The 61351-nt window shown below is 35.5% G+C and overlaps 1 protein-coding gene across 3 annotated transcripts; it reads left to right on the top strand.

The window, feature by feature from the left end:
* The first annotated feature begins 2169 nt into the window (after nt 1-2169).
* GFPT1 (glutamine--fructose-6-phosphate transaminase 1) lies at nt 2170-59552 on the top strand. Of its 3 annotated transcripts, XM_079110831.1 has the most exons (20): nt 2170-2374; nt 14551-14658; nt 16630-16737; nt 20544-20669; nt 23755-23813; nt 24919-25053; nt 26385-26446; nt 27439-27518; nt 27723-27776; nt 31170-31275; nt 32987-33150; nt 34148-34243; nt 38191-38288; nt 44786-44906; nt 45254-45411; nt 54486-54600; nt 55550-55677; nt 56340-56507; nt 58085-58246; nt 59008-59552. In XM_079110831.1, exons 1-20 carry the CDS (start codon nt 2368-2370, stop codon nt 59050-59052), a joined length of 2100 nt encoding a protein of 699 aa, XP_078966957.1. In that variant the 5' UTR covers nt 2170-2367; the 3' UTR covers nt 59053-59552. The 3 variants fall into 3 exon arrangements, with proteins under 3 accessions (XP_078966957.1, XP_078966958.1, XP_078966959.1); XM_079110832.1 differs by lacking the exon at nt 27723-27776; XM_079110833.1 differs by lacking the exons at nt 2170-2374; nt 14551-14658 and having other exon boundaries at nt 16630-16742.
* Nucleotides 59553-61351: the final 1799 nt, after the last annotated feature.

The raw sequence follows: 61351 nt of genomic DNA, 5'->3' as shown, positions 1-61351 counted from the left end.
CAGAAGCTCAGGAGGATGAGGCAGGAGGATCACAAGTTCCGAAACAGCCTCAGAAACTTATCGAGGCCTTAAGCAACTTAGTAAGACCCTGTCTCAACATGAAAAAATAAAAAATAAAAAGCTGGGGATATAGTTCAGAAGTAGAGCACCCCTGAGTTCAATCCCCAATACAGGAAGGGGAGGTCTTCAGTTCAAAAACAAAATTAAACAGTGATCTTATCTTTTCCATTCTTTCCTCAGTACTGGGGATTGAATCCAGAGGTGCTCTGATTCTGAACTACATATCCAGTACTTTATTTTGTATTTTTTAATTTTGAAACAGAGTCTCACTAAGTTGCCCAGGTTGGTGTGGAATTTGTGATCCTCCTGTGCATGTGCCACTTTGCATGACTCATTTAGGGACAGTTTTAAGGGCTTGAAATAACAAAGGGGTTTTAGGTGAGAAACACTTTGTTAGTTAAATGTGACATTTTCTAACCTCTCTCCTTTTTATAATTTTTATTGGTGCATTATAATTAGATGTAATAGTGGGATTTATTGTGACATATTTGCACATGTACACAATATAACAATATAATTTGGTCAATTTTGTTCTTCTAGACTCTTTGAGGCAAGTGATGAAAAGGCATTTTTCTCCAAGAAAAACTGAAATTCCTTTGCTCCCTTGATTCAATAACCAGCTGTCAAAGGTCAATTCTGCTGAGATGACATGGATTTTTAAATTCTTTTCCCACTCATTCAAAAATATTTCCCAACTATTACTTTTTGGTAGACTCTGTACTAGTTGTTGGCTATACACTCATTATAACTTCAAGACACTTATGTAGCCTAGGGGGAGAATATGAAAAGAATCATAAAATATTGAAAAAAATGATACTTTTTTTTTTTTTTTTTTTCCTTTTGCGGTGCTAGGGATTGAACCTGAGGCCTTGTGCTTGACAGGCAAGCACTGAACACACCAAGCTACATCCCCAGCCCAAAAAGTGTTGCTTTAAAGGGGAGAGTTCAAAGAATGAGAGTTTAAGTCATGTCTCTATGTCTGGGGAGACAAAAAAAAAAAAAAAAGAAAGTTTTCTCGAAGCAGCGTTTAAACTGTTATGGGGTGGGGACTACAGTAGAGTAACCAAAATGTGCAAAAGAATTGAGAATTGTCGGTCCAGTTGGGGAACCTGTTCAGCCTTGTTGGAGTGTATAGGGCTGGGAAATGCCTCAACTGCGGCCAGAACACCAGAATTTCTGTGTACCATGTGAGTTTATTTGATTCTAGTCTACAGCTATTAATAGCGGCCTAATAACCATCTACATTTGACTAAAGAGAACATTTAAATGTTCCTGAAACAAATGCGCAGGTATAATTTTTCAGAAACATCATTCCTCGCTAATCAAGTCTCTCTTGGCAGGAATGATGGGTGTATGAATTCATACGATTGGAAGTTCATGAGTCCAAGGGGCTGACAGCGTTTCCAGTCCTCTCAGGTGGGTCAGCAGAGGAGGGCCAGCTCTTTCTTCAGTCCAGGCGCACAGTGTTGGATAGTTGAGCAAGCCATTCCTCCTCTCCCTTTCCGAAATAAACCGAGGATTAGGGAGGCGATGGATGGGGTGCGGAGGGCTTTTAGAGGTCAAACACATTACACAGAGCTTAAGTTGGGAACTGAATGGCCTGTCACCAGAAAGATTGCCCCAACCTGAATGACGATTTGCAGTCAAGAATTCTGGTACTTCTCCCCCATCACCTCACCTCACCCAATTATTTGCAGTTTTTCCTCAGCTACATGTCCTTTTCCCACCCTGACTTGTTTGTCCCTCGGGATCTCCTTTTCAAGCCTCTGGCTTTCTTTCTCTTCTTTCCTGCTTCGTGGGGTGCCGGTACTCGGAGCTTGGGCAGTTATTTGCTTTGCTAGCATTTCCATCCTCCCCCTTCTGTCATTCTTTGCCGGCGCCCAGTCCTTCCCCACCGCCCGGTTGCTCGGGTTGCTCGCCCGAAGGCGGGCGGCTCCAGGAACCTGAGGCGGATGCAGCCACGAGTCTGCCACGTCTCAGCAGCCAGCTGTCCAGCGCCTGCGTGGGGTCTGGGGGCGGGGCTGCGGGAGGGGCGGGATCTTCGCGTGAGCGGCGCGTGAGCGGCCCAATGGGGAGTGCCGGCGGCGGCGCGCTGCGCGCAGTGGGGCGGGGCCCGGCGGCGGTTGCTGGCGGAGGCTGGGAGGGGGAGAAGGCTGTAGTTGCCTCAGCCGTCGCATCCTCGAGGGAGTCGTGTAGCCGCCATCCCCGCCCCCGAGCTCGTCTACCGCCCCTGAAGCTCTTGTGTGCGCCGGGAATCTCGCTAGCCGCCCGCCCGCCTTTGGCCTTGTGAACCGCGCCTCCAGCAGCATGTGTGGTAAGGGGCCGCGGGCGGGGGGCGTGTTGCCGGGCGGTGCTGGGGTGCGGTGCGGGCGCCGCCGAAGCCGGAGACGCCGGGCGGGAGCGCGAGTGCCCAGGGTGCGAAGTCTGTGTGAGAAGGCAAGGGGGTGTCCTGGGGTGGCAGCTGCGGCTGTCGCGGGGGTGGGAGTCGGAGTGGTGGTCCCGAGGAGGACACCTGAGAGGCGCGCGGGCCCCAGAGGCGATCAGGGGAGCCGCCTTTGCGCAAAGAAGGAACCCAGAGAGAAATACCTATGGGAAAAAGGGAGGAGAGTGCGGAAGGGTGGGAGGTGTGGAGGGGGTGTCTTCAAACGGGTTCACCAGGTGAGTGAGGCAACCTGTAGAACATCGGGTGGCGTGTGTTGAACTTATCTTGCATTCTCTTAAAAAAATACTCATTTTTTCTGCTTTCTTTCAAGCAGGCCCAATAGAAAACAGACACTAAATCTAGCTAGAGCTACGACAATGACATTTTAAATGGTCTTACTTCCTGCCACTCCCTGTCTCAAACATAAGCCATCACTAATCAATAACTTAATGAAGTGGGCTTAGATCTGATCCTCTGGTGGAAGAAGCTCTGAAATGTCCATCTCGTGAGAGATCACGCATCATGTATCATTTGCATGTGCACCCATTTAAAATACTAGCTCCGAAAAATTTAACGAATGCCTTTCCTAGAGCAGTTAAAAAAGTAAAGTTAAATCCTTTTTATTACATGTTTGAGAGTTGTTTTATTACCTAAAAGTGTTACTGACATTGCAAGAATGAAATCTTAAATGATTGACAGACATAAGCCATTGTCAATAAAAAGAATTGTATTTTTACCTTTCTTTTTGAAATTTACAACTGAATTTACTCCTGTAAGAAAGAACACTTCTTAAAGAGTAGTACAATTGTGATAGCATTGAAACTATTTGGGAAACTTCTTTGCAGCCTTTGGCAGGAAGGGATTGAGCAGGAGGTGGATTGTACTCACTAGTGTATATTTTCCTGTATTTTTAACTTTATCTTCATTTCAGCTTCTGAAAATGAGGAGCTGGTTTAAATTTAGAGTTGATTAAAAAAAAACCACAAAAACAAACATCTATAAATAGCTTACTGAAATTAATAGAGTTGAGCTGATTTCAGAATCAGTTATACTTTTGCTATGTACATGTGGTTTTGCAAAACACATAATTTAGTTTGGAGTTGTGAAATAGTGAATTTGCAAACTGGTTAATCCCTGTTGTGCTTTATGGTAATTAACTGCTTTTGAATGATGAGTTGTGTGCCTGGTCAAGTGCCTGGTATTCTGGTTGCAGATCATTTCCTCATCTCGTTCCAGGAAAAAAGGGTGTCAAAGTATTATGAGATTAAAAAAAAAGCACAGCTGGTTTAGGAAAGGTTTATATAAGGGTGAAACTTTCAGGGTGGAGACTAAATGTTGAAAGTTTTCACAAAGCCGATATAGAATATCCATTAAGCAGAGTTTTACTGCTGAGAAAACCCATTATAAAGAATAAGCTAATATTTTAGTAAAATATTTCTGAGGTCCTGCTTTTAACCCTGGTCAGAGTTTTACAAGATTCCAGGAATAGGGTCCAGAATTTATTTCCTTTATAATGCAAATTTTGAAAGTTAACTGTTAAGAAGATGAGAGTTTGCCTCCCCTCCCCCACATCTTAATCACTGAAGTGAAATATAGTCAGAGAAATTGAGTGGGAATGAGAATAGATGGGAAGATCTAGAAGTTTACCTTCTGAAGCTGGGTGCAGTGATAAACATCTGAAATCGAGCAACTGGGGAGGCTGAGGCAGAAGGATCACAAGTTTGCCACCCTCTGTAATTGAGCAAGAATCTGTCTTGTTAAGAATGAAATAATAGGGGCTGGGGAGATAGCTCAGAAGGTAGAGTGCTTGCCTTGCAAGCCCAAGGCCCTGGGTTTGATCCCCAGCACCACAAAAAAAAAAAAAAAAAAAAAAAAAAAAAATCTTGATAAGAATGAAATAATAAAGAATAGAAAGCACTGGGAATATAGCTCAGTGGTAGAGTATACTTGGGTTCAATCCCCAGTATGGGTGAAAAAAAAAGTTACCTTCTCATTACTTCTTGGGTCCTCTAGTTTTTGTAAAAGATTACTTTGTTTCAAAGTTGTAAAATGTTGAAGCAGAAGAATAAGGACTGGAGATTCTGTGACATGCTTTTTTCAGTCAGATGTGCTGATAAAACTTAACATGTTTATAACTGTTTGTTGGATTGTTGGGGGAAAAAAAAAGATCCAGTGGTTAGTAAGATTTGAGTGGCAACAGTGTAGCACTATTTTTTTTTTTTTAAATTTGAGGACTTGGAATCTTTAATGGGTTAAAAGTAAGGACTGTGAGTCTCTCAGGAAAGAATAGGATACCTGTTTTCCAAAATAGTTTATCTTTCATTCTTGGTTCTTTTTTATTTGTATCACCTTTGGTTTTGTTGAGAGGGCATCAGGTCACTTAAACTGCTATTGGCTTTTCATAGATTTTTGCTGTTTTTAAAAACACGGAGTTTTAGCTTCCTGATCTGATGCTGTATGTAAATAGAATTCTGTAAATGAGATTTTATTCAAAAGCAGTAAGGGAACTTATAATTTAAAAGTATCCTGAGATGAATCAAAAAATTGTTTTTTTTTTTTTTTGTAATTGTACTGTCTAAAAGAGTTGAAGGTAATTGAGGCTGTTAGGATGAGTCATAAAACCAGTACTATTAACATATCTTTAGAAATCATAATACTGGATATAAAGAAGTTGTGAGAGAAAATAATTAATTGCTTAATAGGCATTTCCTGTGTTTTGTTCCTTAGGGAGAGAGAAGTTAATAGGTGCTGGTTATGAATAGTAGAAAGTGGGAAAGGGTTTTGTAACACACCTGTTGGGAAAACTGCTCTTTGAGGATCACAATTAGTAAGATTAAAGATTCTAAAAAATCCTAAAAATAAACCTGTTCGCTTAGTTCAACCCAGTATTTCTTTATTATTATTATTATTATTTTTTTTTTTAATGAAACCGCCTCATCTCTTTTTAGTATCCTGCAAAATAGTGTTCTGTTTCTGTGGTTTGGAAATTCTTGACTCTATAATTTCAGGTACCTGGAAGGTGTTAGAAGATACTTGGAGATATCTGAAATGATGTCTTTATACTTGACACTCTGTCCTTTGGAGAATTGACTAAAGCAAGGGAGTTGCCTTCAAGGAATTACTTTCTGGTCAGCAGAAACAAAATGAATACACATGGAATAGCTGTACATGATAATACACAGTCCTTGTTCATTACCATATCATAGACTATAAGAGAACAGTAGAAATTCAGAGACTGGAGAGACCTGGGCTTTTAGGTATCTGTGTTAGACCGGGAGTATTCCTGATGATGGGGCAGGATTCTTAGCTTGAGAAATAGTGTTGGTTGGTAGAGAGTGTTCTATGAGAGGTAATCAATGATGGCATTTGTTTCCCATCCATGAATGGAGTCTGAAATAGATTGAGAACCACCACTACCAGAGGAAGAGTTGGAGGTTACAAGAAAAGAGACCAAAGAAGAGTGGTTATAGAGTTCCAGATAGTATCTTGCCTTGGGGAGTCTGCAAAAGTGGAAAAAGTTTATTCTGGGGTGTGTCTGTGTGTGTGTGTGTGTGTGTGATGCTGGGGATAGAATCCAGCGCCTTGAACATACTAGGCAAGTTCTCTACCACTGATCTATACCCCCAGCCTGAAGTTATTCATGTTTAATATGCAGAGAGATGTTAATTGTATTTACTTATAGAGAAATCATCAGAGAAGTTGCACATATGAAGGTCGAGGGGCCAAGTTTGTGTTGAAGGGTGGCCAATACCAATTCAAGGGGAGTATTTTTGGAATGGGGTCCCTTAGGAATGTTGGAAAGTTGAATTCTCCAGTTGTGGTTTCTGACCTATAAACTGAGAAGTTATTTCGGGGTATTCATTGCTTGATTCATACTCTACGCAGTGTCTTTAAGTTGAATAAAAATTGTTCTAGATCATTGAATAATAAAAATTTAGCTCACAAAATGTTCTGCATTTGCAAAGCTGAAGAATCACTCTTCAAGAGCTACAAGTAGTAGAGGCTAGCTTCAGAGCTTAGTATGGGGATGTGTTTCTGTTTTGAATGTTTAGGGAAGGATGAGTGGTGCATAGCATATTATATTATTAGAATGAAGATGAAGGCTTCAATTCTATAGTGAGAATCTACCAAAAACCAGAGAGAAAGTGGGAAGAGACAAATAGGGATTTGAGGGTAGTGTGTATTCTAGACTCTAAAGTAATATATGGGGGAAGTTTGAAAGTAGGCAAAGGATGAATTAACAGGATTGGATGACAATTTGGGAAGGCCCATATAAATGTGGACTGAAATGAATGGATAAAATAAGAGCACAGTGGTCCCAAAGGTTCTGACTTGGCAGTATGATAAAAAGTTGTGGTATGATGTGAATGGTCAGAAAGAAATGGGAGGGATAGGTGGACTCTTTGAAGACTTGTGAGAGGAAGTATATCCTCTTATCTTGAGAAAGATGGTCACTTAGGCAGACTATGAGGGAATGTGTTACTGGAAACTTTAGGATTTAACAGTGCTTTGAGCTCCAGAATGTTAAAAGTACAAGGTGTCATAGAGCCCCTTCCAGTGCAATATACAGTTTCAACAAAGGAGTGGAGACTTGAACCAGCACCCTCCCCTCCCCCTGCACCACATTCTGGGGATTAAACCCAGGACCTCAGACACACTAAGCATGTGCTCTACTACTGACCATACTCTAAGCCAAACCAGCATTTTGTAAATAGGAAAGAAAGATATAAAGCAATTTAAAAACCACAGAAGTAATTGAAAATCTTCATTGTGTTACTCTGTTATAATTTTTTCTTTGTTTTTAGGATTATTGGAAATGTTAAGCAGGACACAGTAGTGCAGGCTTGTAACTGTGGCTACTTGGGAGGCTGAGGCAGGAGGATCCCAAGTTCTAGGTCAGCCTTGTAAATTTAGCAAGACCCTGTCTCAAAACAAAATAAAAAAGGAGTAGGGCTGTAAAGTGTTTACCTAGCATGGGTGAGGCCCTGGGCTCAATCCATAGTACTGCAGGAAAGAAAAGAAAATGTTATCTCAAATAGTACTTCTTTTTAAAAAAGGACTCTCACATGGAGAATGTGACTGCATAATTATAATGTTGAATAGTTTTTATGAAAATCATCAGACTGGTGTATTAGTTTATTTGCATCATTTTAATAGCAAAGACTCAGACAAATTTCAATAGGGAAGTGATTATATAAAAAATAATAAATGTGCTAGTATGCAGTATTAAGTAGAATGAAGTAGATGTATGTATGTTGTACATACATAGAAAGATCACCAACATCTTAAGTGAAAAAAGTACAGAACAAAATGTATACCATCATCATGTTTATGTGTTTTTTTTAAAAAGCCCTTTACACTGTGTAAATCAAGGTTTGTAAATGTAGAAAAATTCACAGCTAGAGGACTGGGATGATGTGCATGAGATTAATGGTGGTTTTCGCTGAGAAAGGGATTATTGGAACCTGTGTGGAGATAGAAAGGGGAGATTTTCATACTATATTCTATAGCATCTACACAGTTTAAGTCTTTTTTTTTTTTTTTTTTTTTTGGTGCTGGGGATTGAACCCAGGGCCTTGTGCTTGAGAGGCACTCTACCAATTGAGCTATATCCCCAGCCCCAAGTTTAAATCTTTAACAATAATGATATGTAACCTGCATTATAAGGAAAAATATCTCAAAGTTAAGCAGCATTATGGATTGCTTTTAAGATTCAGAAAGTATTAAATTTAGGGAATGAATTTGAAACTTATTGCTGAGAGGTTACAATGTGTGGGTCCCAAAATATTGAAGCTGTCAATGAAAAAATATGACAAAATAAGATGTTTTATTCATACATACATAAATTCAACCAGTCTTAGTTAATGCCTTGACTAGTCAATTAAGTTATATTCAGGTATGTCTTTACTTTTGACCAGATTGTTTTCAGTGAGGTGTGTTGAATCTGTGATTAGGTTGCCTCTGAATTTTTTTTTTTTTTTTTTGCGGTGCTGGGGATGGAACCCAGAGCCTTGTGCTTACAAGGCAAGCACTCTACCGACTGAGCTATCTCCCCAGCCCTGCCTCTGAAATTTTTTAAGCAAGGAGTTCATAAGTACTTTTATGTCAGGGAGTTTTAGTTGCTGTTTCTAAAAATGATAACTGTAGGTGCAAGCATCTGCTTTAGTAAACTATGTGCTGTTAATAAGAAAACTTATCTTCTGAAAAAGCATGCTGATTTGGAGTTAGAAAATCTCCTATGAGTACAACTATTTTGTGTAGTATTGGAGTAATTACCAAAGATTGACCTTTTTAGACTTTGTAGTTTCCTTAAGCACAACTGTTTATTGGGAAGTTTTTGTTTCTTGTGGTGGGTATTGAATGCAGAACCTTATGCTTGCTAGGCAAATACTCCACCACTGAACTATATTCATTGGGAAATTTGCTAAGACAAGTCAAAGGTCTGAAAATAAGGGTAATTAGTGTTTTTTTGTTTTTTTTAACAAGCACCATTTTGAGTATGAATGCCTCCCTGTGAACACGTCCTACATGCTTGATTAGCTGGTTATTTGCTATTGTTATATTTTCCTGGCCATCCCAAAATTGCAGATAACCCAGCAAGTGGACTGTCTTGGTCCAGTAGTGCTGTTAAGGGGCAGTCTGTAAAACTGACTGACTGAACTCCTTAGTTCCCATTTTCCTAACTAGATATGACTTAGGCTAATCCCCTTTCTTCTCCTACCTCTATTACTTTGATCTTAGAAAATTTCTCTGTCATGGTGTCATTCATTCTTTTCTTCCTTTCAGTTCCTGCCCAGATAATGTGAAGAAAAATGTTTCTCATTCTTTTGCTTCCTCTAATTCTCTTCTCCTTTTCTTTTACCAGTAGCAAACCAAATAATGATTGTAATGATTATTTGTAATAGTAGTGCTTCCTCTATCAAGTAGGAAGCAGATTTGAGTTGGAACTTGACATACAGATTTCATTGAACCTAAGATGCCACTGATTGCAAAATGCACCATTATCTGAACTGAAAAGAAAAAACGATATGACTATCTTAAAGTCATTGTTATTATTCTCTAGAGCTGGAGAAGTGTTTTGAATATGCTTTCAGAATATTATAGGTTCAGTTATCTGATTCTTTACCTTAAACCAGTGATGAATCTTAGTATCGTTAATAGGGTGCCAGCAGACAATATTCGTATATAGTCCTGTGAACCATATCTGCCCTTGATTTTTTTTTAAAATTTTTTTAGTTGTCAATAGGTCTTTTTTATTTTACTTATTTATTTGTATGAGATACTGAGAATTGAACCCAGGGCTTCACACATGCCAGGCAAGCACTCTGCCACTGAACCACAACTCCAGCTCCCTGATTAAGTTTTTAATCTAACTCAATCAAGCCTTTAGACTATCCTCCAGTTTACAGGCAATACAAAGGAGAGAAGTCCTTTATTCAGACTTTGTGGAATAATTAGATATATCCTGAAGGTGATTCAACAAGAAAATTGACCCTGTCCTGTTTTGGGGAAAATGGAGCAGTTAAGGGGAGATTATTCCAGATTCAAATGTGAGTTATGATTCTTGTCGAATCCTAGAATAACAGCCAACTGTAAAAGACATAAGTATGTTTTTGATAATAGGAAAAATTTGAATGAGAAATTGTGTTAGGTGATAATGATCTCTTAGGAGTAACATTTTGGTTTTTTAGAAAATATGTTAACATTTTATGTTACTTTGCTATTATTAATTTTTAACAATATACTATTAAAATTAATTTGGTAGGTACAGTGTACACAAACAAAGTCATGTAAATGATTTAACAAAGAAATGAGACCCAGAAGAGAAGTACAGTTCGTAGAGGGGTTAAAAAGTGTTAAAATTGAGAGCAGGGAATAGCAGGAGGGTGTGCCTATATTCTAGCGTCTCAGAGAGAATCATAAGTTAGAGGCCAGCCTTGGGAATTTAACAAGATCCTGTCTCAAAATAATAAGAGTTTGGGATGTAGCTCTGAGTTGGGACACAGTAGTAGGAGGTATTGATAGTGTTAAACTCAAGGCCTGGGGTTCAGTCTCCAGTACAGCAAAAAACAAAACAAAACAAAACAAAACAAAACAAAACAAAACAAAACAAAAAACAGTAAAAAGGATCATGAATGTCTCTAAAGCAGTCAGAGAAGAAATCTCAGAATATCAAGCGGGATGGGGACTAGAGATATCCTCAAATATCAGAGGTAGGAAATATTACAACCTAATTTACACCCCGTATTATAGGTGTTGTTAAATCATCATGGTTTTCCTTCCTATTCAGGAAAAAGGGCCACTGAATCCTTTTCATTGATGGTTTGCAGCCACAACCAGTTAATAATTTGTTGGCACTTGCTGTGAAATCTGTTGGTTACCATTTCAAAGTTGTTCATTTCTTAGAAGGGGAAGCTGAGTCAGGGCAGTGGAGTGGAAAGCTTTGGGAATGCACATGAATTAAAGGAATTCATAGGATTTCTTCAACCCAAAAGTACTTTTTAATGAGGTAACAAATGTTTGGTATGAATTTTATTAGTTTATGAAATAATTAAAATTTTATAAGTTGGGGGAGGTCGTATATCAATTTAAGAAATCTCTTTGCTTTTTTTTGAAAAATGTACTTAGGATTTTAAGATTCACACATCTGGCCAAAATAAGCCAATTAAATTGGAGTTAGAAGTAATATCAAAGTAAAAAGCTACTGTTGAGTTCATGTTTTTAAAATAGTGAATTTAATGTTATATCACCTTGAATCTTCTTTTTAGTAAAATATTGAGTCTGTAATTCACCTTAAAAAGTTTATTTTTAGGTGGGAGCAGAGGCACATGTATGTAGTCCCAGCTACTTGGGAAGCTGAGGCAGGAGGATCACTTGAGCCCAGGAGTTTATATAATTTATATAATTAGTCTTTAAAAATTGGTGTTAGATTATTGTATTTTCTCTTTAATCTTCATATGTATTACTTTTACTATCACACTTAAATTTCCTGAAAAATAGAAATGGTTCAGGAGTGAGATTTTTCTGGACCTACTTCTGCATTCTCAAGATTTGACAGCTCTAGATGTCATTTCTCCCAGGATATCCAGAGTGCTTCATAACTGCAAACAGAATTCTGAGGACCATTTTTTATAGTTAATGATCTTCTATTGAGCTAGATTGTATCTTTCATTAGCAGACTGTTTAGCTGATGCTAGTCACTAGACTAGTTGGGGATTCCTATTTTTGGTACTGGGGGATTGAACCCAGGGGTGCTTTAACCACTGAGCTACATCTCCATCCCTTTTTAAAAATTTTTAAATTTTGAGACAGGGTCTTGCTAAGTTGCTTAGGGCCTAAATTGATGAGGCTGGCTTTGAACTTGTGATCCTCCTGTCTCATCCCCCCAAAGCTGCAGGGATTTATAGGCGTGCACTACTGCAACTAGCTGGATCTGTGTATTTTTAAAAATTTTGCATGGTACTGGGGATCAAACCCAGGGCCTCATGCTTGCTAGGCAAGCATTCTATTACTGAGCTACATCCCCTTTTTATTATTTTTATTTTTAATTTTTGTTGTTTGGTACCAGGGATTAAACCCAAGGGCACTTAACCACTGACCACATCCCTAGCCCTTTTAATTTTTTTTTTAACTTGAGACAGTGTCTTTCTCCATTGCTTACAGCCTTGCTAAGTTGCTGAAGCTGTGTTTCTGGATTAAGTGGTTGGGCAATTGGTTTTGTGGCTCCTCTCCTGCCCTCTAGTGGTTATATCAGGAAGTTTGGAAGTTGAAAGCTGTTCGATGCTGCCACTCTTTCCAGAGTGTGACCTATCTTTGTCTTGATTCCTGTGCTTTGAGGTTGTGAATGATATTTGCAGCTATCTCTGGGATATCGGCTAATTCAGTTTCTGTTTTCATGTCTATAAAATATCTATTTTATAGATATTCTATCCTCTCTAGAGTGTTGTGGTGCTGTGAAAGTGAGATGATTGTACAGCATATGAAAATTTTAAAAACCTTTAAAAATGTAAGGCTTAAATTTTTTTTTTTTTTGTTTTTTTGGTACCAGGGATTGAACCCAGTGGGGCTTAACCAATGAGTCACATCCCCAGTCCCCCCTTTTTTTTTGTGGTGCTAGGGATCGAACCCAGGGTCTTGTGCTCGCAAGGCAAGCACTCTACCAACTGACCTATCTCCCCAGCCCTCCCAGCCCATTTTTTTGTATTTTATTTAGAGACAGGGTCTTGCAAGTTGCTTAGACAATAGGGCCTTGGTAAGTTGCCGAGGATGCCTTTGAATTTGCGATTCTCCTGACTCAGCCTCCCAAGCCACTGGGATTACTGGTGTGAGCCACCATACCCAGTTTTAAAATTTTTTTGAATGGGCCAGGTGCAGTGGCACATGCCTGTAATGCCAGGGGCTTGGGAAGCTGAGACAGGAGGATTGCAAGTTAGAAGCCATCTTCAGCAACTTAGCAAGACCTTAAACAATTTAGTGAGACCCTGTCTCAAAAAATAAAAAGGGCTGGGGATGGAGATCAGTGGTAAAGCACCCTAGGGTTCAGTGCCCAGTATCAAAATAAATAAAGTTTTTTGAAGGAAATAACAGAATTTCTACAAGTCTTTAGCCTGATTCTACTATTCTTAGAAAAGTTCACTCAGATGTCTCAGGTTGTTTGGATTTTGAGTATGAATTTCCTTTTTTTTTTTTTTTTTTTTTAATTTCAGGGCATGATAGTTTATTTTAGAAAGTTTGCACTGCACCGATCATGGTGCTCAGCATATCTGACTAGTATTAACAGTGCAGCATTTTTGTATGCTGAATTGTCTTAATGGGATCCCACTCTTTATAGTGAAATGTAGTTAAGAAAAAAGGAAAGTTCTTTCATAAGTAAGCAGCTTGAACTTATATTTTAGTGTATTTTGGTCTTCAGTTTTTATACATTCAGCTACATATCCAAAGCACAGTCATGGAAGACCTTAGGTAATCTCTAAGCTGCCATTCTTAAAATATGCATTTTCTTCACCAGTGTTTTGTTACCTGTTTTTTTTTTTTGGCTCAGTTCATACTGTGCTAGTCCTTTATTTCTAGTTTGTTTTTCTAAGTGATTGTTGCTTTTCATGGATTTTTAAGTTGTTAGCAGTAATGTGTAGTTGTCTTTTTCTATTATGGTGAACAAGTGATTCAAGCCATCTTAAGACTGTTATATGTATTTAATCGTTTTTTTTTCTGATTATTAAATTATTGGGCCGGGGACGTAGTAGTAGAGTGCTTGCCTAGCATGTGATCTCTGGCACAGCAAAAAAAAAAAAAAAAGAAAAAAAAATTGGGATTCTTCTTCACATCATTATTTATTCCTAAATGTTATCAGTAATGTGCTTTTTGGAAGTAAGCAAAATTATACCATCTATATAGTATTTTTTTATACTGATAATTAAATCCAGTGGTGCTCTAACTAAGCTACATCCCCATCCTTTTTTTATTTATTTATTTTTTCTTTTCTTTTTTTTTTTTTTTATTTAAATTTTAAGACAGGGTCTCCTAAAGTTATTCAGGCTGGCCTTGGACTTGGGATCTTCCTGTCTCAGCTTTCCAAGTTACTGGTATTATAGGTGTGTGCCACCATGCCTGGATCTATCTAGTTTTGTAGAACCCATATGTTGCTTAAAATACTTATTTTAGAACATTTTTAAAAGCATAATGCTTAGTGTGTAAAATGTGAACTTTAAATTTGGCTAAATATTAAAAATTAAATTTCACTTGACAAAATGACAGTGAAGGAAAATAGTGGTCAGTCTTATAAGTATTTTCGAAAAACTAAACCACTTAACTATATTCCCAGTTCACTTAGTTTTTTATTTTGAGAGAGGGTCTCAATAAGTTTTTTGTCAAGATTTTGACAAAAATCTTGAACTTTAGATCCTCCTGCCTCAGTCTCCCAAGTAGCTGGTATTATAGGTGTACAGCACTGTACCTCTGTACCTGGCTGATTTTTTTGAAAATGAAATCTAGCTTCACATTTTTGGACATCCTCATCATAATTATGTCAATTTTAATTCATTAATCATTAAATATTTCTTTGTTTGCAGGTATATTTGCTTACTTAAACTACCATGTTCCTCGCACAAGACGAGAAATATTGGAGACCCTAATCAAAGGCCTTCAGAGATTGGAGTACAGAGGATATGATTCTGCAGGTATTTCCTTCTTAAAAAATAGAGATTTTGAGTGATTGTTGATCTAAATAGGGTGTTTTGATTATCATTTATAAGAGACTAGGTTTTAATGTCTATTTAAAAAAATATGTTGTTAATCTAAATTTGAAGAATTTTTGTATTTTATTATATTTAAAGGGATTTTTATATAATTTGAATAGTATTTGTGTGGAATGTTGTTTCTTATTCTAGTCTACTTTTATTAACAATGTTCTTACAAGAACATAAATCATGGTACATCTTCATGGGAATAGAGTTGTTGAAAGACTTACTCTCTAAATTCTTTTCTTTCCTATAACTTTTTAATTTCTTTTTCTCTGTGGATCCATGCTTTTATCATATAAGCTGATCTGAGATTTTTCTTTATTACATAAATGACAAAGCAAAAAAAGATAAGTTTCTGGCAACTTTATGTTTAATTTTAGCTCCCCCTGTGTCGAAAGTCTACAGGACTGCCCTCAGATTCCTGGATTCCTTAGGATGACTCGTGGTTGTGATTTATTATAGCAAAAGAACACAAAGCAAAGGGATAAGATGTGTGAGGTGGAGTCCTCTTCTGGTGGAGTCACACAGGATGCCCTTGATTTACCTAGCTATGACTTATGACAACATATGTGAAAAATCTAGCAGGGAAGCTCATTAGTGACTCAGTGTCCAAGGTTTTTGTTGGGAGCTGGTCACATAAGCATCAGGTGTCTGTCTGACACAAAATTCTCAACTCCCAGAAGACAAGCAGATGTTCTACATAAGATACATTGTTTGCACAAATAGTTTAGGCACTGCAAGACACTTTTACTCTATCAGGTGACAAGAATCTTGATATGCACATCCTCAGATGCCAGCCAAGGGCCACCCTTGAAAGCAGGCCTTCCTAAGGATAGCATTGTTAGACCTGTTTTCTGTTCACTTAACATTGCTACATGGAATGGACATTTATCTTCCTTGACTTCCCTTAGTAATAGAAAGTCAGTTCCTCAGTTCCTTTATTCTTTTTAAAAATTTTTTAAAATATGTTTGAATTAGTTATACATGACAGTAGACTGCATTTTGACACATTGTACACAAATGGAGCACAATTTCTCATTCCTCTGGTTGTACATGGTACTTCCTTTATTATAAAATTTGCATATTCAGAATTGAGCTGAATATGTGGCAGTCCTCACCCACTCCATTTGTTCTGTGTCCCTTTTATCAATAATTATTCAAAAAATTCTTTGAGCCTAGGAGATATCCTAGAATTCTGCTTTTTTGCCTCATATTCAGTCAGTTCTGGTTCTCAGTATCTCCATCTTCATTGCCACTGTTTAATTCAGACCCTCTTTATTTTTGCTTTGCTGCAGCTACATCTTCTTGCGGCTGCTTTCTTTATCCTCTTTCTCTTTCTCCAGCTCATCCTTTACACCATTTCTGGAAAGAATTTGTTAAATGTTTTTGCCGTACAATTTCTCTACTTGAAATGAGTGCTTTCCCAGTACCTTCATGGCAATTTTTTCAAATTCCTTAGCAACTTAAGTAGAATCTCTAGAAATGCTTTTTTGACCTTCCCTCGTTATCCTTCTGAGGCATGTGCCCCTCTTCTCCATTTCGCCGTTGCGCTCCAACGGAGAAGTTTATTATAACTTAAATACACTATTTTTCCTTGTCTTTTAACAGACTTTTAAAGTTTGAGTACAGAAACTGAGTTATTTTCTTTCTTTCATTTTCTTTTGTTTTGATGCTGGGAATTGAACCCTGGGCTTTATGTATGCTCGGCAAGCTCTTTTCCATTGAACCTTATTTTCATTTTTGTGTCAAGCAGCTATCATGTTATTTGACACCTAATAGGTTTTTAGTAAGTGTTAAATTGATAAATGAATTAGGTGAAAATGTAATTATTTTAAATTAAGAATTTTACTTCATATTGTTAATCTTAGAGATAGTGTCTAAATCTTGTTCTGCTTCTTTGTGTCTTAGGAGTGGGAGTTGATGGAGGCAATGACAAAGATTGGGAAGCCAATGCCTGCAAAATCCAGCTCATTAAGAAGAAAGGAAAAGTTAAAGCACTGGATGAAGAAGTTCATAGTAATGTACTTAGTTGAATTTTTGTCCCCCTGCCACTAAATATTCCATATTTTGGGACTCATTTTGAGAATAATGATACTTAAAGTTGAAGTGGGGGAAGAAAAGTTGTTTTGTTACTATTTGGATTGACTTTAAATTGTGCATGAACTTTAAAAATGATCATAGCAACTGGGGAGGGAAAGTAGTTACATTGGGTTGAGAGCAAGCTTGGAGCCTTAAAATAAAGTAGCTTCAGAACCGCTATTCCTGAGAAAGGAAGGGCCATTTTTAGGACAGAAGCTATTTTTAGTGGTGCCCTTTTTCATGTATCTTCATTTGTGTTTTCACTTTACTTAATGAGAGCCCCAAAATACAAAACACAAGATGCTGGCAATTCAGACATACCAAAGATAAGCCATGAAATACTTCCTTTGAGTAAAAGATGGAAGTTTTCTCCTTAGTAAGAAAAGAAGAACCAAATCAGAGGTTGCTAAGATCTATAGTAAGGATGAATCTTTTATCTGTGAATTTATGAAGATGAAAAAATTTTGCTGTCACACCTCCAACTAAAAATTCTGGCAATAGTGCATGATAAGTGCTTAGTTAAGAAGAAAAGATATTAAGTTTGTGTTATATATGTCTGGGAAAACATATGTTGTATATAGGGTTCAGTACTATCTGCAATATCAGGCATTGACAGGGTGGGGTGAGAGTGAACACTTGAAATATATCCCTTATTGACAAAGTGGGACTCCTGCATAATTTAATATAAATTCTAGCATTCATTTCTATAGCATTATTTTTTTAAAGCATGCTTTAGTTTTTTTTTTTTTTTTATTAGAGCATTATAATTATACATAGTGTTTGGGTTCATTTTCACAAAATAATACATGCAGGGAATTTGATTTCAATTCCCATTCCCCCTTTTTTCCCCTCCCCTCTTTCATCCCCCTATTATCCCTTCTACTCTGTTGGTCTTTTTTTTTTTTTTTTTTTTGGCACTGGGGATTAAACTCAGGGCCTTGTGCTTGCAAGGCAAGCACTCTGCCATCTGAGCTATCTCCCCAGCCCTGTTTGTTTTTCTTTTACTCCTTTATTTTTTCATTGCTATATTATATATATAAAGGTGAAATTCTCGTTGGACATTTATATTTGTGTATAACGTGATTTCATTCCATATTTCTTCCCTTTTTCCTTCTTTCTTCCCTCCCTCTTGTTCTCCTTCTGTTCCTCTGATCTTCCCTGTATCTTTATGATGTCCCGTCCCCTCCCCCACTGCTTTCTTTCTCTTACTTTGCTCTAGCTTTCACATATGAGAGTAAACATCAGACTCTTGATTTTTCTGCGTCTGGCTTATTTTGCTTAGCAAGATTTTCTCCAATTCTGTCCATTTACCAGCAAACACCATTATTTTATTATTCCTTATGGCTGGGTAATACTCCATTGTGTGTATACATCACATTATTGATTGATCCATTGTGTATATACATCACATTATTGATTATTATTGACAGGCATCGGAGTTGATTATATAATTAGTAATTGCAAATTATGCTCCTATAAACATTGAAGTGGCTGTATCCTATAGGCTGATTTTAGTCCTTTTGGATAAATGTCGAGGAGTGTAATAGCTGGATCATATGGTAGTTTCATTCCTAATTTTTTTGAGGAATCTTTACACTGCTTTCCATAGTGATTATACTAATTTGCAGACCCACCAACAATGTATAAATGTACTTTCCCCCCACATCCTCACCAGCATTTATTATTTTTTGTGTTCTTTTTTTTTTTTTTTTTTTTTTGCAGTGCTGGGGATTGAACCCAGGGCCTTGTGCTTACAAAGCAAGCAATCTACCAACTGAGCTATATCCCCAGGCCCATTGTGTTCTTAATAATTGCCATTCTGGCTGGCATGAAATGACATTTTAGTTTTTACGTGCAATTGCTCTGATTGCTAGAGATGTTGAACAGTTTTTCATTTATTTGTTGACTATTTGTGTTCTTTTTAAGAAATATCTGTTTAGTTCTTTTGCCCCTTTATTGATTGTGTTATTTATTTTTTTGGGCATTGAGTTCTTATATACTCTGGATATTAATTGCCTTTCAGAGGAGTAGCAAGCAAAGATTTTTTTGTGTGTTCTGTAGGTTCTCTATGTTCTTAATCACTTCCTTTGTTGTAAAGATATTTTTTAATTTGATGGCCATTCCACTTATTGATTCTTGATTTTATTTCTTGAGCTTTAGGGATCTTGTTGAGAAAGTGCCCACAAGTATGTGATAAAGTGTTGACCCTATGTTTTCTTCTAGCAATTTCAAGGTTTCTGGTCTAATTCTTGAGGCTTTGGTACATTTTGATTTGACTTTTGTGCAAGGTGAGAGAGAGGAAGCTAATTTCATTCTTCTACATACGGATATCAAGTTTTCCCAGTACCATTTTTAAAAAGAAATGCAAATCAAAACTACTCTGAGATTCCATCCCACCCCTGTCAGAATGGTAATTATCAAAAATATAAACTACAATAAATGTTGGTGACAATGTGGGGGAAAAGGTTCACTTATACATTGCCAGTGGAACTGAAAATTGGTGCAACTGTTCTGGAACGCAGTATGGAGATTCCTTAGAAAACTTGGAATGCAATCACCAGTAGACCCTATTATCCCACTCCTCCATTTATACCCAAAGGACTTAAAATCAGGATACTACAGTGATGTAGCCACTTCAATGTTTACAGCAGCTCAATTCACAGTATCCAAGTCTTCCAAATTGGAACAAGTTATACTTATTCTATGTATATATAATGTTTCAAAATATACTCTACTGTCATATAAAAAAAAAGACTGTTTTCTCTCCAGCATATTTTTTTAGCACCTTTGTCAGGTGTGAGATAGCTATAAGTGGATTTGTCTGTGTCTTCTATTCCATTGATCTTCATGTCTATTTTGATGCCAATACCATGCTGTTTTTGCTACCATATCTCTGTAGTATGATTTGAGATTCAGTCTTGTGATGCTTCCTACATCACTTTTTTTGTTCAGAATTGCTTTGGCTATTGTGGGTTTCTTATTCTTCCAAATGAATTTAAGGACTGTTTTCTAGTTCTGTGAAGAATGTCATTGGTATTTTGATGGGTTTTGCATTGAATCTGTATATTACTTTGGGTAGCATGGCCATTTTGACAGTATTAATTCTGCCTATCCAAGAACATGGGAAGTCTTCCCATTTTCTGAAGTTTTCTTTGATTTCTTTTTTTAGTGTTTTCATTGTAGAGTTCTTTCATTTCCTTGGTTAGGTTGATTCCCAGCTCTTTTTTTTTTTCCAGGTTACTGTGAAAGGGATGGTTTTCCTGATTTCTTTTTCAGCTGAATTGCTGTTGGAATATACAAATGTTATTGACTTATGAATGTTTATCTTGTATCCTTCTACCTTGCTGAATTAATTTATTAGCTCTAGAAGTCTTCTGGTGGAATTTTTTTGGGTTTTCTAGATATAGGATCATGTTGTCAGCAGACAGTGATGGTTTGATTTCTTCTTTTTAAAGGGATTCGTATCTCTTTAATTTCCTTCTCTTCCCTGATTACTTTGGCTAGAGTTTCAAGAACTATATTGAATATGTGTAGTGGGAGTGGACATTGTTGTCTTATTCCTGATTCTAGAGGAAAAACTTTGTTTTCTCTATTCAGTATGATGTTGGCTTTAGATTTGTCAAATACAACCTTTTTAATGTTTAGATATGTTCCTCTTATACCTAGTTTCTCCAGTGTTTTTAACATGAATAGTTTTTTATAGCATTATTTAATACTGGAATTTTTCATTCCATCTTCTTCAGAACAACAAGACATGGATTTGGACATAGAATTTGATGTACACCTTGGAATAGCTCATACCCGTTGGGCAACACATGGAGAACCCAATCCTGTGAATAGCCACCCCCAGCGCTCTGATAAAAATAATGGTATGAACAGATTCTTGATGCTTTGGGATGACTGTAGAGGGCTGATGATGGTAGGAAGAATGAAGGCTCATTTGTTTTTGTTATCTTAATTTTTCTTAATTTGGAGAATTTCAAATATATTCAGAAATAGAGAGCATATTGAACCTGATGTATATATTTCCCAACTTTAACATTCATGCAGAACATGAGCAATTAAGTTTATCTAATTTGAAAGCCAGTAGATAATCATATTATAGATTGATGACTCTTCAATATTGTTTTTTTTTTTTTGAGGTACTGGGGACTAAACCCAGGGCTTCACACATCTAGGCAGGTGCTCTACCACTGAGCTGCATCTCAGCCCTTTTTATTTTGTTTTGAGACAGGGTCTCACCAAGTTTCCCAGGCTGGCCTTGGACTTGTGATCCTCTTGCCTCAGTCCGTGGGTAACTGGAATTACAGGAGTGTGCCACTGGCCCTGTTCCGTGTGTGTGTGTGTGTGTTTGTTTTTGGTGTGGGGGATTGAACCCAGGGGTACTTTACCACTGACTTACATCCCCATACCTTTTAATTTTTTATTTTGAGATATAGTTTACTAAGTTGATTAGATCCTTGCTAAGTTGCTGAGGCTGCCCTTGGACTTGTATTCCTCCTCCCATGTTGCTGGGCTTACAGTGATCATGTCCATGGTGCCTGTATATTTTATATAAATTGGTGTGGTGTTTGATTTCCTCTGGAGGTACAAAATGTTTCAATGTTTTTTCTTTTTGTGTTGTTTCAGTCAGTGTTGGTCATTGCCGTAATTAATTTGTATGAATTTAAAGATGAAGCAACGTGATTTTAAATTTCCAATTCAGGTCCAGGAGTGTAAGGTTCTTACTGAACCGCCTTGATCTGATACCTGTTTTTCCTTTCAGTCATGCTTAACCACTCTCAACACCTGTAATATCTATATTTGATTTATCCCCTGATATACATAATAACAATAATAATACCAATATTAACATAACAGTGTGTTTACTGAAAACTCTTTAAAAGACTTTTTTGGTTGTTTTTGTCCTTAGGGATGTATAATCAAATTTGTGTTTTTAGAGACACTTGGAACAGTGTCTTTATATTGTTGTGCTACCAGTTAGTTATAGCATTATGTTAATATATTTAATATAATATATTTAATTTTCTTAGTTGGGTGCAGTGTTGCATGCCTATAATCCCAGCTACTCAGGAGTCTAAGGTAGGAGGATCAGAAGTTTGAGGTCTATCTGGGCAATTCAGCAAGACACACTCATAATAAAATACAGAGGGCTGCAGACATAGCTCAGTAGTGGAGCACTTACCTAGCATATGCAAGACCCTGGGTTTATTTTATTTCCCCAGTGCTGAAAAAAATCAATTTTATTAAAATTATTTAATGTTTTGAAGCCACAGCTGTAAAACAAAGCATATTAAAAGAAGTCTAGGGACTGGGGGATTGTTCTTCTGAGATAGAATGAATACATGTTTAGGGTTCAATCCCAGGCACCAAAAAAGAAGTTTAACTTTATCTTGTAACTTTTTTTTTTTTTTGGTGATTAGAATAAAATCCAGGGCCTTATGCATGTTTAGCAAGGGTATACTACTGAGCAGTACCCCAGTCCTTTCAACAGTTTTTTTTTAAAACTCTGTTCTTCTACTTTTAAATGTAATAAGCAAATGCACACAGTTGAATATGTATCTGTGGGTGTGTGTCCCTTTTGATTTTATAATTTAATTCAGAAGCTGCCTATTTAGGTTTTTTGTGCCTCAGTAATATTGATGAATTCTAATGTTAGCAACCACTCAGACTTTTAAGACTGAGAAGACCTTCATAAAAGATATCTAAAAACTTGTATCTAAATTGTGTTTTAAGATTTTGGCTTTAAATTAAGACTTTTTGTTAATTACTTATGATTCTGTGTTCTAGCATTTTTTTTCTTATTTATTTTTATAGTTGATAGCATCTATTAAAACTCTAATGATAAAAATATTTTTTAGTTTATAATGCATTGTAGTTAAGGTTCATTTACTCTCAAACCCAGATGTCAAATCTTTAGGTATATTAAAAAATTTGGATAATGTAATGTAAAATTAGATTCAGCCAGAAACCAGTGGTGTGCCTAGTAGTCCCAGCTGATTTAGGGAGACTAAGTCAGGAGAATCACTTTACCCCAACAGTTTGAGACAAACCTCAAAAACATAGTGAGATCCCCATCTCAAAAAGAAAAAAAAATTGGATTTAGTAGTAATTTTTCTCCTGACATGTGAACTTTAATAAATCTATATTAGTAGTTTTTATATACTCTGCCAGTGGCTACAAGTAATGTTATCAACTCTTTTTTTTTTTTTTTTTTTTTTTTTTTTTTTTTTTGCGGTGTTGGGGATCAAACCCAGGGTCTTATACTTGCAAGGCAAGCACTCTACCGAATGAGCTCTCCCCAGCCATTGTTATCAACTCTTGATTATTTATTCTGATATTTGTCTCAGTTATTTAATAAGAATAGGTTAAAATAATTCCCAAATCATATTTAGTTGCTCTTGGAATGATATTTTAATAATTTTTATGTGACACTCCAGGATTTATTTGGACCTCAGACAAGTAAATGTAACTATAGAACTGAATACCTATCTGGTTATTCTTGGTAAGTTCCTTAAATTTAGATCTTTAACTTTTAGTTTAAAAGGGCTTTTCTTTAAACTTATATTGAGGAAAGAAAATTGAGAAATGAGAATAAGAGTTAATTAGTTCAGCCTTCTCAGTTTGCAAATGAGGAAACAGGTACAGTAAATTTTCTCCTTTCACCTGGTAGCATTGGGGTGGTAATTCAGCCACAACTGAAATTAATGACTCTAGACTTCCAGTTTATTGTTTCCTTGCTGTATGCACTTCCCTACAACTATGTGCTCCTGCTAAGCCACATAATGGTGCTGATGTACCTGATGATAATCTAATAATGAGAAATAGATGATACTTGATTACATTGAGAAGTACAATCTGTTTACTTGAGAAAAATCTGTTCACAATAATAATTCATGATAGCATTTATCAAACTTTGAATTTTTTTATCATCAATGCTTTTATCTCTTTTAGAATTTATTGTTATTCATAATGGAATCATCACCAACTATAAGGACTTGAAAAAGTTTTTGGTAAGTAAAGTGACCTCAGAAGACCCCAGAATATCTTTACTTAGATCAGTGAGATTTTTTTCTTAGGATGTGCAACACCATCTTCATGTGATCAGGTAATTCTAAGATGATTTCAAGGGTACGGTGGTTTATTGGACTGAAACAATTGTTTTCCTACATGGAAAGGAAATAATTATTTGACTTTATTGTAAGTGACCAAAACTCAAATAAAATTGTAGTTTTGAGGGTTGGGGGTATAGCTCAGTGGTAGAGTGTTTGCTTAGTATGCATGAGGTCCTGGGTTTGATCCCTGGCACTGGAAAAATTAAAAAAAGAAATTTTTAAAGGAGGTTTTTGGGGACATGTTTGGTACTATGAAAGACCCTGTTTGACATTTTTTAAAAAAAATTCTAGGATATATAAGAAGAGTCAATACAGAGTAAATGAAAGATCTTTGTCCTAACTAGCCACATTCTCTATTGTAATGGTCATACTGATGACCTTCTCAGTCCTATCCAATTGAGCTTTCTGTAGTGATGGAAACATTTTCTGTCTGTTCTATTGTAGTAGCCCCATCCTCATAGGATTGTTGATCTGGTGTGACTTAGAAACCGAATTTTAAATTTTAGTTAAATTTAAATAGCCACATATAACTTATGGCTATTTTATTTTATTTATACCATCATCAAAGAAAGAATTGGTATATTCATTATGAAATTAGTGTTTTAAATATTGTGTTTTTCATTATATTTTAATTACTTAAAATTTATTTGATTCCCCTGTGGCATATATTTATATAAATTAAGTATATGTTCAGTTATATGGAATACTATGTTATTTCAGACTCACTGTAATCAATGGTGATCTTTATTTTGTGCAATGGAGTATGATGTTAAAAATATTAAAAATTAGTTTTTTTTTTTTCTTTTTTTTTTTTTATTGTAAACAAATGGGATACATGTTGTTTCTCTGTTTGTACATGGCACAAAGGCATACCATTTGTGTAATCATAAATTTACATAGAGTAAAAATTAGGTTTTTGAGGGAAAAATTCTGTGGAAAGTATTTGGCTTTCATGATATTTTCTTAAATGTGTGTGTTGTGTTTTTTTCCCCCCTGCCTGTAGGAAAGCAAAGGCTATGACTTTGAATCTGAAACAGATACAGAGGCAATTGCCAAGCTTGTTAAATACATGTATGACAACTGGGAAAGTCAAGATATCAGTTTTACTACCTTGGTGGAGAGAGTTATCCAACAATTGGTATTAAACCACACTTTTAAATCTAGTTATCCTAACATTAATCATGAGAAACTATTTAAGTCTTATAAACAGGAACTATGTTGATTTATTGAGTAATTTTGACTTTTATTTTCTATATGCAAAACAATTCAACTTAAATAATTTTGAGACTGTTGTTTGACTTATTTTTTTAACTGCCTCCCCCAACTCTTAAAATTCTACCTATTTTACTGTAATTTAGTGAACTGAGGTTGAAGAGTAAGTTTGTCTAAAAATAACACATACATACAGACTTACATACATGACCCACATACATGTACACAGCACACATGATAGAGAATTCATCACTCTTTTGCTTCCATCCAATAATTTTAGCACAAGTACCTTCAGTGAAATACAGCTTTATTCTGGAATAATGTCTGCATGTTTCTGAGCCGGCATTATGAATTCTTTTTTTTTCCTTTTTGGGACTTGTCCTTCGCTCTATACCTCTATATGAGAGTATTTTGCAGCCTAAGAGAAAAGCACTATTCTTTTGAATCAGCTGCCCTAAGTAAAGATTAAAGATGTCCAAGATCCACAAAAGACCATGTCCATAGTGATGCCTACATTCATAACTCTGGCTTTCCCACTTAAAAGCTCTTTCCTTCCCTAATATGATCCAATCCTTCCCTCCCACTGCCACACAAAACTTATGAAGTCTGTAGCAGAAGGAGTTAGGATGATGGAGAATTTGGAGGTCTGCTCCTTTCCTTTACACAAGGCAGAGTAGTGTGTCTTCTCAGCCTTTTCTTCTTTTTACTGTGTGTTCTATAGTGATTTTTTGATCTACCTTAGACTCTTCCTTTATCCATTCTTTAGGCCCTGTCTCTGAGGAGGTTGGGTTGATGGGGTACAGTGTTGTGTGTGTTAATAATAATCTATGTATGTACTTATATCTCTAATATCAAGGGCAAAAATTATGGAAGTTAACAGTGGTGTACTAGAGCAGAGAATGGGTTTGGGATATTGAGCTTGAAATCTTTTCTAATTCTCTTCTCCCCCTATTAATTTATAGTATGGGAGATAAGACAGATCTGTTGAGAAATGCTGATGCATGTACAGAGGTGGCTTTTCAAATGGTCTGTTTTTGGAGCCATTATCTATTAAGCATATTTTGAAAGTGAGCTTATTTTAAAAAGCTGTTCTTGTATACACCAAAGCTCAGGATTGTTGACCTGAAATTTAGACTTCTTTATAAACTAGTGTAAAATAGCACTTGTGAGAACAAAAGAAGCCAGAATGTTTTAAGCATTTCACATTTGGTAATTGATTATAATAAGTATTGTTAATGTAGTTTTTTCTATCCATAGGAAGGTGCCTTTGCACTTGTATTTAAAAGTGTTCATTTTCCTGGGCAAGCAGTGGGCACAAGGTACATATAAATTTAATAATGACATAATTATATGTAAACATTTGAGGAACAGGGTTGTTCTTTGAAGGCTGTAAATGACCCTTTACTATAAAGGCTCTTCCCTTCCCTGGAGGTATTCATGTGTTTGTTTTCATGTATTCCTCCTTGTTTTTTGTTACATCACTCTATGATGTAACAGAATCCCTTAATAAAGTAAATGCATTTTGGCATTTATGATCGGCCTTTTGTCTTTTGGGTAGGCTGTGTTTCTGTGTTTACTTTGTGAATTTGAGTATTTAATATTCTCTAATTTCAGGCCCAAAACATTAGCTTTCTTTATATTTTTTAGAAATATATGTTCCAGATAGATTCCTAGATAATTATGCTAGGATATTCAAAACCAATCATGAAGCCCTTTTTAGAACAGTGAGGAACCTTAAGATTTGGTGGGGGTGGTGTTTGGGTGGGGGAAAGAGTATTTGTTCTTTAATCTGAAGGCAGGATGGCTAAAGAGAAGGTGCAGAACATTCATATATTGGTGTTCTGTGTAGAAGCAAAAGCAAAGTTCCATTTAACATTAAAAGGAAAAATTTCAAGTATAGTGTTATATAACAGGAATTGGCAACCTTTTTCGGATTGGGCTATAGAGTAAATGCTTTAAGCTTTCTGTGTCATGTCTCTTTTGTAGCTTCAGTGTTGCGGTACTAGTGTGAGAGCAGCCATACATTGTATATAAAAGAATGGGTATGACTGAGTTCCAATAATCCTTTATTAATACAATTTTAATGTGTCAATTAAAAATAACAGTAAAAAAATCCTTATTTTTAAACATAAATAAGCATGGCCTGTGGGTCTTAGTTTGCAAACCCATTTCATTTATTATGTCTGGAATTGAGTTTGGAGGGAGAATTAAAACATTATTTGAAGAGTATTGATTCATTAACTTTGAAGTTTGTATTGTTAGTACATTATTTGTAAAACGGTGACTTGACTTGTCTTAACTTGATTTACAGACGAGGTAGCCCCCTGCTGATTGGTGTGCGGAGTGAACATAAGCTTTCTACTGATCACATTCCAATTCTTTATAGGACAGGTAAAACTACTCTTACATCATGCCAATGGGGAAAATGTATAAATTAAGTGTAGTAGATATAAATAATTTTTTCCCTTAAGTTGGAATAAACGCCCTTTTGCTCAAACCCATATATAAATATATATTTCTGTCTAGATGTGAAAAAGATTTGTTTTTGTGAGTTCTCTGACAAGTAGAATTATTTTTTCTGTTGTATATCCTTAGCTAGGACTCAGATTGGATCAAAATTCACACGGTGGGGATCACAGGGAGAAAGAGGTGGGAAATGCACTCTGCATGGATGGGGAGGAGTCTTATCCTCTTTTGTTCATTCTTTACTAATTCTGTTCTTGGAGTGAATGAATGTGCTGGGCCTCTAAAAATGTGCTTATTTTGTGGGGAACCATTTTGACATTTTTTTTCCTAATTTGCAGAATATATTTTGTCTGTTTGCTTTTGGCATTTAGAAAACTGCTTTTAATAATTTGTTTTATTAAAATCTCTGAGGTTTGAGGAAACAGCTGAAATTGTATTTTTTCTGTTTTAAAATCATATAGGATACTTGCTTAGATTAGGGAAGAAAAAGCACTGTGTACTAGGTTAATATAAATTGAAACTAATTAGTAGTTATTTGAATAATGTAGCCTAGCTTTTAACTGAAATACATTTAAGTTGTCTTCATTTTATGCATGACATTTTATCATCTAAAAATAATGTCATTTGATATTTTGATTGGCTTTGTTTAAATTTGAAGTTATTGTTCTTATTTATTTCATGTTTGTGGTGTATTTGATTTTATTTTTGGTACTGGGGATGTAATCCAGGGGCACTCTGTCACTGAGCTGCATCCCCAGCCCCTTTGTTTCTGTTAAGTTTGAGAACAGGGTCTTGCTTAGTTGCCCAGGCTTGTTTCAAACTTAAGCCTCTTGAGTTTCTGAGATTACAGGTGTGTGTCACCATACCCACTGAGGTTTATTTTTTTAAATAAGACTTTTACCTGTATGAACTCTGGACCATTTTATTGATACAGTTACATAGAAAAGTGACAACTACAGTGTGCTCTATTATTGCTAAAAGCTTTTTATGTAAAAGAAAGTGGTAGTTTCAGGAAATTGAAACTTATTAATATATAATTCTTGGAAAACATTTAGCAAAGAACTTTAAATCTTTTCGCCTTTGATGGTGTGTGTCTACTTTCACTCTTATCTAGAGTAGAAAAGTTATTTTCTTAAATGACCTCCAATCCTGAGATGTTACAAGTTCTTTTTTTTCCCTGTCATTCCCCCCCCATCCCATTCATCCCATTTCCACTCCCTTTTCTTTCTTTCTTTTTTTTTTTTTTTTGTTTGTTTTTTGGTACCGGCTATTGAACCCAGGGGTACTTAACCACTAAGCCACATCCCCATCCCTTTTTTGTATTTTATTTAGAGACAGGGTCTCACTGAGTTGCTTAGGGCCTCACTAAGTTGCTGAGGCTGACTTTGAACTTGTGACCCTCTTGCCTCAGCCTCCCAAGCTGCTGAGATTACACATGTGCACCTACTATGCCAGGCTCCACTCCCTGGTCTTTCCAGGAGAAAAATATCTGTCAACAAGAGTACAGAATTTGGATCCAGAGTTCCAGATGGATCCAAATAATTTTGCCTGCATATATATTATCTCTATACATTACCTTGTGAGTTGTCTTGGGCTATTTTTAAAAATAATGGAAAAATATTGGCTAACGTCTCAAGAAATTGGAAAAAAAATTTTATAATAGATTGTATTTGAGTAACTGTTTCACTATCTGTAGATAAATAGTGTATGGCTCAGTGAATAGCCTCATATTGAAGGAGAGAACTATGGGTTGCCTTTTAGACTTTCACCATTTTTTCCCAATGTGATCACTGACCAAATAAAAATAAAGACTCCTTTCTCTCTGTAGGACAGGGATGATAATTGCATTCCATTTCAACCAAATGAGATAACCAATACATGGGAAACATTTTAGAGAGTATAAAAGCTGAATAGGTGTTGTATAAATAGGCAGTGTATATCTCAAATTCTTTTTTAATATTTTGATTAAATGTGCTTTTGTACATTATCAGTATTTGGAGTGAAACTCAACCCTATTATGACATTTTATGTACAAAGCTAGTTACATTTATTTTTAAATATAAGTGCTGGAATATCGTGTTTGTTTTGCTTTTTTTTTGTTTTGGGTATTGAACTCAGAGGCACTTCACTGCGTGTTAGGCACACACTCTGCTATTGAGTTACACCTGCAATCCTTTCACTTTTTTTTTTAGATACAGTAATATTCACTTTTTGATGCACAGTTTCAAGTGTTTTGTCAAAACAAACAGTTGTTTAACCACCACCACAATCAAGATGTACAACAGTTCTCTTCCCTAGACAGTCCCTCAAGCTGTACCTTTGAAATTCATGGCAAACACTGATATGTTACCTTTCTATAGTGTTGTCTTTTTTAAGACATTATATTATGCTTACATCTTAAGGTTTGATATCTTCTATTCTGAATTCCAGTGGGAGGAACTATTTCATTTTCATGCCTAAAATACACTAAATAATCACAGATGATGGAGAACTTTGGATATATGTTTCTAAGAATAATTATTTCCAAGTCTTTATATGTGCATTTTAGAGAATAGATGGGTTTTTACAAGTATATGTGTAGTTTTCTCTGGATATTGTGTGGATAGGTTATAAGGTCTACTATGTTCTGGCCTTGGAGAAAGGAGCTTTTTGTTGTTGTTTTTTTAATGTCTTGAATATAATTATATAGTAGATTTTTTTCTACATTAGGTTAATTTGTCAAACTTTATCATACTTCCTCATGTTCACTTTAGATGGAAATAAGTAAAAAAGAAAAAAAAACTTACATATCACTGACTTGACAAATTACATGGAGATGCCAGAATTTTGAAGTGCTAGAATTAAAAAAGGTGCCAACATTATTACAAAGGGACCATACTCTACCCTGACTTAAAAGAAGTATAAGAAAACATAATTTTAAGACAGGAGACATTCCTGGTCTGTATTATTTCTGGTGTTTGACAGTAGGTGCCCTGTAGGGTGTACCATAATTAGAGAGACATGTATCTTTGTTTTGTTTTAAAACCAGAATTAGCGTAGACTACACATGATTTGTTAGCTGCCTTGCTGTTGAAGTTTAGAGAAGTTCGTTATGAGATAATGAAGATTAATTTGCCACTAATTTTATTTTTATTGTATAGTTTTGATATTTTCAATGGAGTTTTTGTGATAAATATAGGTACACAAACTTACATGTATTAAGTCCATCAGGTTTGGTGTGAGAAAAACATTAAGATTAGTCTGTGTATATTTTTTATTTTTAAAAAAGCTAATGAATTATTGGACTTGAAAATAAATATTACATTAAAAATTTTATAATGTACTGTTATTTGCCATGCATTCTTTTATACTTTTATAGTTGCTATTTCACTCTACACTTTTGGTCTGTTCTTATTGCTTATTGCATGGAAATAAGGTATCTACCTGGCATTTAAAAGTTGCTGAAATAATTTTGTGTTGCTATTTTTTTTTAATTGTTGGTGTTGTTGATTTTGTAAAAAATTATATTTCTATATCAAGCATGATTTTCTACATATTTCTACATATTTGTCAATTCATATTAACTGTGTGCTCTAGGCAAAGACAAGAAAGGAGGCTGCAATCTCTCTCGTGTGGACAGCACGACTTGCCTTTTTCCTGTTGAAGAAAAAGCAGTAGAATATTACTTTGCTTCTGATGCAAGGTGAGCTTCCTTAGTTGATTCACAGAGAATTTTTATTAAAATTTCTTTTATATAGGAAACCATAAGTCATTTTGTAGAAATCTAGTCATGCTGTATAAGAGAACTTTTTTATTTTCACAGTGCTAGGTATAGAACCCAGGGCCTCATGCAAAGGCAAGCACTTTATTTTTTTGTGATACTGGGAAGTGAATGCAGGGCTTTGCTCATGATAAGCAAGTGCTCTATCATTGAACTGCATCTCTGTCCGCAGGCAAGTACTTTACCAATGAGCTATACCCTCTGCTTCATCCCTAAAATTTGTTTAATTAAAATAGAGGTGACTTTTTATCTCACTTCAAAGCATGTATGTGTTCATATTTAAAAAAAAAAATTTTTTAGATGTTGATGGACTTTTATTCATTTATTTATATGTGGTACTGAGAATCAAACCCATGCCTCACATATGCTAAGCAAGTGCTCTACCTCTGAGCCACAACTCCAGCCTCTTCATATATTTTTTGAGACTTCTTCCAGTGTATTACTTTAGAGCACTTATTTATTTATTTATTTGCTTTCTTAATCAGATTTTGTAGGGAGAAGAGATTTTAGATTGGAGAAGTGAATTAGCTTAGTTATTATCCCAAGTAACAGTGTAGTTGTTGAACCATTGTATTTTAGACTTTCTTTCTGTATTTTTTATTGGTGCATTATAGTTGTACATAATGGTGGGATTTATTATTACATATTTAATAGTGTAGCAGTAGAATTTGGCCAGTATCATTCCTCAGTATTTCCCCATTCTGTAGTTCTAGTCTTAATTTGGACATTCATTTTCTTATTTATTTATTTATTTTTTCATTTGGAATGAACTTGGAGCATAATTATTTCTGTAAAGGAGCAGTATTAAACTAAATTATTTTGAAAGAATATTGCAATGTTCAGATTCATTTATAAGTAAAATACTATAGTAATGGGGGTAAGATGGAATTACTCAAATTGCCAGTAAATGAAGCCTGAATGGAGAGCTAAGGGGAGATTTGGAATTAATTAGGTGAAGAAAAGAATGTTCATTCACTTCAGGTGGCTCATCCTATGAGAGTTCAGGAGGGATGTGAGTGTGGTTGGAATAGAGCATAAGAGTAATCTTGGTGGGAGAAAAGATTGGAGAAGGAGGTGTAGGGGTCATGGTAAGGCATTTTGATGTTTTCCTAAGAGCCAAAGGGAAGTCATGAAGTGGTTTGTTGGGGGAGGGAAACATCTTCATCAGAGTTGCCTTTTGATATCAATTATGGCAGAAAAGGAGACTTTGTAGAGGGAGATAAGAGAATGTGGATAAACTAGTCAGGATGCTGCAGTGGTTTGTAAAATTGTAAAATTTGTTAATGGATAGAAAGAAGAGGAAATAACCATGCCTTCTGATGTAACCTAATTTGGTTAGCTTGCAAAGCAGTTTCTTTATTTTTTGTCCACAATGATCCTCCCCACCCCATCAACATTGCCCTGTAAGGTATAGCATGGATAACTAGAAAGTTAACAGAAGTATTGCAAAATGATGGAGTATTTATTTATTTATTTTGAAGTGCTGGCGATTGAACCAAGGGCCTTTCATATGCTAGGCAAGTGGTGTATCACTGAGTCGTATCCCACCCTGGAGTTTGTGCTTAAATGATAGTTTTGTTTATAATAATTATCCTTGGTTATTGACATTTATATCTCCCTGAATGTTTTCTAGTGCTGTTATTGAACATACCAATCGGGTAATCTTTCTAGAAGATGATGATGTTGCAGCAGTAGTGGATGGCCGTCTTTCTATCCATCGAATTAAACGTACTGCAGGAGATCATCCTGCGAGAGCTGTGCAAACCCTCCAGATGGAACTCCAGCAGATCATGAAGGGTGAATGTTTTTGGCATGTTATAGCTTGGTGTCCTTAAAGAAAGGAGACATTCTACCTCTTGTCCTGCCAATGAATTTAACTATATTGCTATTGGTATCTTCTATATGTTTAATGAAGGGACAGTTCCAGGAAAAGGGATGATTCCTTAAAGAAATTATCTGTAGTTCTTACAGTAGTTTTTCAAACTAATTTATGGTTTGCCGTTTCTAACATTATAAAAAAGAGATTGATTAATAGTGCCTGATATTTTTAAGATATCGTATATTTAAGATGTTCTTTCTCTTTCCATATTCTCCCTATGCTTCAGTTTTTTCATATATAAAATGGTTTTAATAGAACCTACCTCATTAAGGTTATTTTGAAGGCTGGGGATATAGCTCAGTTGGTAGAGTGCTTGCCTTGCAAGCACAAGGTTGTGGGTTCAATCCACAGCACCACACACACACAAAAAAAGTTATAGTGCTTGACACAGTGCATTCTGTGTAATGTTTGCTATTGGTAACTGTTGTGATTATTATTTTTTTATTTTTATTCTCCTTTCTGATTGGTTGTAGGAATAAAAGCTAACATTTATTGCATGACTGCTATATGTCATGTTCCTCACTATATTAATCTGTACCACAATCTATACAACAGAGTAACTGCTATTCTTATTTTATAGATTAAGGAATTTCCCTAGTTGAGATAGTAAAGGATAAAATCACGATTTGAACCTAGACTGACTAAAAATTAGGTTATCTTATTTCCCTTTTTTGCTCAAACTGTATGAGGTAAATAAGACTTTCCTTACTTATTCATTTTTTTTCCACAGAGTAAAATATATGCCTACAGTCTGTTAGTCATATATGAATATTGTTTTCTGTTACTGTTTAGACAGTCATATATGAATATTGTTTTCATTTTATTAGCAAGATTATATTAAAGGAGATAGTTGTATACAAATTTCTTATTGGACTTATTAATTTTTGTTTTAACTATATAATTTCTATGATTTAGGAAACTTCAGTTCATTCATGCAGAAGGAAATTTTTGAGCAGCCGGAGTCTGTTGTGAACACTATGAGAGGAAGAGTCAACTTTGATGACTATACTGGTAATGACATAGGACATTATTGTATTAAAGTCTCTTGTATGTGTGTATGGGTCCCATTAGCCACCTGAATGTTTTTTGTCCTTTGTAACCTTGGGAAAAAAATATGGCCTTTAACCATCATGGATGGTTAGCTCTTCAGTGTATGAGTCTGCTTATATGAGGTATCTAGAATAGTAAGATTCATAGGGACAAAAAGTAGATTAATGGTTGCCAGGTGCTGGGGGAAGGGTAACTGAAGGTGAGTTTTTTTTTTTTTTTTTTTTTTTTTTTTGTGCGTGTGTGTGTGTGTGTGTGTGTGTGTTGCTGGGGATTGAACCCAGGGCCTTGTGCATATGAGGCAAGCACTCTACCAACTGAGCTATATCTCCAGCCCCAAGTTATTGTTTAATGGATACAGTTTTAGTTTGGAATGGTGAAAAACTGGAGATGAATGGTAGTGATAACTGCACAACAATGAATGTAGTTAGTGCTACTAACTGTTTGCTTTAAAATAGTTAAAATGTCAAAGTTTATGTAGTGGGAACCTGCTGTGACTGTCAAGGAGAGTTGTGGGCACTATCCTTGGCACCAGATTCTAAGAACAAGATCTGGTCCACTTACTGGGAAACTTACACATATATATCCAGGCTAAGTTTTCTCTTTCCAGTTATAAGTAAATAAAGGTGTAAACTTCCCCAGAGATTTCAGTTGATTCTGATACCACATGGTATAACCTGTACCTTCCTACACATTAAAGGTAGAGGTCAGAACTCAACATTAGTCTTATTTGTGGAATTTCTCTCTAGATCATGTGTAACAGACCCATACATGTGTCTTTGGCCATAGACTGTCAGTCTCAAACTCATAGATTGGAGTGAACCATAAGAAAGTGATATCTGATACAGTCTTGCCCTTGAGGTTCTAATAATCTAGAAGGGGGGATGAATATATAATTAACTTTTTTAAGTAAGGCAAAATAGGATAGGATACCTGACATTAGAAACTCATTTTAATGTTCATATGCTTTAAGTTTAATGCTGAATTTAGGGAAAGTAGAGAATGAGTCTGTGGAAAGGGGCTTTGGGATTAGGGAAGTCTTCAAGAAGTAAGAAGGAGTGGGTTTTCAAGAAATTGGAAGTTTTTATTAGTGAAGATTGTTGGGGATGATAGAAGAGTATTAGCTAAGGGGAGCTTGTGTAAAAAGAATGAGGAAGATATTTATGAAATAGTTTGTAGTTTAGTTTGTTTCCCAGAAAAAGAAGAAAAGTAAAAAGTCTAGGAAGGAAGGGGAGAGGAACTTCTGTAGGGGCCTTGAATGCATTCTAATGTGGGGACTTGTTGGGGTAACACTTTTTGTAGAAATCGCAGAACTGTCAACGACTGAGGAGCCAATTGTGGTGCTAACTGTGCTTTCTTAAGATGGCTAGGTACCACTCTCCAGTGTTCCCTGAAGGAGTGAGAGGCTGAACTGCAGTTGTCAGAGTATTGTCCTGTCTGGGGTACAGGGAAAGGAGAGGGAAGTGGGGACCACCAAAGAAACAGGGCAGTATAAACCAGGACCTACACTTACCTGTGTGAAGGAAGGGGTTGTTGAAGGTGGTTGAACTGGAAGAACTGGGAGAGTAGCAGTAAATACCACGTGGTATTTATGGAATTAAAATTAGGAAAAAATATTGTCATGTAAGGAAAGAGGATGAAACAAACTGAAAAGTTTATTGTATTGTCCTCTCTCACAACTGATCCCAGACCTTGAACGTGCTAAGCACATGCTCTAACACTGAACTGTACCCTCAGTCCTGAGAAGTTCATGGTTTTGAAAAGCTCTGTTATCTCTATTAATGTGCATAAAAGTTCTATAATATAAACAGGATACCTGTGGAAATCAAGACCTTTTCAGTTTAAATGTCTTGCCAAAGGTCACATTGCTCAGCATTCATGGAGCAAGATTATCCTCCATGTATTCCTTGTTGTTCTCAAGTACTCTGTAACTCCGCCCCTGACCACTAGGCCTATTCATGGCTATGTTGCCAGAATTAGGCTTCTTCAAGGCATCATCAATTTGGATCTTGGGGAACTCCTTCCCGAACTAAGCCCTCTCAGCTATGAGGGAATTTGCTAGGACTTATTTTGAGGAAACTTGATGGCCAGCCAATCTCATCATCTTACCTCCTTGTCGTGGTCACCACCCACACTACCAGTCTCTGCTTTTATACTGAATCTTCTGATTTGCCTTTGCATACCTTGATCCAACCTTGAACCATATGTTTCCTTTCTTCTCAAATCTTTGTACTACATGCTGGGGTCTGTGGAAAAAACTGTAGGCACAGTTAATTTGAGCAGGCTTGGCTTAGTGCAGGAACAGTGAGTAGGCCAGTCTGCCTGGCAGGACCTTGGTGAGGGGAAGTGCTAGAAAATAAGGTCAGAGTGAAGCAGGCTGCAGGCCATGGGGGACTTGAAAGCCATAAGGAGTTTGGATTAGATTCTAAGTTAATTGGGAAGCCAATTATGCTTTTTGTTGTTTTGTTTTTCACTTTTTTGATTTCTTTTAAATAGAAGGATATAACACCCTCTCTCACTATTGAAATTTAAAAAGGAGAATATAAAATCATTTTAAAAAAACCCAAAAAGTAAAACATATACCTTAGTTTGATTAGTACAACTAAGGTGGAAAAAAGGGTGGGCAGATGAAGAGAGCAGGTGCAGGGTGTGACAACATAGGAGAATGATGCTCACGAGGACGTACATGTTTCTTCCTCAGCCAAGCCCTGAGTTGTGTGAGTCTAGAGCTCTGCTGGCCACTCAGGGCCTTGACCAGGATATTCATGTGGTGAGTGCTTAGAGGTCGGAGTTGAGTAATCAAATGAATGTTGGCTGAGTATTTTTCCCAGGTAGACTACTAGTCTGTAGAGAAGGATCCATAGAGAAGACATGTAAAGAATAGCACATCAGTAACTATAGAGACAGAAAAAGAAACAGGACAGACTCCATTAGAAGGTTTCAAGATCAGATGTTTTTAAAGGATCTCTACAAGATTATTTTGATCATGTGTGGAAGGCAGACTCCAGGAGGTCAAGAATAGAAGAGAGAATCAAGGAAATGTTTTCTTCCAGGGGAGATGCTGGTCTTGTGGGATTGCATACAGGGACTGTTGAAGCTGGACATGGGGGAGGGTAGGAGCAATCAAGGATAACACTGACATTTGAACTGGAGTAGTTGAGTGGATGGCAGTGGCTTTTAATGAGATGGCAAAGACTGAGAGTAGGTTTATGTTGTATACTGAGCACTATTCTGGGCACAGGGCAGGGGATATAAACATAATAAAGATAATTTTCTTCTAGGCAGGTTTATTGAATTATAATTAGATATAATAAAATTCATAATTCTTAATAAAAAATTCTGTTTTAAAAATTTGTTTTGAGATGGGATCTCACAGTGCTGCCTGGGCTGATCTTGAGCTGTTTGACTCAAGTGGTCCTCCTGCTTTAGCCTCCTGAAAATATTCTGAGTTTTTTGACCAACACCTGCAGGATAGTTATAATCCTGACTTCTGTAAAATCAAGATGTGGCACATTCCCATCACTCCATAAATTTTTGTGCCCTTTCATTATCAGCTCTTCCCCACCTCCAGCCTTCAGTATCTGCCTCTCTGTTGTTTATGTCCCTTTGCCTTTAAGATAACTTTTACTCCAAAGGGTAAAATGTAAAAATGATTAAACAAAGTAGAATGCAATAAGTACTGTAATTGTGTGCCCTTGGAAGTGGGTGGTAGGTATGGTTAGTGTTCAGGGGACAATTAGGTTGTGACCTATTAGTGTCCTTTTCATAACTATGGAGAACTGTGCTCCCTAAAAGAAATATTAATTCTTTGAAACAGCAATGTTATTTCTCATGTTGGCAGTAGACACTCATAAAAAGTGGTTTCATGTGATTCTTTCCTAAATAATTATGTTCTCAAACTTTTATTTCAGTGAATTTGGGTGGTTTGAAGGATCACATTAAGGAGATACAGAGGTGTCGGCGTTTGATTCTTATTGCTTGTGGAACAAGTTACCATGCTGGTGTAGCAGTAAGTGGCCTTTTAAAATTCTCAATATGTGATGTTAGATATCAGAGGATATCTGCAGACCAGTAGTATCTCTACTAACACCATGTAAAAGTCTGTGTTTTTTTTTTTTTTTTTTTTTTTTTCATGTTTTTCATGACAAATTTCAGGAAGATTTAGGGGATTTTAAAAGCTTCTTGAATTATTTATTTATCAATTATTTATTTATCAATGAAAGATTTGCTGTAGGCAGCTATTTAAATATCAGAGGGACTACCTGAAACTGACTTCATGAAAGACCAAAAGGGGTGCGTTTGTGCACCATTCCAGGCTTGTGGCCTTGGGATCCTGCCTATTTATATAAGAGCAGTCACTGGATTTTGCTTGGCATTGCTCACTTGCCCCAGACAGGTGACTGGTAACATGTGAACCTCAGCAGAAGTTTACTTCATGGACCATTTCTGTGAAGAAAGGAAGTCTGCTTTTGATCAGACTTTGTTCTTTAAATTGGTATTTTAGAAGTTAAAATTCTATATGAAAGATGTTTATTGGATTTCAGTGTAGAAATTACAGAATGTGATGGTCTTTTAGTCCACTAAATCAGATCTACATGTAGATTCTTCATAAATGAGACAGATTATATACTACTCATGTACAGAAGATCCTTATATTTGATTTCTGCTATTAAGATTGATTCCCAACTACCCTTAAATCATTCTAAGTATAGCATGCTTTTCAAAATTTTGTTTTTTTTACATATGTATATTTTTTTATTTTTGAGACAGGGTCTCTTTGAAGAAGTTAATTCCAATGTAACATTTATATTGTAAAATGGGAAAGTTTGTTTTATATTTAAAGGGAAAACATTTAGCATTTTTAAAGTTTTTAAATTTATTTTTTATTTAAAATTTAAAATTTGCATCCCACTTGATTGTGGTGCACTATCTTTTTAATATGTTTTTGTATGTGATTTGCCAGAATTTTATTGAGAATTTTTGCATTTGTGTTCATCAGGGATATTAATCTGAAGTTTTCTTTCCTTGATGTGTCTTTGTTTGGTTTTGGTGTCAGGGTGGTACTAACTTCATAGAATGAGTTTGGAAGAGTTCCCTTCTTTTCTGGTTCATGAAATAATTTAGAAGTATTGGTGTTAATTCTTCTTTGTATGTCTTGTAGAACTCAGCTGAGCTTTTCTTAGTTGGTAGGCTTTTGATGGCATCTTCTATTTTAGTGCTTGAGATTGATCTGTATGTCCTCCTAATTGAAAGTCATATATCTCTAGAAATTTGTTGCTGTCTTCAAGATTTTCTATTTTATTGGAGTAGAAATGTTCAAAATAGTTTCTGATTATCTTCTGTATTTCAGAAGTGTCTGTTGTGATATTTCCTTTTTACCACAAATTTTAGTAATTTAAGTTTTCTCTCCATTAGCATGGCTAAGGGTTTATCAATTTTGTTTTTTTCAAAGAACCAACTTTCTGTTTTGTCAATTTTGGGGATTGTTTATTTCAATTTCATTAGTTTCAGCTGTGATTTTAATTATTTCCTGTCTTCTGCTTTTGGTATTGATTTGTTCTTTTTTTAGGGCCTTGAGATGTAATGTTAGTTCATTTATTTGTTGACTTTCTATTCTTTTAATGAATGAGTTCAATGCAATGAACTTTCCTCTTGTCACTGCCTTCATAGTGTCCTACAGATTATTTGATATGTTATATCACTATTCTCATTTACCTCTATGTATTTTTTTTAATTTCATCTCTGATTTCGTCTTTCCATTCCTCATTCAGTAGTGTGTTATTTAGTTTTCAGGCATGAGAATAGCTTTTACTTTTTCTTCTTTTGTTGATCTCTAATTTCATTCCATTATGATTTGATAGAATGCAGGTTATCTCTATATTTTTGTATTTGCTAAGAGTTGCTTTGTGGCATAAGATATGGTCTATTTTAGAGAAGGATTTGAATGCTACTGAGAATAAAGTATATTTGCTCATTGATGAATGAAGTAATCTATGTATGCTTGTTAAGTCTAAATTATTGATTATATTATTTAGTTTTGTGGTTTCTTTGGTTTTTGTTTGGAGGCTCTATCCAGTAGTGAGAGAGGTGTGTTAAAGTCACTCGGTATTATTGTGTTGTGCTCTATTTGCTTTTTAAACTGAGAAGGGTTTGTTTGATGTACATAGATGCTCCATTGGTTGGGGCATGTATATTTATGATTGTAATGTCTTGTATAATTCTCTTAAGCAGTATGAAATGTTCTTTGTCCCTTTTGATTAACTTTGGCTTGAAGTCTACTTGATCTGATATGAGCATGGAAACCCCTGCTTGTTTATGAGATCCATATAAACAATATGTTTTTTCCCATCTTTTCACCTTGTGTATGAGGTGAGTCTTTTGGAGACAGCATATTGCTGGGTCTTGTTTTTTAATCCACTCTGCCAGCCCGTGTCTCTTGATTGATGAGTTTCAGCCATTAATGTTGAAGGTTATTATTGAGATATGATTTGTGTTCCTGGTCATTTTGGTTTATTTCTAGTTTTTAATTTGAATTAGTTTCTCCTTTGATTGGCTATTCCTTTAGTGTATGGAATATTTATTTTGTTGAGAATATTCTGTAGTGCAGGCTTTCTAGTTGAAATTCATTTAGTTTGTTTATCATGGTGGAATTTTATTTCATCTTCAAATCTGAAGCTTAATTTTGCTGGATATAGGATTCTTGGTTGGAATTCATTTTCTTTCAGAGCTTGATATATGTTATTCCAGGACCTCCTAACATTGAAGGTCTGGGTTGAGAAATATAGATCCAAATTGGTTTCCCGCTATAAGTAATCTGATATTTTTCTCTCACAGCCTTTAAAATTCTATCCTTACTTTGTATATAGGCATTTTCATTATAATGTGCCTTGATGTGGGTCTGTTGTAATTTTGCACATTTGGGGCCCTATAAGCCTCTTGTATTTGATTTTCCATTTTATTCTTTGGGTTTGGGAAATTTTCTGATGTTATTTCATTTAAAAGATTTTGCATTCCTCTTTGGTTTGTATCTCTGCACCTTTATGTATACTGGTAAATCTTAAATTTGGTCTTTTCATGTTATCCCGTAATTCTTGGAAATTCTGTTCATAGTTTCTTAACATCTTCTTTCCATGGTCAACTCTGTTTTCAAGATTACATATTTTGTCTTCATTGCCTGAGGTTCTGTCTTCCAAGTGGTCTAGTCTGTTGGTGATGCTTTCTGTTGAATTTTTAATCTGGTTTATTGTTTCCTTCATTTCAACGATTTCTGCATGGTTTCTTTTCAGAATATCTGCCTCTTTATTCAAGTGATCTTTCACCGTATTTTCTCTCTTATTTCATTCCATAAACCGTCTATTATTTTGCAGACCAGTTTATCTGTATATATTCTAAACTCCTTCTTTGACATTTCTTCCAATATAGTATTGATGGATTCTGTTATTGGAGTATCTTGGTTGGTTTGGGGCGATTTGTTCCCTTACTTTTTCATGTTATTTGTGTGTCTACCCATCTAACAGTATGGATCTGAGGCTATAGAGTTTCTACCCTGTGAACCTATAGGGGTCCCTGAAGATTTTCATTACCTTACTGTTTAGGGCGAGACAAAGAGACATATAATAATAACAACCAATGCAAGCAATATATGCTTTTAACCAAATAGTTCCTACTATGACATCTACAGTGTTAATTATCACAATAAATAGAAATGATTTGATCAGCTATCACAGAAAATAAACACAGCAAGTTTGCAAAAGGGTTTACAATTTCAAATGGTGAACAGGGAGAAAAGTGATATAGGATGTGATGTCTGTGAGGGAGGAGGAGAGAAGACAGAAGTAAAAGATTAAAGGAAGAGTGAAAGGAAGATCAATAGAGATTGACTGTTAGCAGAAGAAAAGAGAATTAAGGGAAAGAGGTAGGAGAAAAAAATATAAAGTAAAAAATTAATAAAAATTGAAAATAAAAATAAAAGAATACAAAATAAAACTAAAATATACTAATCAAACATCCTAGTTCACAAAAACTAATCCATAAAAATAAACCTGGCTTCAAAAATGCTAGAAATGAGAAAAAACAAATATGAAAATGTATAAATGTCTATGTACCATCAAGGTCACAATTAAAGAGAGTAAAATAATTAAAAAAAAAAGGAATAGGAAAAAAATATCTTGATGAAAAGTTAAGGAATTCTTTCCACTGGATTTCAGTATATTCTCAGCGTCTCTCCTCGGCAGGTCTTCTGGAGTGTGATGCTTCACCCTCTGGACTGCTGGAGGGAGAGAGAGAATCCCGTAGGTGGTTCCTGGAGGCAGGGTTTAGGCTTAGTCGGACTCCGGGCTCTTCACTAAATGCCAGTTGGTCTGGAGATTTTACATCAGCACACCTCTAGTGCCCAGTATTTGCTGATTCATGCTGGAAGACTTTACCCCAGGGTTCCACTTGTGTGGTGGGGGAGCCAATTCTTAGTACCCTACCTCACCCATGGACCCCATGTTTCCTGGTCTGGGGTTCAGTCTGCAGACAGTCACTCCCATCCCCCACCCTTCTGAGTTCCTGGCTGGATGTGTCTCTCTCGAGTTGCAGCTATCTCCTGCGAGCAGTCAGATTGGAGCGCGAGGAGGGTAGAGCTGGGTGGGTATCCGTTCCCAGCTGTCTCTTGTGTAAACCTCTCTTCACGTTTGCTTTTCTCCTGGTCACTTAAGCACATTCGGTGTCATGCAGTGTGTGTTTACTGGGCTTATATTTTGGGCCAAACTTGGGTTTACCATGAATTGGCTTCCTCAGTTGCTGGGCCCCAGCACTGCTGCTGCAAAATGGTTCCTTCTTGGAGAGATGGAGAGATCGTGGCTTTTTTCCCCTTCACACAGATATCCTGTAGCTCTTTCAGGTTTTTTGGGCAAAGTCCTTGATCTCTAAACACTCTATACATAGACGTGCCTTGGGCCTCCCCCAAATGCAGGTTCCTTTAATTCCCTTATCCCTCCACTATGCTTGGAGGGACTACTCTGGTTGGTGCTTCTGGACTGTTGCAGCAGCATCTGTGCCATTGGGGATTTTTTACTTATTTTATTATATCCATCCTCCTGTGTGCCGGGTCTGCTTTGAATGTTCAATTTTAAATTCCACTGAATTCCCCCACCACTTTTTTTTGTTCACTCACCTTGTGGAGAAGCTGCCTGTTTACTTTCTTGGTTTCAGGCCACTGAGAAGTCAGGAGCACGACCTCCTCTATTCCACCATCTTCAAAAACTCTAGCATTTTAATGTCAATAACTTATATATAGTTAATGAGGAAAATACATCAGTGGAAAATAGTGAAGCATATCTTTTTTGTTGGAACTGTGGATTGAGCCCAGGGGCACTTAACCACTGAGCTATGTCCCTAGCCCTTTTTTATTTTTTATTTTGAGGCATAGTCTCACTAAATCTCAGTAAGTTGCTTAGGGCCTCAGTAAGTTCCTGAGGCTGTCTTTGAAGTTATGATCCTCCTGCTTCAGTCTCCGAGTCACTAGGATTACAGGCAAAAGCATTTCATTTTTGAGGACTTTATGTTCATGGTGTTAAAATATTGCTGAAAAGTGCCAAACCAAAGTTATTGGGAAACCAAAATACAACAAAACAATTCTGTTTTAATTTGTGGATAAGAAAAAGTTGAAGGGCTGTGGAATAGGGTCATCTTTACAACCTTTATTGCTGTGGAGGAGGAACATAGAGATGAGGTGAGAGGTAGGCAGAACCCTTGCTTGCAGAGGCTGGTGGAGGGCCCTCGGGTTAGGGCATCTCCAGTGTTAGGGTTAAAGAATCACTACACCTATTCACATCTGTGGAGTTTTTCTGCCTGAACATTTGTATTTTCTATTTTTCGAAAAAAAATTTCTGATATTTAGAGTAAAGGTATTTAATTAGAATGGAAATTGAGTAAAAGGAATTAAGGTGCCCTTTGAATAGAGACATATATGACACTCTACCATCCCTCTTCAATATCGCAAAATTTGAAAATAGTGTGCTTTCTTAAAATATGATTTCTAAAATGCGTTGACTTTTTTGGAAAATGATACTATGTATATATACATACATTGCATTTTTAAAAGTGTTTAGTTTTTCACTGAATATTTCTACATCTGTTGTCTCATTTGAAATCTCTACTTTGTTTTTGATGAATTTTCATTTTAAAGATTAGGAATTTTAGAGATAACCCATAAGCTGACTCAGAACAGTGCTTTTTCTGCTTCTCAAAATGTTTTATGTGTGGATGTATTTGCTTATAAGAATGTGTGCATTGGTAGTTGTCTAAAGAGACTTGTTCTAAAATGTTAACAGTGCTTATTTCTTGAGTAGTAGGGTTTTATTTTTTATGCTTTAATCTGTATTATTTGTATTTTCAAATTGTATGTATGTATCATTTTTATAATCAGAAAAAGTAAAGCTATATATTAAGTCCAAAGAAGCCCAGTAGAAAAAAGTATCCGAAGGCAAGTTGTATGATTATATCACCTTTTTTCTGTAGACACGTCAGGTTCTTGAGGAACTGACTGAGTTGCCGGTGATGGTAGAACTAGCCAGTGACTTCCTAGATAGAAACACGCCAGTCTTTCGAGATGATGTTTGCTTTTTCATTAGTCAATCAGGTATGTTCATTTTAAAGACTTGATGGAAAGTCATTTTTTCTAATAATTCTAGCGTATCTTGGCAAATACTGGTATTTAAAGGTAAAATGGTATTGCAGATGACAAATACAGATTTATTTAGTATTATATCCTTTATGAATTAGTAAAAATGAATATCTTTTACTTGCAAAGAGTTGAATTTTCAGACAGGAGGAAAAGAGATCCTAGAAAACCTATTATTAAAATTTTTGTAAATTTATTAAGGACGTGTGATATTATTAAAAATGTGATCCATTTGTTTTTGCATCTAAGAAACAGCATATGCTGAAACTGTTCCATGTTGTTACTTTTGCTGTACTGTTACACAGGTGAGACGGCAGATACCCTCATGGGTCTTCGATACTGTAAGGAGAGAGGAGCTCTAACAGTGGGAATCACAAACACAGTTGGCAGTTCTATATCAAGGGAGACGGATTGTGGTGTTCATATCAATGCTGGCCCTGAGATTGGCGTGGCCAGTACAAAGGTAAATTCTTGAATTCTCTCTCTAATGATTATGTAATCATAGTATTAGTGAACCAGATTAGCCGATAGGACAATCTATATCTTATTTTTCATTTTTTAGATGTTATAGAACTCATACATTTTACTAATCATACTCATACTAAGTATTGTAAGACTTAGGATCAGTAATAGATAAGACTGTCATCTACTCTCCCTCCCCCAAATCTTGGTGTTTAAAAAGGACAAGGTATATATCCTAAGTCTACTTTGAAAATGTCTCTGCATGTTGTCCCTGTTCATCACTTGTAATCCTCCTGTGAGGTATAATGGAATACATAGCACTTATGTATATGACACCCCTTTCTTTCATTAAGTATGTTTAGGAATTAGGAAAGTAATAGATTAGAAACATCCAGTTTAATTGAGGTAGTTTTTGAAATTTTTATTTACAGATACCTGGTTTCTTAAAATAGGTCAAAATTATGTATCACTTTTGAAAGTTTGTAAGAAGTACACCTTTGGTGTAAAATTTGGCAATTTAAAAACGAAGATTAAAAAAAAAAAAACAATGAAATGTTTATAGCAACCCAATTCACAATAGCTAAACTATGGAACCATCCTAGGTATGTCCTTCAACAGATGAATGGATAAAGAAAATGATGCACAGTGGAATATTACTCAGCCATAAAGAAGAATGAAATTATGGCATTTGCTGGTAAATGGATGGAACTGGAGAATATCATGCTAAGTGAAATAAACCAATCCCAAAAAACCAAAAGCTTGAATGTTCTCTCTGATATGCAGATGCTAATTCACAGTAAGGGAGTGGGGGCTAGGGAAGAATAGAAGTACTTTGGATTAGATAAAAGGAAATGGAGGGGGAATGGGAATAGGAAAGATAGAATGAATTGAACATTACTATCCTATATGCATAGATGATTACATGACCAATGTAATTCTGTACCATGTACAACCAAATAAATGAGAAGTTTACTCCATATATGTATAACATGTCAGAGTACATTCTACTAACATGTATAACTAAAAAGAACAAATAAAAACTCTATAAAAATGAGTATTATATGACAATATATATTTCTCTTTAGATGTTGCATCTGTGGAGGCATAAAGGTACTTTCATTTCTTTCTCTTTTTTTTGGTACTGGGGATGGAATCCAGGGGTGCTTTACCATTGAGTTACACACTTGGTCCTTTTTAATTTTTGAAAGGATCTCATTAAGTTACTGAAGGTCTCACTAAGTTGCTGAGACTGGCCTTGAACTTGCAATCCTTCTGCCTTATCCTCCCAAGTTGCTGGGATTATAGTCATGCACCACTGCACCTGGCTTCTTCCTTTCAATTCTTTTTTCTTTTTTGGAGGCGGGTATACTTTATTATTTTTCTTATTGGTTCTTTTTAGTTATACATGACAATAGAATTCATTTTGACATAATTATAAAAGCATGGAATATAATTTGTTCTAATTCAGTCCCCAGTTCTCCTCCTTTTCCTCTCCTCCCTGCCCTATTCCTTTTACTCTACTCTACTGATCTTTCTGCTATTTACTTAGTTTTTTTAAATTAATATCTTCTGGGTATACTTGATGGTGAGATGGTGTATTCATATAGGTACATGGAAAGTTATGTCAGATTCATCTCATAGTCTTTCCTTTTCCCATTTTCCCTCTCTCCCTTCCCTTCATTTTCCTTTGTCTATTCCACTGAACTTCTATTCTTCCCCCTACTCCCACTTATTTTGGGTTAGCTTCCACATATCAGAGAAAATATTCAACCTTTGGTTTTTTTGGAATTGGCTTATTTCACTTAGCATGATCGTCTCCAGATCCATCTATTTACCAGGAAATGTCATAATGTCATTCTTCTTTATGACTAATACTCCATTGTGTGTATGTGTGTGTGTGTATATATATCTCACATTTTCTTTATCCATTCATCTGTTGAAGGGTACCTAGTTTAGCTTTATTGCTTGGCTGTTGTGAATTGTGCTTCTATATAAACATTGATTTGGCTGCATCACTGTAGTATGCAGATTTTAAATCCTTTTGGATATTTACTGAGGAGTGGAATTACTGGTTCATATGATGGGTTCCATTCCTAGCTTTTTGAGCAATTTCCAAATTGCTTTTCAGATTGGTTGCACTAATTTGCAGTCCCATCAAGAATTTATGAGTGTACCTTTTCCCCACATCCTTGCCAACATTTATTTTTACTTGTATTCTTACTTAATAACTGCCATTCTGACTGGAGTGAGATGAAATCTCAGTGTAGCGTTAACTTGCATTTCTCTAACTGCTAGAGACATTGAACATTTTTTCATGTATTTGTTACACCATTTGTGTTTCTTCTTTTTAGAAGTGTCTATTTCCTTTGCCCCTATATTGATTGAATAATTTGTTTTTTAGGTGTTAAGCTTTTTGGGTTCTTTGTATATCCTGGGTATTAATGCCCTATCTCAGAAGCAGGTAGCAGAGATTTTCACCCATTCTGTTGACTCTCTCTTCACACTCTTGATCGTTTCCTCAACTGTAAAGAAGCTTTTAAATTTGATTTCATCCCATTTATTGATTTTTAAAATTTTACTTGTTGAGCTTTCAAAGTCTAGTAAAGAAAGTCAGTTCCTGAGCTGACATGTTGGAGTGTTGGGTCTACATTTTCTTCTAGCAGGTGTAGGGTTTCTGCCTAGGTCTTTGATTTGAGTTTTTTGTAGGGCAAGAGATAGGGGTTATATTTCATTCTACTACATACGGATTTCCAGTTTTCCAAGCAATATTTGTTAAAAAGGTTATTTTTTCTCATGTATGTTTTTGGCACCTTTGTCTAATATGAGATAACTGTATCCATGTGGATTTGTCTCTGTGTCTTCTGTTCCATTGTACTTCATGCCAAAACAGGTGCCATACTATACTGTTTTTGTTATTATAGCTCTGTAGTATAATTTAGGTCTGATATTGTGATGCCTCCTGCCTCACTTTTCTTGCTAACGATTGCTTTGGTATTCTGGGTCTCTTATTTTTCCAAATGAATTTCATAACTGCTTGAAATTTTGTTGGAAATTGCATTGAATCTGTATAGCACTTTTGATAGTATGGCCATTTTTTTTTTTTTTTTTTTTTTTTTTTTTAGTATGGCCATTTTGACAGTATTAATTTTGCCTATCCAAGAACATGGGAGGTCTTTCCATTGTCTTAGGTCTTTTTCAATTTCTTTTCTTCAGTTCTATAAATTTTCATTGTAGAGGTCCTTCACCTCTTTTGTTAGATTAATTCCCAAGTATTTTATTTACTTTCGAGGCTATTTTGAATGGGATAGTTTTCTGATTTCTTTTTCAGCTGATTCATCATAGAAGTTCAGGAATGTAATTTATTTGTGAGTATTGACATTGTATCCTGCTACTTTTCTGAATTTCAGTTCTTTTAAAGGCTTATGAAGTGGGACATGCATAAATTTAATAATAGTAAAAAAAGCATAATCTTAGAAAGTTATAAGCGTAGATGACATCTTTCCATAGGTATTACTTTTTATGATTTTCAAATGTTTAATGTCTCATTACCTGTTTTTCTGTTTAAGTCTTCTAATTTTTTTTTTGCTGGTTGTCTAATAAGGCACTTGAGTGTTGATGGTTTTGAGTTTAATTAAAGGGTTATGAAAGATGATGTTAGTGGGTTTGTAACCACATTTAACTTTTTTTGCCCCTCATAAAGAATATCATGGGACACAGTTGGTAGAGTGTTTGCCTTGCATGCACTAGGCCCTGGGTTCAATCCCCAGCACTATTTAAAAAAAAAAAAAAAAGAATCTCATGGAGAATTTTTCTGTACCAAATTTGTGATTCTTTTTAATTTTTTTTTAAATCGTAAACAAATGGGATACATGTTGTTTCTCTGCTTGTACATGAGTAAAGGCATATTATTTGTGTAATCATAAATTTATATAGAGTAATGTTGTTTGATTCATTCTGTTATTTTTTCCCTCCCCCCCCCGACTCCTCCCACACCTCTTTTCCCTCTATGTAGTCCTTCCTTCCTCCATTTGTGATTCTTTTATAAAAAAACTTTGAGGTTTTTATTTCTTGGGTATTTTGATTCTACTGACACTATAACTTATGGATAGCTGAAACTTGAATTTTCTCCACATGTAATTAAAATGTAAGTTGTTCATGCTTGGATTCCATCCTGTGACTGAAGAAATAACCAGCTGCCCTCAGTGGCAGTTTATGGATTTTTAGAGCGGTGTCCAGACAGATGCTTTGATGGGGGTAGGGGATTAGAATCCCAGAGCTCCTTTATTCACAACATATTGGGAAACACGGCCTTTAATATGGTGTATGTGGAATATAGCACAATTCAACTTTTAAAAGGTCTTTCTGGAACTGTGAGCTGCCAAGGGAAATGGTGTTTTTAAAAATGTCACTTTTTAAAATTTTAATGAGAACTCTTTTTTTCCTCAACATTTTATTATGACAATGTTCAAGCATATAGCAGTTAATATAATTTTACATTAACACCCACGTATATATACTCATCAACATCTACGGTTTTTCAGAGGTGCAGTTTTTGTGATACAGCATTTACACTACACACTTAAAATTGGTAAATTTATTTGGCCATGCAAATGTCACTACAACCCTGTTTTAGACTAAGACTTTAATCACAAGTCAAAGTTCCTTTTTGCTCCTGGATAGCCAGTTCCCATTCTTACCCTCCAGCCTCATACCCAGCAGCTATTACTTTCTCTTGCTGTATTGTGTCATTTTGTAGAAATTTCTTATAAATGGGATTGTATAATACTTGTCATATCTGGTTTCGTTCATTTAGCATGAAGTTTTTGATATTCATTTTACTGTTCCTTGTATCAACAGTTCTTTTTGCAAGTCTTTCTTTAAAAATCTTTTTATTTTGAAATAAACAGATTTATTAGAAGTTACAAAGTTGTATTAGTCAACTTCACGTTACTATAATGAAATACCTCAGGCAGTTAACTTATAAAAAGATTTATTTTGGCTCACATTTCTGGAGTTTCCATTCCAAAATTAGGCAGCCCCTTTGCTTTTTGTCTCTGGCAGGGGTGCTACATCACAGCAGTAGTGCATGGTAGAACAAACAGTTGAGCCAGAAAACTGAGAGAGATTGAGAATCAGGGGTCCCACAGTCTCCTTTGAGGGCATATGCCCAGTGACCAGAGGGCCTCCCAGTAGGCGCCAGCTCTTAAAGGTCCCCCTGCCTCCCAGTAGTGCCACCCTGGGGACCAAACCTTTCTCATATGGACCTTTGAGGGAAATACTCATCCAGACCACAGCACTAGTACAGAGAATTCCCCTGTACTCTTCACCCAGTTTTCCCCAACGCTTATGTCTTCTGAAAGGAAACAGGCATCTTTTTATAGAACACACTTAAGTTTCTTTTTAAAAAACAAGTCTCTTAAAAAATTTGGCAAGTATGGCAATTTGGTGCTTTCATTTTTTTTATTGGATTTCAAAGTAATTTTTTCTTCAACTGTCTTATACATGCTGGGCTTGGCGTTATTTAAAATAAGTTTTGGGATATTTAGTCATAGACCATTTCTGAATGGTAAATGTGTATGTTAATGGATAATCAAAAGAGTTGATCATTGACCCTGTTCCATAGGCTCAATGATGATCCAGCTTATGAATTCCCAGCCTTGCCTGAAAAAACTGTTAGGATTATAGGGATATTATTGACTTTCTCATAATGTAAGACCATATACAATTGGATATTTCTGTAGGAATTGATGGATATAAATGTGAAGGTTCAGCCATTTTTGTATGTTATTGCAGGTGTTTAAAATTTCACCACTGTGTTGACTTTGGTTGATTTTTAGAAACACACCCATCTGACTTTGTTTTGGGCTGAATAAAAAGAAAAACTAAGTTTAAAAGTTTAGAGTCAACATTTTCTTGGTTAATTCTTTCAAACCTCAATAGGTTCTAAAATGTGCGGTGTTGCTTAATTTTCTCATAGTTGGCTTCCTGATGTATATTGATAAAATGAAAAATATGAGGACTGAGAGTATAGTTCAGTGGTAGAGTATTAGCCTAACATGCATGATGCCCTAAGTCTAATTCCCAGCACTGGTGGGACAGCAGGTGGTGGTGGGGGGGAGAAAAGATAAAGATGATTTTAAAATTGGAAATTAATCTGTAATAGCAGTGTAATGGAAAAATATGTACATTAAAGTTACTCTGTTTAATATTTATATTTAGCAACAATGTTGAAATGTTTGCAGTCAAAAAAAAAAAAAAAAACAGATTGTAGAATAACATTTTGAGTAATTGGCTCAAGGAACTGGAATACTTGTTATCTCATTAGTTTGGATTGGAAATAGTTTTGGTATTCCACAAGTCAAGATATTGGGTCTCTCCTTTTGCCCTGATAGTATATTTTGTGATTAATTGGTTTGTTGAAAAGTAAACTGCAATATTGGGGATGATATTGACCAAAGTATATTGTTATATTGTGTGCATGTATAAATATGTAACAATAATTTCAACCATTACATACAATTATAATATACCAATAAAAACATTGTGGGGGAAAATGCAGAAAAAAATAAAAACCGTTTTAAAGTGAAGAAACAAAAGTAAACTACAGTAGGAAAAGTATATTATTAGGAATCACTGGACTTTAGAATATAAATGTGCTCATTTGACACGGAAGCAAGGGACTCTGAATCTACTTAAATGTGATGGAAAGTAATTCCAGTCTACTGGTGAAACATAGTAAGAGTATTGGGACAAGTAGTTGTGGAAGACCTTTGAGTAGCTGGAAATTGGGAAATCTAGCAACAGGAAGCAGGGAGTCTCATTTAACTATTGGGAAGATATGGAGCATTATAGACTGTATTTTATTGTAAAAGATATATTATTATCTACATAGAAAGAAAATATTTACTAATGAAGTGATTAAGAGAAGAGTAATAGAATTCAGTGCATAAGATCCAGTATAAATTTCCTTAAGTTAAAATTATACATATCACTATAGCTGAACACAGCACAGAAATCCTAGTGATTCAGTAATAAAAATGTAAATTAAAGCCTCAAAAGCCTGAAACATAAGCACGTTCTTTCAAATAATTATTGTGCTGAAAAGATATTGGAACTTCACTTAGAAAAATGTACTAGAAAAAATAAGGACAATGAACAGTAGAGGTAAGAGTGTGGCCAACAAGATAAGTAGAGGTAAATTCATAGCATTAAGTATTTTATTGTCAAAAAGAAAACAAATCAAATGTTTAACTTAGAAAGTGGAACAAAGAAAACCTCAAACAGAAGGTGATAGAGAAAAATGAATGAGTGAACTGGAAAACAGACTTTTAGGACCTTCTTGTTAGTGGTTCTTACCTGCTCTTCTGAAACCTTCCTGGAATTTTATCTATAGTATTGTGTTGCAAAAGCAAAATGATGGCATACAATTTTTCTCAGTTGACATGTCACTAACTCCTGATGTTTTAGCATTGGTTCTACATGAAATCTATTTGCTATCTCTATTCTGGAAGTTCTATGCAATTTAATAAAAAAGAGATAAGTAAAACAATAGAAACAGATAAAACAAAATTCTCTATTGCAGTTATAATTGCGTACTTGTAAAACACAAGAATATCAACTAAAAGACTTTAAGAAATCAGTGTTTTTTTAATAAAGATATAGAAAATCTTTTTCTATTAACTGAAAATATCTACTTAGAAAAGGTGAGGACTGGGGAGATAGCTCAGTTGGTAGAGTGCTTGCCTTGCAAGCACAAGGCCCTGGGTTCGATCCCCAGCACCGCAAAAAAAAAAAAAAAAGGTGAAAAGGTGTGTGTTGGAGAGAAACTCTTATTTTTAGTAGCTGTTAAAAGTAATCAAAAGTAACTTTGCTAAGAAACACTTAAGATGCTCCATAAGTATTTGTTGAATCAACGAAAACCATATTACATCATAGACTTTAAAATTCTCAGTACAATTGTTGAAAGTACCTTACTTCTGGATAGAAGATTGATTTTTTAAAGCGAAATGATGGAACTATGGGACAAAATCAATAATCCTGCAACATAGATCTAGGATATCAAGGAACTCAGACTATAGGAAATGTCAGAAATCAATAGAAAATGGAGGGAACATTGACTTATAAAATAAAAACAGAAAGTACTGCCTCACATCAAAATCAATTTCAGATAGACTAAAAAGGGAAATGTAAAAAAGGAAAATCAAAAAGAAACAAAGCAACAGAACTAAGACAATTTAATAATATTTAACTGGTGTTAATAATGTGGAAGGATTGGCTAAGCTGACAAGTACTAGGTAAAAGTTAAAAAAATGAAACTGTATATCTACCAAAACTTAGAAAAACTTTGAAACATATTAAAGGCCTTCTTAAGAACAATTTAAAAAGAAAGGAAAACAAACAAACAAACAAGACAAGCAAAAACCCAAACAAATGGTCAACAAACATTTTTGGATTCAAAGTATATATGGTAGTGGGGCATGGTGTTACACACCTGTTGTTGCAGCTCTGTGGAAGGTGGAGAGGGAAGGATCACGTGAGCCCTTGAGTTCAAGACCAGCCTGGGCAACCCAGCAAGACTCAAGAAAAAAAAAAAAGTGGGGTGGTGGTGGTGGTGGTGGTGGTGGTGTCAATTGTCCAGCAGCCAAAATGGACTGCTTCTCAAGTACTAGTTCAGTTTACTGATCAGTGTTACTGATGTTGCTTTTGAGAGATGGACATTGTACATTGTAAAACTAATGGGAGCTGGGTGTGGTGGTGCATGCCTGTAATCCCAGCAGCTTGGGAGGCTGAGATAGGAGGATTGCAGGTTCAAGGACAGCCTCAGGAATTTAGCAAGGCCCTAAGCAACTTCTCAAGGACCTGTTTCAAAATAAGAAAGGACTAGGTATGTGGCTCAGTGGTTAAGAGCCCCTGGGTTAAATGTCTAGTACCAAACCAAACCAAACCAAACCCACCCCCCCCCCCCAAAAAAAAAAAGGGCATTTTCTTTTCATCTTTTTTTTAAAAAAAATTAAAACTTCCAAATATTTAAGATGTAACTGCAGCTGATTTCCGCTTTTTTTGGTGACATTTCAGGCTTACACCAGCCAGTTTGTATCCCTTGTGATGTTTGCCCTTATGATGTGTGATGACAGGATCTCCATGCAAGAGAGACGTAAAGAGATCATGCTTGGATTGAAACGGCTCCCTGGTACGAGGATATTCACATTTTAGTTTTGTTTTCTTTTTTTTTTTTTTTAGAAAATGTGTAAAGGGTTTATTTGGTCAAATGAAAATAATGCTCCAAGGTGCATGGAGTGGGTGGCTCTAAGAGAGGAAACAGCCTCGTGTCTTCTGTGTTGTGTATGGCCTGTTTGGGATCCTCCCATCCCATGAATTATTTATCTGGGGTGGTTACTGCAATTTCCTGCCATAGTTCAGTACACCTCACCAATATTGCAATATTCCAATAGTGTTGGATTCCAATAATATTTCCAATAATGTTGGAAATTTTTACAGCAGAGACTGTATCCATTTCTCCAGATTGACAAGTTGCTATCTGACCACAAGAGGTGGCCCTCGGACAGTGTATCAGCCAGTTGGGTGCCACACAGGGGCAGAGGCTGAATTTCTTTTCCCCACCTCCTTTGCTCATGTCTGTCTAACTCCTTATTCCCTCCTCAGAGACTCAGGACTCTAAAACCCTTCAGATTTGGAGTGTTGTATCACCTCTTTGTCTGCTTCCTGTTGGATTTGAGCAATGATTCCTCGAGTCCAAGTTATTGCTAACCATCAAGGGGTTGGGATAATGAATTTTAGGGCTCTTTGCTTTAGCCTAAGAGGAGGTGTTTGATGGAGGTAATACTCCAAGGTGTGTGGAGTAGGCTACCTCCAGGAGAGGAAACCTTACTTTTGTTTTCTAAGGGAGTGGTAATGAGTGAAATTCTCTTATTACTGTTGAAGCTCTGGTTTGTAGCTACTTAGTTAATAAGAGCATTTTACTTTTACTCTCATATATTAAAAAATCCCATAGTGATAACACAAAAGAATAGAAATATTGGTCTTTTGTTAGTTGCTCCAATATAATATTGTCGTTTTATTTGTTTGTTCAGTTAATGATCCATTTCTCATAGATTATGCTAACATTTTCTTCTTAACAGATTTGATTAAGGAAGTACTGAGCATGGATGATGAAATTCAGAAATTAGCAACAGAACTTTATCATCAGAAGTCAGTCCTGATAATGGGACGAGGCTATCATTATGCTACTTGTCTTGAAGGGGCACTGGTATGTTTCCTCATTTATAGTTAATTTCAGTTTGTTGACTCATGGACCTGGCATGTAGTCATACTTATTACTTTTTGCAGTGTCTTATGCATGCTAACTGAGCCTTCTATCACTGAATTATACCCTATCCTTGTCATACTTTCAGAATGAATGAATGAAATATGAACTTTTAAAAGGGCCCCTATATTAGTACCTTGTGGTTTGTTTACCCTGAGAATGTGCTACAGAACTTAATTCAAAAATAAAAAGCAAGAAGATATTTTAGCTTGTTAACTGAGGTTTAGTGAGTAATTGAGTATAAATTGAGTATTAATTGAGTATAAATTGAGTATTAATTGAGTATAAATTATTCAAATAGGAATAGAATATTAAGTTCTCTAGGTATGAAATTAAATTGTGATCAAACATGCAGCAAGTTACAGAGAACAGTTACAGAGAAATATATGTTCATAATTGAAACCTTAAAGAAGACCTGTGCATTTAAAAAATTCTAAATACTTGTTTTTAATATAGAAATAATGAACTGTTAAATTGTTAGCTATATTTAATATTGTTGGATAAATAGGCAGTGACTTAATGTCATCAGCTGCTTTGTATAATAGTTACTTAAAGATAGAATTTTGAAAAATGGGCTGAAAGCTTGTTTGGTTATTTCTTATTAGAAAATCAAAGAAATTACTTATATGCACTCTGAAGGCATCCTTGCTGGTGAATTGAAACATGGCCCTCTGGCCTTGGTGGATAAGTTGATGCCTGTCATCATGATCATCATGAGAGATCACACTTACGCCAAGTGTCAGAATGCTCTGCAGCAGGTAGTTGCTCGTCAGGTAAGGCAGAGGTAGCTGTGAGGGTACCTTGGGTATGTAAGAGTCATTACTAAAGTTTTTTTGAATTCTATGATATTTAAAGAGATAGATGAGTGCCAGATAGGTAACTTAAGAAACATATTTATACTTGTTAGTTTTGGAATACACAGCCTTTGAGATTTATGTATTATCTCAGTTCTGGTTCTGGGATGTGACCCCAGAAAATTCATTATCATCTTAGGTCTTGAGGGGGCAATCTCCATTATCTTTGAAGGGCTCTTTACCAGACCTGTGATCCTGGACTGGGGGCATTTTAGAGGTGATTGTTCCTACTTAGGAGGGCAGTCTTACCATGCCTGGGGTGATCTGTCTGCAAAGCTCTGGTGTTCATGAAAGGTATAGGGCAATGACCAAAGACTTCTCAACACTGCTTCAGTTGAATGGCCCTGCAAATCTCGTAACAGCTTAGTTACTCTTAGTGTCTCTGTCTTTGAAAGGGGTAGATTACCAGCTTTAGATAAACATTGCTTAAATAATTAATATGCCTATGTACAGAGTTGTGCAGCAATTTGACTTAAAGTTTAAGGTAATAAAGGAGACAGATACAAGATAAAGGCAGAAATGTCAGGCTTTCCCCTAATCTTATTTACCCATTGTTGCTGCATTTGTTGCTGCAAAAGTACCTTCTAATTCTCTGTTAAAATAATAAGCTTAGCCAAGACTAAAACTGAGGGCTTGATCTCCAAATTCTGTCATTTTTCAGTTTCTTTAAGAAATAGTTTTAGTTATAAATGGATATAATATCTTTATTTTTTAAATTTATTTTTATGTGGTGCTGAGGATTGAAACGAGTGCTTCACACATGCCAGGCAAGTGCTGTCACTGAGCCACAACCCCAGCCTCTCATTTTTCAGTTTTAACATATCCTACTTCCTTTTAATTTCATATTCTTTTTTAAAAAATTATTTTTAAAAAATAATTTTAGTTATAGATGGACACAATACCTTTATTTTATTTATTTTTTTATGTGGTGCTGAGGATGGAACCCAGTGCCTCACACATATTAGGTAAGCGCTCTACCACTGAGCCACAACCCCAATCCCTTAATATAATAGTCTTAAATATTTATCTCACAAGAAACCTTAACATTTTAATGTTCATATTATGAATGCTGTACATAATGAAGTTTCTTTCACCACAGTTGGCTTTACATATAAATCCTCTAAGGTATTACTCCCTAAGGCCCAGTGTAGTGGTAATAAACTTTAACTTCGAAGATAGACAGATCTGGATTCAAATTCTAAGCCTGAAAAAAAACCCCTCAAAAACAAACAAGCAAACAAACAAAAACCAAATACTAAGCCTGGAATTTCTTTCTTGTGTAAGCTTTAAAAAATTACTGAATTCCACAAAACTTCTGTTTCTTCAACTGCCTAAGTGAGATTAATTGGATTTACTAGATATGACTTTGTGTTTAAATAAATCATGCAGTGTAAAAATTTACACATTTTTGTCCAATAGCCCTGCATTTGCTTTCTAGTGATTGTATCTGTGTGTGTGTGTGTGTGTGTGTGTGTGTGTGTAATATTATTCCCTAGGGGCGTCCTGTGGTGATTTGTGATAAGGAGGATACTGAGACCATTAAGAACACAAAAAGAACAATCAAAGTGCCACACTCAGTGGACTGCTTACAGGGTATTCTCAGCGTGATTCCTCTGCAGTTGCTAGCTTTCCACCTGGCCGTGCTGAGAGGCTATGATGTAAGTGACCCACCCCTGTAGGAGTATTGCAAAACTTACAAAAAAAGTACATTCTGATACTTTTCCTCCTAAATTTATTTATTTATTTTTTATTTATTTATTTATTTTTCCTCCTAAATTTTTAACAATAACATTTGAAAAATCCATTGTATTTTCATGGTCCAATTTGTAAGTTTTTGAATCTTCCTACCCATAGAACTTGCAAGTACCTTGGGGGACCTTCAGGACTGGGTCTGTCCTTGGGAAACCCCTACTTGTTTTCCTACAAAGAGTAGCAATTGGGATTTTGGATAGGGCAGTTTTTGGTTGTTTGGGACTCTCCCACACATTGCGTGAGTTTTGAGTTCCTGGTCTCTCAATTATTGTGGCAACCTAAACATTCTGCTTTTGTATTTCTAGTGACCCATGTGAGTGCTACCACCTCTATAGAGGACCAGGGTAATTAAATCTTTCCATGTATGCTGGCACTTTAAAAATATCTATTCCTACTAGGTCATTGTTTTTCAAGACATATTATGTGATTGTACTTTCTTATCTAATTATTATTATTTTGAAACTACGTTGCCCAGGGTGGCCTTGAATTCCTGGGCTTAACCGAACCTGCCACCTCAGCCTCTTGAGGGGTTGGGACTACAGGCATACCACCAAACCCAGCTCTAAACAAAAATAGTTTTCTTATAGCAAATCCCTTTCCCTCAATCCTTATAATCTCTAAACTCTTGCTTTTTTTTTTTTTTTTTTTTCCTATTTTCTTTTGATAGGTTGATTTTCCACGGAATCTTGCGAAATCTGTAACTGTTGAGTAAAAAGCGTCTGAAACTTCGAAGATTAAAGAACAGAAGACACCTTTTGTCCTTTTGTATTTAAAGCATTGATTTAAGATATTACTCCCCTGGAAGCTTTTTTTTTTTTTTTTTTTAAGTAAATCCTTATTTATATATCAGTTATAATTATTCCACTCAATTTGTGATTTTTGTGAAATTGCTTCTTATATTTTTCCAGTAAAATATAGGGGAGTTTGAATAATGAAATCTACATTGGAATCTGTATCAGAGAGATTTTAACTGTTGTTTTCTTTAAAGAATGCTGGGTGTTGAATTTCTGGGCCCTCTGCTTCAATTGAGAGGATTATATATTTTAAAAATAATTGGCATTTGTTTTACCATGCATTTATTCATTTAGACCAATCATAGAGTTGTGCATTTATTTGGGATTTCTAAATTCAGTGGCAGTGTATGCTAACACTTCGACATTTATTGAAGGTTTTGCTGTATATATAAACAGAAGATGCTGTGATTTATTTCAAAACTTACCTTAATGGGATTTATATCTAAGGTCAATTAACCTTAGTTCTCATACTTACTGTTATCTGTAGGTGGAAATAATTTAGGAAGCAGAATATTATAGTAGTGCATTGGTGTTCACCAGTGCACTTATAGAACACATGTGCACAATTTTATAGCACAAACTTTAAATTTGAATTGCTTTGGACAACTGATGATGTGATTTTAAATTTGAAGATAGAATGTTGGGTATCCTCCTTGTTTTTTCATCTAAAAGAAAATTTTCATTTCCTTGTGTCTGTAGTCTTTTATTTTTAAAGTAACTGTTGAATGACATTGTATCTTGTTCTTGAAATCACAACAGAGCTGCTGTCAAATGTTTCAGATTGTCAATATGAATATATTCGATATTATTTTCAACTTTGTCCCATGGAAGAATTTCCTTCAGTTAGTTTTGACTTTCTTCACTGCCTCGTTGCATAAAACTAATATACTCTTAGTGCCAGTTTGGATGTTCTCTGAAATTACATAGAAGATTTTCAGGTCTTTGACTCTAAATGGGTATGGTAGGCTAAGCTCCGAAAAATTATATGCTTTATACTGATATTAGTGAAGAATGGCATCATATTTAGTATTCCTAGATATTTTTCCTCTGTATTTTCTGTTTTACCTCTGAAATTTATTTAGGAATGAAGGTGATGTAAATAAAGTGATGGTAAGATTTCTGCAACTGGTTAGGGTCAGAAATGGAAGTTGACATTTTGGGTTAAAATATTTAAAGTAGAATATTAGTTAGATACCCCAAAAATGTGAGTAATGTTTGTTTGTTTGTTTTTTTCACAGAGCTTTTTGGATTAGATATTGGGGGCTATAGGAGAGTGTTTATGTTTTAGTTAAGTTCTTTTAAAAGTACTCACTTTTTAAATTGTGAAGGTGAAATATTTAGTATAATTTCTAGTAAGTTCTGTCTTTTTTGTTTTGAACTTCTTGATGTTAAGATTTTTGGATAGCTATTGCTATAAGAGAAGTATAGAATTCTGCTTGTGCATGATGGGTAGAGAAAGAAATGGCGTATTTTGAGGTAATTTGGAAGGAATCATTGACGGAGACTAGAGACCTCATTGTTTTTAAAAACAAGGTCACTATTCACATCATATATATATATGTATATATACACGCACACATATATCGTTGCTATAGCTCTATTTACTTACTTTGTTTATAAGATTATTTTGTGTAAGCCTGCTAGTTTTAGTATGTGTATTATATCATTTCTTACATTTGGTACGACAGCATTTGACATACATGATGTGTGGGTTTGCAGCATTTCTTAAATTATTTTATTGACAGGTAATTGTGCATTGTTATGGGGTGCAGTGTGATGTTTTGGTACATTGTAAAATGATTAACTCAGAATACTTAGATTATCCATCATCTCAAACATGTATAATTTCTTTGTGATAAGAACAATCAGAGTGGTCTTTTCTAGCTATTTTGAATTATACAATTTGGTACTGTTGGCTGTTATCACCCTTCTATGTAATAGAATTCCAGAACTTACTTCTATCTGGCTGTGATTTGTACTGTTTAACCAATCTCCTTTTTCATACACACATACTCCAAGCTAGGGTAAGTTCTAAACTGAATATCAAAAGTCAAGTTGAAGGATGAAGTGGTATTTTCCAAACAAACATGATTTTTCCCCGTTTTCCCTCTTGCGCTCTACCCCATTTAATGTAATGATTTTTAAATGTTTGTATAAATTAATTTTTAACCTAAAAAAGGTCTTATTGTGAGGCAAACGTAAATAAGTGAGCATACC

This window comes from Sciurus vulgaris (genome assembly GCF_902686455.1).
Source record: "Sciurus vulgaris genome assembly, chromosome: 14".
Classification (NCBI taxonomy): domain Eukaryota; kingdom Metazoa; phylum Chordata; class Mammalia; order Rodentia; family Sciuridae; genus Sciurus; species Sciurus vulgaris.
This window is presented reverse-complemented; position numbering and strand designations above follow the sequence as displayed.

What these genes read in the sequence shown, in the direction of transcription:
- GFPT1 (XM_079110831.1), top strand. An exon ending in TGGATTGAAACGGCTCCCTG is followed by an intron (nt 54,601 to 55,549) that starts GTACGAGGATAT and finishes TCTTCTTAACAG; the next exon opens with ATTTGATTAAGGAAGTACTG. An exon ending in AGCAGGTAGTTGCTCGTCAG is followed by an intron (nt 56,508 to 58,084) that starts GTAAGGCAGAGG and finishes ATTATTCCCTAG; the next exon opens with GGGCGTCCTGTGGTGATTTG.